Source organism: Anguilla anguilla, chromosome 11 (assembly GCF_013347855.1).
Source record: "Anguilla anguilla isolate fAngAng1 chromosome 11, fAngAng1.pri, whole genome shotgun sequence".
NCBI classification, from domain to species: Eukaryota; Metazoa; Chordata; class Actinopteri; order Anguilliformes; family Anguillidae; genus Anguilla; species Anguilla anguilla.
In genome coordinates, this window is record NC_049211.1 from 89,910 (window position 1) to 161,286 (window position 71,377).

General features: G+C 44.8%; 3 protein-coding genes across 7 annotated transcripts in view; 2 read left to right on the forward strand and 1 right to left on the reverse strand.

Annotated features, from left to right (window-relative positions):
• Positions 1 to 4,148, reverse strand: part of ognb (osteoglycin, paralog b) — a 7,422-nt gene extending 3,274 nt beyond the window's left edge. The window contains exons 1-2 of the mRNA XM_035383383.1: positions 3,838 to 4,148; positions 885 to 984 (exon numbers count right to left, since the gene is read on the reverse strand). Of these exons, the coding sequence (XP_035239274.1) occupies positions 885 to 984; positions 3,838 to 4,005 (268 nt within the window). The 5' untranslated portion in view covers positions 4,006 to 4,148. The remainder of the gene's footprint in view (positions 1 to 884; positions 985 to 3,837) is intronic.
• A 16,702-nt stretch (positions 4,149 to 20,850) lies between these two features.
• LOC118208563 (5-aminolevulinate synthase, nonspecific, mitochondrial-like) lies at positions 20,851 to 32,043 on the forward strand. 3 transcript variants are annotated; one of them, XM_035383368.1, is made up of 12 exons: positions 24,442 to 24,727; positions 25,472 to 25,725; positions 25,882 to 26,061; positions 26,154 to 26,270; positions 26,470 to 26,692; positions 26,878 to 27,062; positions 27,668 to 27,847; positions 28,689 to 28,853; positions 29,882 to 30,150; positions 30,947 to 31,109; positions 31,199 to 31,368; positions 31,522 to 32,043. In XM_035383368.1, the coding sequence occupies exons 1-11, from the start codon at positions 24,675 to 24,677 to the stop codon at positions 31,360 to 31,362; spliced, it is 1,953 nt and encodes a 650-aa protein (XP_035239259.1). In that variant the 5' UTR covers positions 24,442 to 24,674; the 3' UTR covers positions 31,363 to 31,368; positions 31,522 to 32,043. The 3 variants fall into 3 exon arrangements, with proteins under 3 accessions (XP_035239260.1, XP_035239259.1, XP_035239258.1); XM_035383369.1 differs by lacking the exon at positions 24,442 to 24,727 and adding an exon at positions 20,851 to 21,012 and having other exon boundaries at positions 31,199 to 32,043; XM_035383367.1 differs by having other exon boundaries at positions 24,443 to 24,727; positions 31,199 to 32,043.
• A 1,214-nt stretch (positions 32,044 to 33,257) lies between these two features.
• On the forward strand, positions 33,258 to 59,418 carry LOC118208568 (protein Wnt-7a-like). Of its 3 annotated transcripts, XM_035383378.1 has the most exons (5): positions 33,258 to 33,753; positions 42,191 to 42,396; positions 52,052 to 52,278; positions 56,171 to 56,442; positions 57,566 to 59,418. In XM_035383378.1, exons 3-5 carry the CDS (start codon positions 52,164 to 52,166, stop codon positions 58,043 to 58,045), a joined length of 867 nt encoding a protein of 288 aa, XP_035239269.1. In that variant the 5' UTR covers positions 33,258 to 33,753; positions 42,191 to 42,396; positions 52,052 to 52,163; the 3' UTR covers positions 58,046 to 59,418. The 3 variants fall into 3 exon arrangements, with proteins under 3 accessions (XP_035239269.1, XP_035239268.1, XP_035239270.1); XM_035383377.1 differs by lacking the exons at positions 33,258 to 33,753; positions 42,191 to 42,396 and adding an exon at positions 49,532 to 49,890; XM_035383379.1 differs by lacking the exons at positions 33,258 to 33,753; positions 42,191 to 42,396 and adding an exon at positions 51,520 to 51,958.
• Positions 59,419 to 71,377: the final 11,959 nt, after the last annotated feature.

Genomic DNA, 71,377 nt, shown 5'->3' on the forward strand with positions numbered 1-71,377 from the left:
GCGGGGACACAGGGACACGGGTCGGTCAGATTAAATATGTCAATGAGCAGGAAAACAACACACATCAGTAACTGTTCAAATCAAATGCATCAGCATATTAAATCAAAATATTAGTGAACACTCAAATTTTTAATTTCAAAGATTGAACTTATTTTGTCTTCCTGGAAAACCCGTCCATTGTATTAATTCTGCTGCTTGGACTGTGCAAGAAATGGTTTGCCATGCGGGTACTTTGTTGGGCTTTTTAGGAATTTGTAACTTTGCAAGCCAGATAACTGTCGTGGGAGAGTGAGTGTCTAAATATTTTACCAGTATCTGGACAATATTTATCACCTTTGTCATTTTATTGTGGTTGCCGTACAGTGCCATGAAAAAGTACCTAATTTCCTTTATTATTGCATATTTGTTCAGACAAAGGGAAACTGAGGAAACAAGACAAAAGACACAGTGCTGCCTGTGCAAGGCGTGCCACAGTGCCGTCTGTGCAAGGCGTGTCACAGTGCTGTCTGTGCAAGGCGTGCCACAGTGCTGTCTGTGCAAGGCGTGTCACAGTGCTGTCTGTGCAAGGCGTGTCACAGTGCGGTCTGTGCAAGGCGTGTCACAGTGCTGTCTGTGCAAGGCGTGTCTGTGCAAGGCGTGTCACAGTGCGGTCTGTGCAAGGCGTGTCTGTGCAAGGCGTGTCTGTGCAAGGCGTGCCACAGTGCGGTCTGTGCAAGGCGTGTCTGTGCAAGGCGTGCCACAGTGCTGTCTGTGCAAGGCGTGTCTGTGCAAGGCGTGTCACAGTGCGGTCTGTGCAAGGCGTGTCACAGTGCTATCTGTGCAAGGCATGTCACAGTGCTGTCTGTGCGAGGCGTGCCACAGGTGTGAGTGCGGGTCAGTCTCACCTGCATCGTCCTTGTTAACAGCTGCTGGGGTGCTTTCAGGTTCGTCTGCCTGCAGGTGGGCAGGGCCTTGGTCTGAGTCTAGGATGCTGATGGCCCGAGTCTGCAAATTACACAAGCTGACCATAATATACTGCATGCTGTCAGTCTGAGACTCATACAGTTATTTATACAACGTATGCTCTTATTATTATATTATTTATTATTATATATTATTATTATTATTTATTTAGCATTTAACAGCATTTAATTAGTCAATTAAAGTACCTCAATTAATGGTTAACTCATCTCTCCGATTTTCTCAGGTTTGATTTTAAGTAGATTTTTGCAGTTACTATTTTTAATGTGAAAATGCAAACCACAGACATTACAGCCCCCCAGGATCAGGGATGAGAACCACTGCATTAGACCCATCTAGACTTCTGCTGTCTAGTAGCCTCCATTACTGTGTCAGACCATGATTTGAAACCCCAAAGGAACTCCATTTTCAATGTGTCCTAGCAAGCTGTTCCGCACTTCTGTTCCTATTCAGGGTTCAGCCCAATATCAGTGAAGCTTTTACTCTCTGGTGATTTCCGCCTACGTCATGTTTTTGAGGGAAATCGTCTTGGATAGCAGATCAACGATTCAAGTCTGTGGTGACATATGCATTTCATAATTCCATGATATTAGGAACACCCACTTAAATTCATTGAGAGTATAAGGCAAATGACCAAAGTGAACACAGGAATAAATACTGAGATCCATGTTCTCTCATAGGAACCTCTTGATAAGTGTTGGATATCAGACATGATTCTGAATAACCTGGTATCTGCTACGGTACTGGACATCTGACATAATTATGCCCAAATACCTTCCCTGAGGCTTCTGTTGTCCAGGTTATGAAGCCAGAATTCATTAATGCTGATCTCACAACACCCCACTACACCAACAAATTACTCTCAATATCCACACTACCCCAACAATTACCCTCAATAGCCACACTACACCAACAAATTACCATCAAAATCCACACTACACCAACAAATTACCATCAAAATCCACACTACACCAACAAATTAATCTCAAAATCCACACTACACCAACAATTACCCACAATATCCACACTACACCAACAAATTATTCTCAAAATCCACACTACACCAAATTACTCTCAAAATCCACACTACATCATCAATTACTCTCAATATCCACATTGCATCAATCGATTACTCTCCTCAAACTCCACACTACACTAATAATTTATTCTCAAAATGATCAATCATTATCACCTGCAAATTCATAGAAAACATAGAAAATTATAGAATCATATGCATAATCACAGAAATAAATTTTTAGTTTGGTAAATTCCTCAAATTAATTGCAAACTTAATCTTCTCCTGTATTTAGGGCAGTGCTTGACACCACATCAGGCTTTGGTTCCTCTCTGTGTTAACTCTTTAACCCTAAGCCTGCCTCACCAGAACTATGGTCAAAACTAACATGCTGTTTCGTCTATTACTTCAGGTTTCACACCGTCTCTTTTAGAGAAGGTTGAGCATAAAGAGAATGCTGTTTAGAGAAGGTTGAGCATAAAGAGCATGCAGTTTAGAGAAGGTTGAGCATAAAGAGAATGCAGTTTAGAGAAGGTCAAGCATAAAGAGAATGCTGTTTAGAGAAGGTTGAGCATAAAGAGAATGCAGTTTAGAGAAGGTCGAGCATTAAGTGGATGCGGTTTAGAGAAGGTCGAGCATAAAGAGCATGCAGTTTAGAGAAGGTTGAGCATAAAGAGCATGCAGTTTAGAGAAGGTTGAGCATAAAGAGGATGCGGTTTAGAGAAGGTTGCGCATAAAGAGGATGCAGTTTAGAGAAGGTCGAGCATAAAGTGGATGCAGTTTAGAGAAGGTTGAGCATAAAGAGCATGCAGTTTAGAGAAGGTCGAGCATTAAGTGGATGCGGTTTAGAGAAGGTCGAGCATAAAGAGCATGCAGTTTAGAGAAGGTTGAGCATAAAGAGCATGCAGTTTAGAGAAGGTTGAGCATAAAGAGGATGCAGTTCAGAGAAGATTGAGCATAAAGAGCATGCAGTTTAGAGAAGATTGAGCATAAAGAGCATGCAGTATCATCTCTGCTGCATTAGTTTACTCTTGAGGTTTTCCTATCATTTTACGAAGCATGCATTTAAATCTGAGACATGAATACCGGTGCAAGAATTGTAATAGCTAAACAAAGGAGCCATTGGACCAGCAAAGTACTATCTCAATATTTCATGGAAAAACATAAAATCTCAATTCATATAATTGGGCCATTTAGAATGAATGACATTTTAAAGTAACATGGCTATTGGAATTGTATAAATATTTCTCTCTGTAAAAAAAACTAATTACACAGGGCAGGTCATTTTTTATGTGAAACAGTTCTTGTTTTGCAATCATTTCTTTCTCTGTTAACCCAACATACTTGTATGCGGAAGATCACATTCAGGTGAATAGTTGCTAAAAGACCTGGGTCACTATTTCCCAGGTAGTGCGGATATGTGTGCTTTTCACCCACTCCAGTCATTATGGTCCTTCGGTGCAGTTCCCACCAAGTTTCCACAGGCAGAACTCCTGCTAAACAGCCAATTAATCTTCCCTCCATTAAACCAATGGCAGACATTCAACATTGATGTAAATCTTGTGTAGTAATTGTATAACAAAGTGTGTGTGTGCACGCGTGCGTGCATGCGTGCGTGCGTGCGCGTGCGTGCGTGTGTGTGTGTGTGTGTGTGTGTGCGATTGTGTGTGCGTATGCTCTGTAGTTACACTACACCTATCTCTGTAGTTACAGTAATGCCCAGTAAAGTTGGATTTGTATACTTTACAATAATTGTTGGATTGTTCTGTGAGAAATGAAACTATAGTTCCCGTCAGAGATCTTGGCATATGGTGCATGGAGTCAAAATGTCACCCAGAGAATCCCAAATGAAACTGCAGTACCTTTGGTTTCTTAGCCTCCTTGAAAATGCCGGAACGGAGTGAGGCATCCTCTTGACTACGGCTCGCAGGTGTGTGTTTGTACAGAGGGCTCCAGTCCTGGGTTTTACCTGCATAGCACACAACCCCGGGCACCAGTAGCAGGGACAAAAGCATGGTTCTGAGCTCCATCTCTCTCTCTCTCTTGCTCGCTCTCTCTCTCTCCGCACGTGCTCAGTGTGGTCTGAGAGCAGGTACGGCTGTGCACTCTCTTAATGCCTGAGAATAAAGTCCGATCTTTTCCAAAACAGAATTTCAAGCCTTTATGAGCTGCTGCCAGGGAATACTTGCTCTTCTGGAGGATTTTTAACCCTGTACCTGCCGAACAGAGAGCAGGGGAACAGCTGTGTTTGTCTCCAGGTTTCCTGCTTTAAAGAGTGCATCTCCGTTTCGCATAAAGGCAACACAACTCATTCTGGAATTTTAAACATTGACATTCAGATTTATTTATTTTTTCAGTGGCTTATTTTAATAAAAATCTAACTGGAATTACAGTGAGGTATGGAAATCTTCACAAATTAAGATACATAAAATACAACTTTATCTCTTAGCATGATTTAAAAGTGAATAAAATAATATTATCATTAATTTTGATGCCATGTATTGTTGCCATTTAAATTTCAGCCTGATCCATCTAGTGAGACTGTCCAAGATAAATGGCCACTGCGCACCAGCCAGGAAAGAGCTGACAGGATGTCTGATGATTTATATGCTGAACTTTTAACTTTAATTTTAATTTATGACTTTTTAAATTACATTTTTTTAAATCATTTACCAAGTGTTCTACTTTATAAACTTTGAAAAATTGAGCATTGGCCAGATGGCATCCTTCAGATGGGTCACCTGTGGACATGGCTTTGATTCAGGAGGCTCTAAAGGGACATGTGAGGTGGAGAATATTTGTAAATGACAAGTTGTCCACTTGTCATTGGAGTCATAGGCAGATCATCTGAACTATCACTACATACACTGGTAGCCTGGAGCTTCTGATTGTGTGTTTCTGATTTAGTATAATGTATATATCAGGTGCTGAAGCTGTTGCTTGTGATGTTCATGTTTTAGGGAAAAACCTGCCTATGTTTGCTGTCTGCTGTGGTGAATTTTGAAGGCTAAAGCCTCATCACATCACATCTGTGCCACAAACAGCATTTGTTATTCTAATTTATTTGAAAGTTTTTAAAAGTTCTTTTGGCCATACCGGGATATTCCCTCTATTTGGCTCTGAAGCGTGAGGCTGGATATCATTTCCTTTCTGCTTATAAAACTCCTGTCCAGCTCTGTAGCTCTGTAGAGCTGCCACTGCCTCATGCCACCAGCTCTGTAGCTCTGTAGAACTGCCACTGCCTCATGCCACCAGCTCTGTAGCTCTGTAGAGCTGCCACTGCCTCATGCCACCAGCTCTGTAGCTCTGTAGAGCTGCCACTGCCTCATGCCACCAGCTCTGTAGCTCTGTAGAGCTGCCACTGCCTCATGCCACCAGCTCTGTAGCTCTGTAGAGCTGCCACTGCCTCATGCCACCAGCTCTGTAGCTCTGTAGAGCTGCCACTGCCTCATGCCACCAGCTCTGTAGCTCTGTAGAACTGCCACTGCCTCATGCCAGCATGTAAAATTCTATCCTGTTCAAATCTGGAAATCAGTTGCTAAAGTCGATATAACTGTGCCTTCGCTGGTTATGCGTATTCATGTGCAGGTATCTTCATAATATACAGAAATGGGTTTACACCCAGCCAAATTTTATTACAGCAAAAACTGGTAACCTTGTATTAAACATATTCTGATTGTAATACATTTCAATTGAAATACATTAAGCTTAATACAGGTCACAAATTAATGATATTTATTGTCTTATGCATATTTTGTCTGTAATATATATGAATATGTAATGAGTGCACATCTGTTTATGGTTTATGGGTAGTGCTATGAAACTGCAGGAGAGCCAGCTTTTTTAGTACAGTGTTTGAAAATGGCTGGACACACAGAAGAGCACTCCCAAAGGCCTGCAGTACGTGCAGCACGTTTCAACAGCAAGTCTTCAGTTGTGAAGTGAACTTTTATAATATTTTATGGAGACTTAGCTGCAGAGATCCTCCACACAGGCTTCCCTGTCCACAGGAGATCTCATCCAGCGATTTGTGGAGTCTGGCATTGATATTATCCATGTGTCATGTCTGCCTGAGTTACAGCATCTTCACCCAATCCAGCATTTATGTGATATTCTGGGATTATTCTGCTCTTTGTGTTAATATTCACAATATAATACTGCACCCAGAGTTAATATTCACAATACAATACGGCACCCAGGGTTAATATTCACAATATAATACTGCACCCAGGGTTAATATTCACAATATAATACTGCACCCAGGGTTAATATTCACAATATAATACTGCACCCAGAGTTAATATTCACAATATAATACTGCACCCAGGGTTAATATTCACAATATAATACTGCACCCAGGGTTAATATTCACAATATAATACTGCACCCAGAGTTAATATTCACAATATAATACTGCACCCAGGGTTAATATTCACAATATAATACTGCACCCAGAGTTAATATTCACAATATAATACTGCACCCGGAGTTACTATTCACAATATAATACTGCACCCAGGGTTAATATTCACAATATAATACTGCACCCAGGGTTAATATTCACAATATAATACTGCACCCAGGGTTAATATTCACAATATAATACTGCACCCAGAGTTACTATTCACAATATAATACTGCACCCAGAGTTACTATTCACAATATAATACTGCACCCAGGGTTACTATTCACAATATACTACTGCACCCAGAGTTACTATTCACAATATAATACTGCACCCAGAGTTACTATTCACAATATAATACTGCACCCAGAGTTACTATTCACAATATAATACTGCACCCAGGGTTACTATTCACAATATAATACTGCACCCAGAGTTACTATTCACAATATAATACTGCACCCAGGGTTAATATTCACAATATAATACTGCACCCAGAGTTAATATTCACAACGTAACCCTGAGACCAGAGTTCATATAATTTGTGGTGTAAACACTGCCAGGCTGAAGACTCACAGTCTCACAGATGGAAGCATGGAGAGCCTTTCCAGACCATATGGTTCACATTAAAGAAGCATTTATGTCACGAAATAAGTCCGACCCGGAGAATAACACCCTGACACAGGCGTACTACAGAACATTAACACTGTAAAAACATTCTCCGCCCCTGGCCCATGGCCAGAGACGGTAGTGTGGTGTAACTGAAAACACAGCTGCCATCTGAAGTACATACGCTCCTCCCCCCCCCCCCCCTCGCCCCCACCAGCACCCCCCCCACAGCCATCTCCACTGTATCTTGCACTTTGTTATTTTCACCAATATATGCTTCTGTATATAATATCCATATGTCAGTGTTTACAGTAGTACAGTGCAACTAATACAAGAGATATGCAATTACAAAAGCATGCAAAAATGTGACCTCACATTTAGCCTTGAACTCGGAAGAGCTGGTTACTTTTAAAACTCACCTGAAAATGTGCCGTGCTTACCTGTGTGTGTGTGTGTGTGTGCGTGCGTGCGTGCGTGCGTGCGTGTGTGCGTGCGTGTATTTATTCATATTTATCCAAAGGTCCAAGGCAGTCAAAGCTACATACGGAATGAGCAATCTGAAGAGATGCTGCATTACAAAAAGGTATTTTAAATTTGTTGGAATATCAGAACGGTGAGTAACAGTCTTTATACCCTGCAGTAGAATCAGTCTGTGCCATGTTTTGCCTGATTACCAGCATTTCCCTGCACACTTCATGTGTGCAACCAGATATATGGGCTCGATCCATGTGCCCGTTTCACTTGGGTTGGCTGCTTGGTTGAGGTATCATCACTGAGACTGAATCTAGGGGTTCTTTAGAGAATGCAAAGTTGGAAGCAACATTCCTCCGCTGCACCCCCACCCCCTCATTTTTTTAAAGGTTAGACGAAGCCATTTTCCATTCAGATCCTTGGCACTGTGCTGGAATGTAATCCTGAAATCTGCTCTGTCTGCATTTGAAGAAATAATTTGTAAAACAGAGGGGATTTTTTTTCCATTCTCAGGATGTGAAGGGGATTTCAGGAGAATATTTGTTTATTTACTGGTTAATACTTCATCCAAACAGAAAGATTGCTTAGAAATATCTGAATGTCTGAATGGCTATATGACCCAGCCTGGTTCCAGCTCCACAGTGGGAATGAGCTATAATGACCCAGCCTGGTTCCAGCTCTATAGTAGGAAAGGGGTGTAATGACCCAGCCTGGTTCCAGCTCTGCAGTGGGAAAGGGGTGTAATGACCCAGCCTGGTTCCAGCTCTGCAGTGGGAAAGGGGTGTAATGACCCAGGCTGGTTCCAGCTCTGCAGTGGGAAAGGGGTGTAATGACCCAGCCTGGTTCCTGCTCTGTAGTAGGAAAGGGCTATAATGACCCAGCCTGGTTCCAGCTCTATAGTGGGAAAGGGCTATAATGACCCAGCCTGTTTCCAGCTCTGCAGTGGGAAAGGGGTGTAGTGACCCAGCCTGGTTCCATCTCTATAGTAGGAAAGGGCTATAATGACCCAGCCTGGTTCAGCTCTACAGTGGGAAAGGGCTACAATGACCCAGCCTGGTTCCAGCTCTACAGTGGGAATGGGGTATAATGACCCAGCCTGGTTCCAGCTCTACAGTGGGAATGGGGTATAATGACCCAGCCTGGTTCCAGCTCTGCAGTGGGAAAGGGGTGTAATGACCCAGCCTGGCTCCAGCTCTATAGTAGGAAAGGGCTACAATGACCCAGCCTGGTTCCAGCTCTACAGTGGGAAAGGGGTGTAATGACCCAGCCTGGTTCCAGCTCTACAGTGGGAAAGGGCTATAATGACCTTGCCTGGTTCCAGCTCTACAGTGGGAAAGGGCTATAATGAGCCAGCCTGGTTCCAGCTCTATAGTAGGAAAGGGCTATAATGACCCAGCCTGGTTCCAGCTCTATAGTGGGAAAGGGCTATAATGACCCAGCCTGTTTCCAGCTCTGCAGTGGGAAAGGGGTGTAGTGACCCAGCCTGGTTCCATCTCTATAGTAGGAAAGGGCTATAATGACCCAGCCTGGTTCAGCTCTACAGTGGGAAAGGGCTACAATGACCCAGCCTGGTTCCAGCTCTAAAATGGGAATGGGGTATAATGACCCAGCCTGGTTCCAGCTCTACAGTGGGAATGGGGTATAATGACCCAGCCTGGTTCCAGCTCTGCAGTGGGAAAGGGATGTAATGACCCAGCCTGGCTCCAGCTCTATAGTAGGAAAGGGCTACAATGACCCAGCCTGGTTCCAGCTCTACAGTGGGAAAGGGGTGTAATGACCCAGCCTGGTTCCAGCTCTACAGTGGGAAAGGGCTATAATGACCCAGCCTGGTTCCAGCTCTATAGTGGGAAAGGGATATAATGACCCAGCCTGGTTCCAGCTCTACAGTGGGAAAGGGCTATAATGAGCCAGCCTGGTTCCAGCTCTACAGTGGGAAAGGGCTATAATGAGCCAGCCTGGTTCCAGCTCTACAAGGGGAAAGGGCTATAATGAGCCAGCCTGGTTCCAGCTCAATAGTGGGAATGGGGTATAATGAGCCAGCCTGGTTCAGCTCTACAGTGGGAATGAGGTATAATGACCCAGCCTGGTTCCAGCTCTATAGTGGGAAAGGGATATAATGAGCCAGCCTGGTTCCAGCTCTACAGTGGGAAAGGGCTATAATGAGCCAGCCTGGTTCCAGCTCTACAAGGGGAAAGGGCTATAATGAGCCAGCCTGGTTCCAGCTCTACAGTGGGAAAGGGCTATAATGAGCCAGCCTGGTTCCAGCTCTGCAGTGGGAAAAGGGCTATAATGACCCAGCCTGGTTCCAGCTCTACAGTGGGAATGGGGTATAATGACCCAGCCTGGTTCCAGCTCTGCAGTGGGAATGAGGTATAATGAGCCAGCCTGGTTCCAGCTCTAAAGTACAGATAAGAGGGTGCATCCTGCCTGGACATTGCTGTTGTAACCAGCCCGTGTTTTTACCGTAAATAATAAGCTGTATTAATGAGTCTGAAATGTCGTTCTCTGAGTCCTGCTGTATAACAGTAGTTTCTGTGTGAATGAATAGCAGTTTATTTCAGTAAATATTCCTCCCTCTTGCCTCAGTAAGAACACAGAACACAGGTACACCCACACCTTCTAGGGCCCAGGACAATCCATTCTGCTTTTGAAGCTGGTTCTGCATGATATGAGCATGTTCATGTTCTGCATGATATGAGCACGTTCAGGTTCTAGGTAAAGGCTCTATCACCTGTGATAAAGGCTCTATCGCCTGCGGTAGGTAAAAGTTCTATCACCTGCGATAGGTAAAGATTCTATCACCCATAGTAGGGGTGACATAGCTCAGGAGGTAAGACCGATTGTCTGGCAGTCGGAGGGTTGCCAGTTCAAACCCCGCCCTGGGCGTGTCGAAGTGTCCTTGAGCAAGACACCTAACCCCTAACCCCTAACTGCTCTGGCGAATGAGAGGCATCAATTGTAAAGCGCTTTGGATAAAAGCGCTATATAAATGCAGTCCATTTACCATTTACCATTTAGTAGGAAAAGGCTCTATCACCCGCGGTAGTTAAAGGCTCTATCACCTGTTCACCTGTAGTAAAAGCTCTATCACCTGTAGTAAAGGCTCTATCACCACCCTGCAACAGCACTAGAAGCAACACAGAGTCCATCATGGTTTAGTATGTAATCAGGTAGTCTACACCTAAGAGACTTGGGTCCAACTACCATTATCTCCCTTTTGTCAAAATTCAGCAAGAGAAAGCTGTGTGTTAACCATTCATTTATAACTATGAGAAAGATTTCCATCTTTGATAGTCAAACTACTTCAGGCTTGACTGAACCAGTACATGGACAGGATGTCTGAAATATCATATCATAGATTATGGATCTGTTTAAGACACGTATTTAGTAAAATATAAATATGTAATAAATTAGAATTTTACCAAAAATGTACAAATCAGACTGTTTATGGGGATATATTATATATGCATGTGTGTTCCACTACACTGAAACCTCTGTGTAGTTCCTAGTCCCAGAGGGTCATTCATTACATTTACATTACATAACCCTAACCCATTCCCACACCATATTACAGGGCCTGGCCACAGAGGAATGTATGTGTGTTTATCCTCGCTTCTCTACTGTCCATTATTCTGTATATTTTGTTACTTCGTATATTTTGTTGTTCTTTGAACTTTTGTAATCAGGGCTCTTGTAAAACAGACATATGTCACAAAGGGACTCCCTGAATAAATAAAGGATACAAAATTCCATTTTCCTTTAAAACGGACTTTTCACAAATTCCTTCTTTGAGGAAATATTTATAGAGCCTAGTTTCGCCAGCCTCTTGGCCATTGCTAAAGAAAGGCTCCATTTTAATCAGAAATCTGAGTGCGTCTCAACGAATCTGCAGCCACATCTGGCCAGATCAGATGTCATCAGACACAAAGGACCCACATACATCCGATTATCAGATCTTCGAAACCACCTCTGGATGTGGATGAGGATGCGTTCTTTCAGTCGTGTAAATGCAGAGTAATGGAATCCATTCAACTTTGAGTTCCCAAAAAAAGAAAAAAGAGAAGAAGTGTTTCCTGACAGTATTGCTCATACTTGGGGTTGAGAGAATTCACCTGTATTTCGGTGACCAAGGGGTAATGAGGGCCTTTCAAATAGGTGCCAGATCACCGGTAATCATTAAATTACTACTTAGCTGCAGGCACAGAATGACGGCCAATGTTAATATTGGTTGACTCTTAAGTATTGGACCGAGTGTTGAGTATTAGTTTCAGTATAGTAGAAATAGTTGTTTAAGGAGGTTGAAAATGTTGTGGTACATTGCTCATCTATGCTGTGGACCTGTTTCGGTGCTCAATATGCATTAATCACCTGCTCCAGATCTAGCTAACTTACTGGCTGGCTGACTCCGTGAGACATACAGATTAGTTTGACTGTTTTCTTTTCCAGGTGTGCTATACTCATTGCACTCTGTCATTGAAAACCATTCAGCAAAATTGAAGACAAATTAGCTTGAAGCCTTTCCACCCACTGGGTATGGTAACATTTTTGATGTCTCTCTCTCTCTCTTTCATGCGCTCTCTCTCTCTCTCTCTCTCTCAATCTCTCTCTCTCTCAAATTACAAACACATGGAGCCTGTCTGCAGGATTATTAATTTTAGGAATAATTGAATAGAAATGCTTTGGAAAAACAGTCTGTCTTTTCATGCTATGCTGTGTCTGGTTCACATCAGGCTGTTCTCGGATCTCCCTAATATATTTGTTTGGCTGCATTTACTAGTTTTGGTTTTGTAGTTTACGCTTAAATAAACAGAACATTTCTGTCCGGATTGCAATATGGCACTCTGCATTTTGGTGTGAAATTAATCACTTTTTTATTTATTTCAGTTTAATCTAAATAAGATAGTTTTATTTTATTTTTTTTGCATCCATCCCTTCATCTGAATTCCTCTTCATGATTCAACACAACTTGCTTTTAAATGTAACCAGCTGCACATTTTCACTGTGTTGCTTACAGTAGAGGTTTGTGGAGTGCTGTTGGGTTATTTTGTGAACGCTCATGGTGTGAGCATGTCTGTAAGAGGGTTATGGGGTGCTGCTGGGTTATTATGTGAATGTATGCGATGTGAACATGCCTGTAGAGGGTTGTGGAGTGCTGTTTGGTTATTGTGTGAACGTATACAGTGTGAGCATGCCTGTAGATGTTTGTTGAGTGCTGTTGGGTTATTGTGTGAACGTACACAGTGTGAGCACGCCTGTAGAGATTTGTGGAGTGCTGTCGGGTTATTGTGTGAACATACACGATGTGAGCATGCCTGTAGAGGGTTGTGGAGTGCTGTTGGGTTATTGTGTGAACGTACACGGTGTGAGCATGTCTGTAGCGGGTTGTGAAGTGCTGTTGGGTTATTGTGTGAACGTACATGGTGTGAGCATGTCTGTAGAGGGTTGTGAAGTGCTGTTGGGTTATTGTGTGAACGTACACGATGTGAGCATGTTTGTAGAGGGTTGTGAAGTGCTGTTGGGTTATTGTGTGAACGTACACGATGTGAGCATGTCTGTAGAGGGTTGTGAAGTGCTGTTGGGTTATTGTGTGAACGTACACGGTGTGAGCATGTCTGTAGAGGGTTGTGAAGTGCTGTTGGGTTATTGTGTGAACGTACACGGTGTGAGCATGTCTGTAGAGGGTTGGGAAGTGCTGTTGGGTTATTGTGTGAAAGTACACGGTGTGAGCATGTCATGATTCGATCCTATACGCCTGCTTGACCACTCCGCTCTGCAGCAGCAGGGCGCCTTATACCCCCTCCCACCCGAGCAAAGGGATCACAGGGCTTCTCCACCCTAGCTCCCCAGTGGTGGAACGAACTCCCTGTCCCTCTTCGAACCTCTCCCTCACTACCCTTCTTCCGCCGTGGTCTGAAGACTCATCTCTTCAGACTATACCTGGACTAACTACCACCACTCTGTATATTTCATTCTAAATCCACAACCCCCCCCACCCCCTTCATGACACTTGTTACATGTTCCCCCATCCCAGCACTTTTTGGTAATTTGTATTTGTCCTAATACTGTAGCTTGTTCTTCTGCCTAGTTGGCTTTGCAGCGGTTAGGTCAGAATAGTGTTTCCTGTTTGAACTAAACTGTGTTCTTGGCTAGAAATAACTGTACAAAATAAGTATTGTATCTTATTGAACCTGTGTTTTGTAGTTGTCCATGACCATGAAATGCACTTTTTGTATGTCGCTTTGGATAAAAGCGCCTGCCAAATAAATGTAATGGTTGTGAAACAACTTGTGATGATGTTTCAGGGTCTTATACAGAAAGACAATATTTTGATTGCAATTATTCAGATATATGTTTTTAGAAACAAATCATTTCTTGGGGCCAGTCTGGGTGCAGTACTGTGCTTAGCAATGAGAGACTTTGTGTTAACTAGCTTCCATTCTGTAATGTGCTGGAAGATGCTGCACACTGAGGACAACCTGCTTATTGTCCATCATTTTCCTGTGACAGAAGAATGAGCCAGCAAGACTGCCTTGGAAAATACATAATAAATACGTAATAAAATTTTCTTTTCCATTTTTAGCTTAATAAGTGTTATTTTTAATGACTGTTCCAGGACAGCCCTCTTGAATGGATGTGTGTTTGAAAACCAGGCTGAACTGCTTTTTTAATGGGGTGAAATTATTAAAAAGCGTGTTTGGAAAAATATAACTTTCAAGATTTAGAACAGATCCAGTGATCTGTTACATGTGTTATATGCCGATGTTGAAGCGGCATAGGTCAGGTCAGGATGTGTTGGGTCAGGTCGGTATGTGTTTGGTCAGGTTAGGGTGTGTTTGGTCAGGTTGATGTGTGTTTGATCAGGTGGTCAGGTTGGTGTGTTGGTCAGGTCGATGTGTGTTTGGTCAGGTTGGTATGTGTTTGGTCAGGTTGGGTCAGGTCGATGTGTGTTTGGCCAGGTTAGGGTGTGTAGGGTCAGGTTAGGGTGTGTTTGGTCAGGTCGATGTGTGTTTGGTCAGGGTGATGTGTGTTTGGTCAGGTTGGTGTGTGTTGGGTCAGGTCGATGTGTGTTTGGTCAGGTCAATGTGTGTTTGGTCAGGTTGGTGTGTGTTGGTCAGGTCGATGTATGTTTGGTCAGGTTGGTATGTGTTTGGTCAGGTTGGGCCAGGTTGATGTGTGTTGGGTCAGGTTGGCGTGTGTTGGGTCAGGTTGGTGTGTGTTGGGTCAGGTTGGCGTGTGTTGGGTCAGGTCGATGTGCGTTGGGTCAGGTTGGTGTGTGCTGGGTCAGATTGGTGTGTGCTGGGTCAGGTTGGCGTGTGTTGGGTCAGATTGGTGTGTGTTGGGTCAGGTTGGCGTGTGTTGGGTCAGATTGGTGTGTGTTGGGTCAGGTTGGCATGTGTTGGGTCAGGTTGGAGTGTGTTGGGTCAGATTGGCGTGTGTTGGGTCAGGTTGGCATGTGTTGGGTGAGGTTGGAGTGTGTTGGGTCAGGTTGGAGTGTGTTGGGTCAGGTTGGTGTGTGTTGGGTCAGGTTGGCGTATATATTTGGTCAGCAGGTGTAAGCAGATGAGCGGATTTGAGACGTGGCAATGGAGGCTCAGGCCAGCTTGCAGATCTCTTCCACATGTTTCCTCTCAAACGGCCAGACCAGCCACTACTGTCCAAGTCCTCATTAAGAGGAAAAAAACAGAGGTCCTGAGACCATTTTGCATACAGAGGAGGAAGGGAGAGAATTCCCCTCAGGTTCTGACCACTGAATTGCAAGCTGTGAAAGCACCACCTGCTGGTATCCTGGGGACTAAATACATTATTGAAAAAAATATTCGGTTTAAATTTAGCATTTACAGCAGCATTAATCCAGATGACTTTTTAATACATACAATCCATTTATACAGCAGCACATTTACTGAAGCAGATCAGGACTACTCTGCTCAGGAATACAATGGCAGCCTCCTGGCTGGGAATCTGACCATTAGGAGCTACAGTCTGAGCTCTCTGATCATTATGAGCTACAGTCTGAGCTCTCTAATCATTATGAGTTACAGTCTGAGCTCTCTAATCATTATGAGCCACAGTCTGAGCTCTCTAATCATTATGAGTTACAGTCTGAGCTCTCTAATCATTATGAGCTACAGTCTGAGCTCTCTGACCATTATGAGTTACAGTCTGAGCTCTCTAATCATTATGAGCTACAGTCTGAGCTCTCTAATCATTATGAGCTACAGTCTGAGCTCTCTGATCATTATGAGCTACAGTCTGAGCTCTCTGACCATTATGAGCTACAGTCTGGGCTCTCTAATCATTATGAGCTACAGTCTGAGCTCTCTAATCATTATGAGCCACAGTCTGAGCTCTCTAATCATTATGAGCTACAGTCTGAGCTCTCTAATCATTATGAGCTACAGTCTGAGCTCTCTAATCATTATGAGCTACAGTCTGAGCTCTCTAATCATTATGAGCTACAGTCTGAGCTCTCTAATCATTATGAGCCACAGTCTGAGCTCTCTAATCATTATGAGTTACAGTCTGAGCTCTCTAATCATTATGAGCTACAGTCTGAGCTCTCTGACCATTATGAGTTACAGTCTGAGCTCTCTAATCATTATGACCTACAGTCTGAGCTCTCTAATCATTATGAGCTACAGTCTGAGCTCTCTGATCATTATGAGCTACAGTCTGAGCTCTCTGACCATTATGAGCTACAGTCTGGGCTCTCTAATCATTATGAGCTACAGTCTGAGCTCTCTAATCATTATGAGCCACAGTCTGAGCTCTCTAATCATTATGAGCTACAGTCTGAGCTCTCTAATCATTATGAGCTACAGTCTGAGCTCTCTAATCATTATGAGCTACAGTCTGGGCTCTCTAATCATTATGAGCTACAGTCTGAGCTCTCTAATAATTATGAGCCACAGTCTGAGCTCTCTAATCATTATGAGCTACAGTCTGAGCTCTCTAATCATTATGAGCTACAGTCTGAGCTCTCTAATCATTATGAGCTACAGTCTGAGCTCTCTAATCATTATGAGCTACAGTCTGAGCTCTCTAATCATTATGAGCCACAGTCTGAGCTCTCTAATCATTATGAGCTACAGTCTGAGCTCTCTAATCATTATGAGCTACAGTCTGAGCTCTCTGACCATTATGAGCTACAGTCTGAGCTCTCTGATCATTATGAGCTACAGTCTGAGCTCTCTAATCATTATGAGCTACAGTCTGAGCTCTCTGACCATTATGAGCTACAGTCTGAGCTCTCTAATCATTATGAGCTACAGTCTGAGCTCTCTAATCATTATGAGCTACAGTCTGAGCTCTCTAATCATTATGAGCTACAGTCTGAGCTCTATGCTCTGACCATTTTGCGGTACTTCTGCACAGTTACTACATTACTGCTCATTTAATGCACAAATGTATGAGTGTGTAATTAATTTATTTACACTGTGGTGTCTCTATGCAAGCAAGGAGTACAAGGTAGGTCCGAAGAGCATTCTGTAAACCATATTCTACAATTACTTTTACATGTAATAATACATTTTTTCTAAATCAAAATTTTATTGTTTCAAATTGAATATACGAAAAAATGTGAGTATAGAGTATATAAATCCAATTCCTCAAAGGGAGGGAGTATAAGGAGTACATTGGGCTGGGAATCTGTTTGTTGAGAAGTTTACGTTGAATAAGATATAAAGCCTATGAACAAGTTTAGTTTAGTTTAGTTTATTTGACAAAATTAAAACACATGTATCAAAAGACTTGCATGTGAAGAAATTGTCAAGGATAACATGAAATAGTCCTGGACTTATTTTCATCGTGGTCCTTGATGTTCCATCAGCCAAGTGATCATTTATAAATAGATGACCAGGGATTCTTGAGGCACGTTGAATTTTGTGCCAGATCACGTCGCTATGTATTTCAGTGTCTGAAATCATTGAGACTTTCTTCCATGATAAATCAACTTGTAGAGGTTTATAAGAATCATTTAATATAAGCAGCTCTGTTCAGAGCTGAAACTTTGTCTCTCTCTACTGGCAGGACAGGTGTGCTGCAGCAGCTCATACATGCACACATGCTTCTAAACATTACGTTACATTATATTACAGGCATTTAGCAGACACTCTCATCCAGAGCTTACACAGCATCTTAATCATCCATTTATACAGCAGGATATATACTGAAGCAATGCAGGTTAAGTACCTTACTCAAGGGTACAACGGCAGTGTCCTACCTGGGAATCGAACCTGTGACCTTTAGTTTACAAGACCAGCTCCTTACCCATTACACTACACTGCTGCTTAAACACACAGGCATGTGCAGGGGCAGGGGTGGGGCAGGGGTGTGTGTGGGGGGGGGGGGTAGTGTTAGATAGAACCATCTTCCCCGATTTGTCCAAACAAATCGACTCATTTGGGAATATCGTGTTGGCCCCGAGTTAGCCAGATTGTGCGTGCTTCAGCTGCACTGTGTGTGCTTCAGCCAGACTGTGAGTGCTTCAGCTGCACTGTGTGTGCTTCAGCCAGACTGTGTGTGCTTCAGCTGCACTGTGTGTGCTTCAGCCAGACTGTGAGTGCTTCAGTCAGACTGTGTGTGCTTCAGCCAGACTGTGTGTGCTTCTGCTGGACTGTGTGTGCTTCAGCCAGACTGTGAGTGCTTCAGTCAGACTGTGTGGGCTTCAGCTGCACTGTGTGTGCTTCAGCCGGACTGTGTGTGCTTCAGCCAGACTGTGAGTGCTTCAGTCAGACTGTGTGTGCTTCAGCCAGACGGTGTGTGCTTCTGCTGTACTGTGTGTGCTTCAGCCAGACTGTGTGTGCTTCAGCCAGACTGCGTGTGCCTCAGCCGGACTGTGTGTGCTTCAGCCTGTGTGCTTCAGCCAGACTGTGTGTGCTTCAGCCAGACTGCATGTGCCTTAGCCGGACTGTGTGTGCTTCAGCTGGACTGTGTGTGCTTAAGCCGGACTGTGTGTGCTTCAGCTGGACTGTGTGTGCTTCAGCCTGTGTGCTTCAGCCAGACTGTGTGTGCTTCAGTTAGACTGTGTGTGCTTCAGCCAGACTGTGTGTGCTTCAGCCAGACTGTGTGTGCTTCAGCCGGACTATGTGTGCTTCAGCTGGACTGTGTGTGCTTCAGCCAGACTGTGTATGCTTCAGCCTGTATGTTTCAGCCAGACTGTGTGTGCTTCAGTTAGACTGTGTGTGCTTCAGCCAGACTGTGTATGCTTCAGCTGGACTGTGTGTGCTTCAGTCAGACTGTGTGTGCTTCAGCCAGACTGTGTGTGCTTCAGCCAGACTGTGTATGCTTCAGCCTGTATGCTTCAGCCAGACTGTGTGTGCTTCAGCCAGACTGCATGTGCCTCAGCCGGACTGTGTGTGCTTCAGCTGGACTGTGTGTGCTTAAGCCGGACTGTGTGTGCTTCAGCTGGACTGTGTGTGCTTCAGCCTGTGTGCTTCAGCCAGACTGTGTGTGCTTCAGTCAGACTGTGTGTGCTTCAGCCAGACTGTGTGTGCTTCAGTTAGACTGTGTGTGCTTCAGCCAGACTGTGTGTGCTTCAGCCAGACTGTGTGTGCTTCAGCCGGACTATGTGTGCTTCAGCTGGACTGTGTGTGCTTCAGCCAGACTGTGTATGCTTCAGCCTGTATGTTTCAGCCAGACTGTGTGTGCTTCAGTTAGACTGTGTGTGCTTCAGCCAGACTGTGTATGCTTCAGCTGGACTGTGTGTGCTTCAGTCAGACTGTGTGTGCTTCAGCCAGACTGTGTGTGCTTCAGCCAGACTGTGTATGCTTCAGCCTGTATGCTTCAGCCAGACTGTGTGTGCTTCAGCCAGACTGCATGTGCCTCAGCCGGACTGTGTGTGCTTCAGCTGGACTGTGTGTGCTTAAGCCGGACTGTGTGTGCTTCAGCTGGACTGTGTGTGCTTCAGCCTGTGTGCTTCAGCCAGACTGTGTGTGCTTCAGTCAGACTGTGTGTGCTTCAGCCAGACTGTGTGTGATTCAGCCAGGCTGTGTATGCTTCAGCCTGTATGCTTCAGCCAGACTGTGTGTGCTTCAGCCGCACTGTGTGTGCTTCAGCCAGACTGTGTGTGCTTCAGCCAGACTGTGTGTGCTTCAGCCGGACTGTGTGTGCTTCAGCTGGACTGTGTGCTTCAGCCGGACTGTGTGTGCTTCAGCCAGACTGTGTGTGCTTCAGCCAGACTGTGTATGCTTCAGCCTGTATGTTTCAGCCAGACTGTGTGTGCTTCAGCCTGTATGCTTCAGCTGGACTGTGTGTGCTTCAGCCAGACTGTGTATGCTTCAGCCTGTATGTTTCAGCCAGACTGTGTGTGCTTCAGCCAGACTGTGTGTGCTTCAGCTGGACTGTGTGTGCTTCAGCCTAAACTGGAGTTGTATGTTGTATGTACAGCATTTACTCTGTAAAATGCATCCTCTAAAATGCACAAATTAAAGGGGGTAAAATGTAAACCGTGGCCAAACCACCCTCCACCTTTGCTGAGTCTCTTGACATCTGTATTTTTTAGGTTCTGGTTACACCCCTGACTGTTACTAAATTTAAGGTTGAACAACGAACTTTATTAGATGACCACTCCATTATACTGCCTTACTATGAAATTATGGCTATTGTGATTTCTCATTTGCACCTATGTTGTAGATGTGTCATAACCTTGCAGATTTAGCACTAGAAGTACTTCATCCCACCACGTGGTGGCAGTATAGACCAAAGAAAACAAATTATATCAGTTAATAGAAAATAAGGGGAACTTATTGACATATTCTTGGTTGTATTATAAACAACTGATGTTCACAGATACATAAAATCCAGAATGTTTGGTTTACATTCTACAGCTTCAGCCACAACCGCCATAGGTTTCAGTTCATCTTGCATTCCGCTTTATTAAATTTTCCAGTTACTATCATATTTAGGAAGTGTTTTCTTTCGGATCCGTCAAAAAATGAGTAATATGTGGAACCGCATCTCGCGCTCAGTGCAGACAAAAAGTACACGAGCTTTTCTGTTTTGAAAGCTTTGATTCCAAAATAACGTACATGAATCAAGACAAAATAATAATTTCATTTGACCAATGTATTTCATTTCCAGTTTATTACAGTATGGGCTAGTCACAACATAAAGTCCTGGACTTGGATCAGAGATATAAAACGCGGTACAGCGCGAGCTAACAGCACACACTTCAAACCATTCATGTGAAGCGCTATTATTTGTACTGCATCTCCTTGGCTGTAAACTACGGAAGTGGACTTGAAATTGTCGTAAATGGGCAAGATCATAGACATACGTCTATGGGCAAGATAGTCTGATTTGCATCTTATACATACTGTCCTCTGATTGGGGTACATAAAATGCGACAGAACTAGGGCGATGTTCTCGCGAGATTCGTGAGCTGGTAAAGTCTTCATAGCCGGCTACGCAGACCGGTCCTCTTCGTTCGTCCTCAGTGTAGGATAACGAAACCCTCGCTTCTCGAGTAACATCACTTAAACACAACACATAGTTGTGTCGTCTTACATCTAGTGGCCTAAGTGCAAGAAAACGGACGTTGACTGCGAAGAATCAGGTGAAAAAAACAAAAACATTTTGTTCGTTGACGTAAAGCTCACATTTGGCGAGCCGGTGTCTCGAGTAGCTAAATCCATCTTTCCGTGATAGTTTACAAGGTAGCCATCAGTAGAGACGTGAGTCGCGACTTCACCCAGTACATCTGCAAACGGACGCGGTTCCCAAGCAGGTGAAGGTGTTTAGATTTGTTTGAGACTGGAGCTGCGACTTGTTATGGTAAGGTAGTGATTTGTATTTGGTTTGAGTAAGTTACTGGGAAGCGTTTCTAACCAACCGGAGAGGAGGGGAAGGGGACCGAGGACAGGGAATGATCACTCACCGTACGCTGTGGGATTTACCTAAACCAGAGGTCCTCAGTCTTATCCATAAAGGGCCAGTGTGGGTACACTGGATAAGACTGAGGACCCCGGACGTAGAACTAGCGGAAGCATAGCCAGTTAGACATAGGTTTCATTTCAACTTTGGTGCAGACACTCTGTTGGACCGCGTAGGCAAGCACAGTTTCAGAAGCATAACAGCTTGTCTAGTGATGAATTCATATGAAAATATTGGGGGTGGGGACATGTATCCCTGTCTCCATCCCAAACCTGTGCGTACGAACGGAAGGATAAGGTGGAACGTATGAAGACATGTACCAATGTCTCTCTCAGCCTTGGTGTACAGTAAAACGAAAAGTGTCTCTAAATAGAAATCTAGGGGTAGTCATTTTAAAGCATCAGTACGGGATGAACGGGTTGTATGGGTCACTTTCCTCCAGTTAGAGCTTCCTTCTAATTTAAATCCATAGTCTGCCAGCTAACATTGTCTAACTTGTAGGTTGTCAGTGATATTAACAGGTGTTTCCGCAACTAGAAAATGCAACGCTAATGTAATGGCGCGGTCTGGAGCAGCGATTTTTGTGTCACTTGGAAAATAAAATGAAGAGGATTTTATAAAAATGTGCGCACTGGCTGGCCATTGGACTGGACGCATGTCGCAGCAGATGGAGATAGTGTATCTGGCAACGCTGTTTCCCTGCAGCCCGTCACCTCAGATGCACTTCGCGTGACGCGGAGGGCGCGCCTGTGTCCCGGAGTCACCGGTGCCGTGCTCGTGAGCGTGGAGGTCATAGATGGGGGCTTGAGGAATTCAGCCGTGTTTGTTAAACATTCCTAATCTGTCTGACTTCCGGGTAGAATTAATGCAGAATACAACGGCCGGGGACGAGGTTGTTTGCGTACAGTTTTTGAAGAACGCGCGTGTTAGCGCAATATTTTCACCTTAACGAATAACAAAACACGTTGTAAATGGTGTTGTTACATTACATTACATTACATTACAGGCATTTGGCAGGCGCTCTTATCTAGAGCGACGTACAACAAAGTGTATAACCAAAACCAGGAACAAGTATGACGAAACCCCTAGAGAGAAGTACCGGTCCAAGTGCAGGGAACAACCGCATAGTTCAACTTGGACCCTGAAGGTTAAACTGATTAACACTAACAACGAGAACGGCAACAACGCAGTCTATGGAAAAAATACAAGCAGTAGTTAAGACAGTTAATACACCTAAGTCACCTACGAAACAGCTGCCTAGTTACAACCCTAAGCTTACAGTCATTTACAGGGGGGTAGGGAGGGATGGGGAGAGGTGCAGCCTGAAGAGGTGAGTCTACAGTCGTCGTTTGAAATGGGTCAGTGTCTCAGATGTTCTGACCTCCACAGGGAGGTCATTCCACCATCGTGGGGCCAGAACAGACAGGAGACGTGTTCTGGAAGTGCAGGTGCGAAGAGGGGGAGGTGCTAGGCGTCCTGAGGTAGCAGAACGGAGGGATCTGGCTGGCATGTATGGTTTGAATATCTTGTGGAGGTATGCTGGGGCTGATCCCTTGACTGCCTGGTATGCTAGGACCAATGTTTTAAATTTGATGCAAGCTATAACAGGCAGCCAGTGTAGGGTAGTGTGCAGGGGAGTGACGTGGGAGTGTCTGGGGAGGTTGAAGACCAGACGAGCCGCAGCATTCTGAATGATTGTTTGTGCACTGGCAAACAGATTTCGTTGAAATATGATCAGGCGGATATCCTTAAATAAACAACATTCAGCAGCCACACAAACGTGCAGCTGATGTTTCAGAATGCCATTCTTGTGCCGGAATGCATTTATGTATCTGTTTTAATTTTACCAAGGAACTCGCGTTGAAAGATTGGGAATTACAGGGAAAACGGGCTATGAATGCAGTTATCGTATTTCCCTCGTGTACTGCAGCCATTCAGACGGTCTTATCCAGCTCTGCATTTCATTGCTTAGGGCTGCTGTGAATGGTAGGCAATCAGTGCTGTAAACCGCAGTTTAGATGTGTGCTCTGACCTCACAGCTCTGCCCACTAATTTCTAAGAACTGCACAGATCACACGTCCTAACCGCCTTTCAGAGGGGGATAGTCCAGGGGTCAGAAAGTAAAAGTTCTGCCCTGTGTTTCTCCCATCCAGGAAATCAGCCAGCTGATTTCAGTAAGTAGATCTTCTTTTCGGCTGAAGAATTGTGTTAATTAACAAATCTGAGTGATTGGAACATAACACTGGGAGGACTTTTACTTCCTGAACCTGGGTTTTCCCACCTCTGTGCCCAATGGGTGTGTTCGTGTTTAAGGAGGCGTGGCTGCACTGACAAGGCTTAATTTTTCTATTCAATTCCATTTAAATGTCTAGCGCCTTTTACAGAGACGCTGTCACACAGAGGCTTTACAGTGGGAATACAAAAGAAAACTGTGTGCGTGTGTGTGTGTGTGCGCGCGTGTGTAGTGTGCGTGTGTGCTCGTGTGTAGTGTGCGTGCGTGTGTGTGCACATGCGCGCGCGTGTGTGTGTGTGTGCGTGCGTGCTCGTGTGTAGTGTGCGTGCGTGTGTGTGTAGTGTGTGTGTGTGTGTGTGTGCGCATGTGTAGTGTGCGTGTGTGCTCGTGTGTAGTGTGCGTGCGTGTGTGTGTAGTGTGTGTGTGTGTGTGTGTGTGTGCGCGTGTGTGTGTGTGTGTGCGTGCGTGTGTGTGTAGTGTGTGTGTGTGTGTGTGCGCGTGTGTAGTGTGCGTGTGTGTGTGCGCATGCGCGCGCGTGTGTGTGTGTGTGTGTGCGTGCGTGTGTGTGCGCGCGCGCGTGTGTGTGTAGTGTGTGTGTGTGTGTGTGCGCGTGTGTAGTGTGCGTGTGTGTGTGCGCATGCGCGCGCGTGTGTGTGTGTGTGTGTGCGTGCGTGTGTGTGCGCGCGCGCGTGTGTGTGTAGTGTGTGTGTGCGTGTGTGCTCGTGTGTAGTGTGCGTGCGTGTGTGTGCGCGCGCGCGTGTGTGTGTGCGCGCGCGCGTGTGTGTGTGTGTGCGTGCGTGCGTGCGTGCGTGCGTGCGTGTGTGTGCGCGCGCGCGTGTGTGCGTGCGTGCGTGCCTCTGTCCTTGTGAGCATGACCCATCTGACCTATGGCTGTTGGACAGATGGGCCTGTCTCTGGAAGGTGCTCTGTTACTAAGCCTTAGAGCTTGGTCACGCACACCAGGAGCTCTTGAGTTGAGTGGGTTTTGTGGCAGTGCCAGGCACAGCTGACCTTGGCAAAATCAGTTTGAGAGGGAGAGAGCAAGGGAGAAGGAAAAGAGAGAGAGCCTCTTTTCCCGCTCCTCTTTCCTGCACAGCGCAGTGTGTCCAGTCATGTTCAGAAGGGTGTTCTGTTTGTGGTCCACAGTGGACTGGCAAACACTCAGGTGAGTTTGTTTGGATTCAGAGCCTTAGTTACTTGTGTTTTAGGTTAACATGCTTTCTTTTCACAGTTCACAGTTTTCCTTTGTGATGTTCCAGTTTCCTGTGATGTTTGTTGCTGAGGATTTGGTGGTATTTGACAGTATTTTGCTGGTAGTATTTGACAGTAATTACTATTTTGCTGTTTGATGCTCATTTGATGGTTAGAGTGGTTGTGGTATTATGTGGTATTATCTGTTCGGTTATTGTAGTATTTCATGGTTAAAGAGTCATTCTTTCATAGACATGTTGTTTGGTGGTTAGTTGCAGATTGAGACGTTGTTTGGTTATGTTGCAGATTGAGATGTTGTTTGATGGTTGTTTGGTTATGTTGCAGATTGAGATGTTGTTTGAGGGTTGTTTGGTTATGTTGCAGATTGAGATGTTGTTTGAGGGTTGTTTGGTTATGTTGCAGATTGAGACGTTGTTTGATGGTTGTTCGACGGTTGTTTGGTTATGTTGCAGATTGAGACGTTGTTTGACGGTTGTTTGGTTATGTTGCAGATTGAGATGTTGTTTGACGGTTGTTTGGTTATGTTGCAGATTGAGATGTTGTTTGATGGTTGTTTGGTTATGTTGCAGATTGAGATGTTGTTTGAGGGTTGTTTGACGGTTGTTTGGTTATGTTGCAGATTGAGATGTTGTTTGAGGGTTGTTTGGTTATGTTGCAGATTGAGATGTTGTTTGAGGGTTGTTTGGTTATGTTACAGATTGAGACAGTCCTCCATGGCCAGTGTGATGCGTCGCTGCCCCTTCCTCTCTCGCGTGCCCCTGGCTCTGCTGCAGCAGGCAGGGAGGTCTGTGCTGGGTTTCGCGCTCCGCTGCCCTGTGATGATGGACCTGGCCTCCCGCCCCCTGGCCATCGCCCCCCTGCGAGCCCTGTCCTCCTCCTCCTCCTCCTCCACCCACTGCCAGAATACCCAGGAGACCCTGCCCACCAAAGAGACCCCACCCACTGGACAGTGTGAGTACTGCAGGCTTCACCAGCCCCCAAAGGGCTATATCCATTCATTAATAACACTGCACATTAAATCAACACTGTTTCCATTAAATACCAGGACAGTAGGCATTAAAATGGGGACTGTGTGTTAATTACTCATGGTGTGTTGAACACTCCCAGGCCCTGAGGCCCCTGCTGGGCTGCCCCCGGGCCACCCCCTGCCCCCCCCAGGGCAGGACTCGGGCTCTAAATGCCCCTTCCTGGCAGCGGAGATGGGCATGGGCCCAGGCCGCGGGGTGGTGCGCCAGGCCAGTGCGGAGCTGCAGGAGGACGTGCAGGAAATGCAGGCTGTGCGCAGCGGTAAGCCCCGCCCCCTGCCTGGTTCCGCCCTGCGCTGCTGATGTCACATGGGTGGGTGCAGGGCTGTGTGCTGACTGTGCTGCTCTCCCCAGGGAACCCCACGGCCGGGACATCCCCCAAAGCCCCGGAGCCGGCCCGCGTTCTCCAGGACCTGCTGAAACAGCGCCCCCCACGGGTGTCCCACCTGCTGCAGGACAACATGCCCAAAGGTGAGAACACCTTGACACCTGTCCACCCAACACCCTGACCTGTAGACCCCAAACACCCTAACCTGGCCACCTTTACACCCCAACACCCTACCCTGGACACCTGTAAACCCCAAACACCCTCACCTCAGGGCCACACCTGTACAGACCAGGTGTGGCCCTGAGCATAAAGGTTAAGGCCTTTTGTCCTCCTTATTTTCAGCCGTGTCCAGCTTCCATTATGACCGATTCTTTGAGCGGAAGATTGAGGCGAAGCGGAGCGATCACACGTACCGCGTCTTTAAAACGGTCAACCGACGTGCCGCGTCCTTTCCCATGGCCGACGACTACACGGAGTCCCTGTCCTCCAGGCGGGACGTGTCTGTGTGGTGCAGCAACGACTACCTGGGCATGAGCCGCCACCCGCGCGTCCTCAGCGCCGTCATGTGAGTGTGCATTTGAGCTGCCGCTGTGCCCGCCTGCCCGGCCGCTGGTACTGATGCTCTCTCTCCCTGTCTCCTTCTCTCCCTCTCTCTCTCTCTGATGCTCTCTCTCTCTCTGATGCTCTCTCCCTCTGACGCTCTCTCTCTCTGATGATCTCTCTCTCTCTCTCTCTCTCTCCCTCTCTTAGGGACACCTTGCAGCAGCACGGTTCGGGGGCCGGAGGGACCCGGAACATTTCAGGGACCAGTAAGTTCCACGTGGAGCTGGAGCGGGAGCTGGCCGATCTGCACGGGAAGGATGCTGCCCTTCTTTTCACCTCCTGCTTCGTGGCCAACGACTCCACCCTGTTCACCCTGGCCAAGATGCTGCCAGGTAAGGCTTCTGCCACCAATCACCACTGTGTGTGTCTGCACGTCTGCGTGTCTGCACGTCTGTGTGTCTGTGTCTCTGCCCGTCTGTGTGCCTGCACGTCTGTGTGTCTGCCCGTCTGTGTGCCTGCACGTCTGCGTGTCTTCGTCTGCACATCTGCGTCTGCGCGTCTGTTTGTGTGCGTCTGCGCGTCTGTTTGTGTGCGTCTGCACGTCTGTGTCTGCACGTCTGTGTGTCTGCATGTCTGTGTCTGTGTGTCTGCATGTCTGTGTCTGCATGTCTGTGTGTCTGCACGTCTGTGTGTCTGCATGTCTGTGTCTGTGTGTCTGCACGTCTGTGTGTCTGCATGTCTGCACGTCTGTGTGTCTGCATGTCTGTGTGTCTGCATGTCTGTGTGTCTGCACGTCTGTGTGTCTGCATGTCTGTGTCTGTGTGTCTGCACGTCTGTGTGTCTGCATGTCTGCACGTCTGTGTGTCTGCATGTCTGTGTCTGTGTGTGTGCGCGTCTGCACGTCTGTGTGTCTGCAGCTGCATGTCTGCACGTGTGTGTGTCTGCATATGCGTCTGCATGTCTGCAGCTGCGCTCACGCGCTCTCACTGTGCTCCAGGATGTGAGATCTACTCAGACGCTGGGAACCACGCCTCCATGATCCAGGGCATCCGGAACAGCAGAGCGCCCAAGTTCATCTTCCGCCACAACGACGCAGCGCACCTGCGCAGCCTGCTGCAGTGCTCCAACCCTGCCACGCCCAAGATCGTCGCCTTCGAGACCGTGCACTCCATGGACGGTACGGGCCGACCCAGGGCTCCCTCATGCGTGCCTGCAGGGGGTGGGACTGGGGTGGGAGGCAGGGGGCGGGGTTGGGGGTGGGACTGGGGTGGGAGGCAGGGGTTGGGGGTGGGACTGGGGGTGTTACTGGGGTGAAAGGCAGGGCACTATGGAGGGGTAGGGGGTGGGACTGGGTTGGGAGGCAGGGCACTATGGAGGGGTAGGGGGTGGGACTGGGAGGCAGGGCACTATGGAGGGGTAGGGGGTGGGACTGGGAGGCAGGGCACTATGGAGGGGTAGGGGGTGGGACTGGGGTGAAAGGCAGGGCACTATGGAGGGGTAGGGGGTGGGACTGGGAGGCAGGGCACTATGGAGGGGTAGGGGGTGGGACTGGGAGGCAGGGCACTATGGAGGGGTAGGGGGTGGGACTGGGAGGCAGGGCTCTATGGAGGGGTGGGGGGTCGGACTGGGAGGCAGGGCTCTATGGAGGGGTAGGGGGTGGGATTGGGAGGCAGGGCACTATGGAGGGGTAGGGGGTGGGATTGGGAGGCAGGGCTCTATGGAGGGGTAGGGGGTGAGATTGGGAGGCAGGGCTCTATGGAGGGGTAGGGGGTGGGATTGGGAGGCAGGGCTCTATGGAGGGGTAGGGGGTGGGATTGGGAGGCAGGGCTCTATGGAGGGGTAGGGGGTGAGATTGGGAGGCAGGGCTCTATGGAGGGGTAGGGGGTGGGATTGGGAGGCAGGGCACTATGGAGGGGTAGGGGGTGGGATTGGGAGGCAGGGCTCTATGGAGGGGTAGGGGGTGGGATTGGGAGGCAGGGCTCTATGGAGTAGGATGCTGAAGCTGTTTTTCCCCTCAGGCGCGGTCTGTCCATTGGAGGAGATGTGTGATGTAGCACACGAGTTTGGCGCCATCACGTTTGTGGATGAGGTGCACGCGGTCGGCCTGTACGGGGCGAGGGGCGGGGGCATCGGTGACCGCGACGGTGTCATGCACAAGATGGACATCATCTCCGGAACTCTGGGTAAGTCAAAGGGGCACTCCCCAAACCGGCTTCAGAACATTTGGCTGCAGGTTCGATTCCCAGGTGGGGCACTGCTGTTGTACCCTTGCGCAAGGTGCTTAACCTGCACTGCTTCAGTATATATCCAAGAGTTTAAATTGATTAGGTCAAAAAAAAATTAAGTAAATAAAATATTTTTAAGAGCCAAGACACTCTGGATGGGGGAACCTGCTAAATTGAATGTTATTTTAATATTAGGAGATTTTAAAATTATAGTATAAAGGCATCATGTCATGTTTACATTTAGGATTTCAGCAGAGACTCTAATCCAGTTTACACAGATTACTTTTAAAATGTCTGTTTACACCACTGCTTATTTACTGAACAAGTAAATGAAAAGCAAACACAGTGCCTTGCTTAAGGATACACCAGCTGTGTTCTCTCTCTGCGTGTAACACTGTTAGTGTCTGAATGTTTCACAGGCGTGTCACACGCGTGATGCTATTACTGCTCAGCTGCTGTAGTAAATATGAGACGTGTTCTTCAGCAGAAGCAGCGCCTGACTGTGCTGGCTCTTCATGTGAGACTGTGCTGACTGTGCTCTTGATGGTAAACTGTGCTGGCTGTGCTGTTCATGTGAGACTGTGCTGGCTGTGCTGTTGATGGTAAACTGTGCTGTCTGTGCTGTTCATGTGAGACTGTGCTGGCTGTGCTGTTGATGGTAAACTGTGCTGGCTGTGCTGTTCATGTGAGACTGTGCTGGCTGTGCTGTTCAAGTGAGACTGCTGGCTGTGCTGTTGATGGTAAACTGTGCTGGCTGTGCTGTTCATGTGAGACTGTGCTGCCTGTGCTGTTGATGGTAAACAGTGCTGGCTGTGCTGTTCATGTGAGACTGTGCTGGCTGTGCTGTTCAAGTGAGGGTGCTGCCTGTGCTGTTGATGGTAAACTGTTCTGGCTGTGCTGTTCATGTGAGACTGTGCTGGCTGTGCTGTTCACGTGAGAGTGCTGGCTGTGCTGTTGATGGTAAGCTGCGCTGTGGGTCTGCGCAGGGAAGGCGTTTGGCTGCGTGGGCGGGTACATCGCCAGCACAAGCGCACTTGTGGACGCAGTGCGCTCATACGCGGCGGGATTCATCTTCACCACGTCGCTGCCGCCCATGCTCCTGGCGGGGGCGCTGCAGTCCCTGCAGATCCTGAAGAGCGCAGAGGGGCGGGCGCTGCGCCGCATGCACCAACGCAACGTGCGCCTGCTGCGCTGCATGCTGATGGACTGTGCCCTGCCTGTGGTGCACTGCCCCAGCCACATCATCCCCATCAGGGTGAGCCACATACACACACACACACTGCCCCAGCCACATCATCCCCATCAGGGTGAGCCACACACACACACACACTGCCCCAGCCACATCATCCCCATCAGGGTGAGCCACACACACACACACTGCCCCAGCCACATCATCCCCATCAGGGTGAGCCACACACACACACACACACTGCCCCAGCCACATCATCCCCATCAGGGTGAGCCACACACACACACACACTGCCCCAGCCACATCATCCCCATCAGGGTGAGCCACACACACACACACTGCCCCAGCCACATCATCCCCATCAGGGTGAGCCACACACACACACACATACACACACACACACTGCCCCAGCCACATCATCCCCATCAGGGTGAGCCACACACACACACACTGCCCCAGCCACATCATCCCCATCAGGGTGAGCCTCACACACACACACACACTGCCCCAGCCACATCATCCCCATCAGGGTGAGCCACACACACACACACACTGCCCCAGCCACATCATCCCCATCAGGGTGAGCCACACACACACACACACACACACACACACACTGCCCCAGCCACATCATCCCCATCAGGGTGAGCCACACACACACACACACACTGCCCCAGCCACATCATCCCCATCAGGGTGAGCCCCACACACACACACACAGACAGTGGTGTGGCAGTACTGTAGCAGTGGTGTAGTACACGGATAGATGGTGTGGGGTGTAGCAGGGGTGTGTGGTATAGCAGTGGTATAGCACAGACGGATGGTGTTATTAACTTCTGAGACATTTTCTTCTTGAGTTCAGGTTTCTGATGCAGCAAAGAACACTGAGATCTGTGACATCATGATGAGCCGTCATAGCATCTACGTTCAGGCCATCAACTACCCGACCGTGGCACGGGGGGAGGAGCTTCTGCGCATCGCGCCCACGCCTCACCACACGCCCCAGATGATGGCCTACTTTGTGGGTAAGTAGTGGGTGATTAGAAGGTGCACTGCTGCGACATGCACCCCTTGCAGGCCAGGTGTGAGTGGTGTGGTGTGTTTCCTCCCACAGAGAAGCTGCTGAGCACCTGGAAGCAGGTTGGGCTGGAGCTGAAGCCTCACTCAGCAGAGGAGTGCAGCTTCTGCCACCATCCACTGCACTTTGAGCTGATGAGCGAGAGAGAAAAAGCCTTCTTCAGCTCCCTGACCCCGCCTCCCATCTCTGCCAGTGCCTGACCCCGCCTCCACCAGCACCTCACCCCGCCTCCCATCTCTGCCAGCGCCTGACCCCGCCTCCACCAGCACCTCACCCCGCCTCCCATCTCTGCCAGCGCCTGACCCCGCCTCCACCAGCACCTCACCCCACCTCCCATCTCCACCAGCACCTGACCCTACCTCCACCAGCACCTCACCCCACCTCCACCAGCACCTCACCCCACCTCTCATCTCCGCCAGCACCTGACCCTACCTCCACCAGCACCTCACCCCGCCTCCCATCTCCACCAGCACCTGACCCCGCCTCCCATCTCCACCAGCACCTCACCCCACCTCCACCAGCACCTCACCCCGCCTCCCATCTTAACCAGTGCCTGACCCCACCTCCACCAGCACCTCACCCCGCCTCCTGCCAGCGCTTGACCTCGCCTCCACCAGCACCTCACCCCGCCTCCTGCCAGCGCTTGACCCCGCCTCCACCAGAACCTGACCCCGCCTCCTGCCAGCGCTTGACCCCGCCTCCCGCCAGTGCCGGACCCCGTCTCCCATCTTTGCAATCTCCGTCAGCGCCTGAGCTGGGCTCCCATACCTTTCTTTTTTCTTTTTCTTTCGTTCTTTCTTTTTTTAATCAAATGATGTAATTTATTGGGATGCATAATTCCATGTTCCACATGGTCTGGAAAATAAAAGTGAGGAACGTTGCCTGTGTGTGATTCATGGTGTGAGTCATGACTGCTATGAAGTCAGTATAAAAATTCTATAATGCAGTAATTGAAAGAACACAAAGTGGAACTTAAAGGATTTTCTGTGAGATGGCCAATGAAATCTGAGCACCGGGAGGCTAGCCTGGTCTGGCCTGGTTTAGCCTGGTTTAGCCTGGCCTAGCCTGGTGTAGCCTGGCCTAGCCTGGCTGAGTCTAATCTGGCCTGGTTTAGCCTGGCCTAGCCTGGTTTATTCAGCAGTGTAAGTGTTCTATCTGTTTAAGATTTGATTTTGAGACCAGTTTGTAAACGAGGCCCCTGGTCACCCTCCTGTGAAAATGGCCGAACGCAATTTCACTGTTGCACAGTCTGCAGTAAGAGAACCTGTGTTTATAAAGGGCTGATTGCACCAGTCCTGCTGAGTCCTGCATGTGTAACGTCCTGTTTCAGCTCCCAAACAGCCTCCTCCCTGCCGGCCAGAAGAGCTTACCGACTGAGCCACCGTCACCCCCATGTTCCAAAGGCTCAAATACGCTCTTGCAACATTCATGTAATTGATGAAATGTCCATGTCCTTGCCCCTGCCTCAGTGGATTGCATATTGATCAGATTGTTTGGATAACTTTCAAAATGGGACTCTGGCCATGCATGGAGGGTTGGGTGAATACTGAAAGCTGGCAGAGCAGCTTTGTTGATCCCCTTTATGAATTTAAAAGCCTCTATCAATTCACCCCCGAGTCTCTTTTTACTAAGCGCAAAGAGATTAAGCATTAAGTCTTTCCTCATAGCTTTTATCTTTTATACCAGGAATCAGTTTGATTGCCCTTCTTTGAACCTTTTCCAGAGCCTCTGTATCTTTCTTGTAGTGCAGTCCCTAGAACTGCATACAGTACCCCGAGTGTGGTCTAACAAATGTATAAGTATAACTTCCTTGGATTTATACTCGATCCTTTTGGCTATTCCAGCATCCTGTAGGCCTTTTTATATTGCTACAGCACAGCACAGAACCAGAATGGCTTTGATCTACCATTACTACCAAGTCTTCTTCAAATTGAGAACATTCCAATTTTGTTCCTCCGATAAAGTAATCATGCCTAATGTTTTTATTTCCCAATGAAGTTTGTACATTTTCTGAGTATGAACAATTTTAGCAACTTTCACTTTCTAATCCACTACATCTATGAATAAATTATGTACTTGTTACACAAATACATCTCTATTGACAACTGTCGTTACTTGTTACTTTTCGTACGGTTGGTCGTCAGCCGAATTTTCTCTGGATTGGCTGGTGGTGAAAACATGCACGGTAATCCCCGCCCCCATCTACAGGCCATTGTGTTATTAGACAAGTACTGCCGGCAGGACTTAATTGAGGTCGTGTGCCATCGTGTACATCAATCAGCTGTATGTGGTGTGCGCTGACTTGACCCTGCATGTACGCTGCACAGCACCAACATGAGTGTATTGGCTGGCTAAAAAGTCACTGATTGTAGCTATACGCTAAAATCAGAAGCCAGACTTTGAAATGGAGATGGCTGCTCAGAACGACGACGAACCCACCATTTCCAGTGCCAGTCACTGACCATCCATGGCCTTATTTAAAAGAAATGTTTACCTTTGTTGGCATGCAAAACGACTCAAGATGAAGTGTCTGCTTTGTTTGCCACGACCCAGGGAAATAAATGCCATAAAATTTGAGGGAGCACAAAGAGGTAAGCTTAATAACGCTGGCTACTGCAACTGCCTTTTCAACCCGAGATGAACTTAGCTAGCTAGCTAGTTAATGTTAGCTCGCGGTTATTAGCCATGCAGGAAAGTGCTTGCTGCTGCTGTCTGTAAGCATGAACATTTTTGAATGGCGATTTCCATGGGGTTTTATACAAAACATTAAGTTAATCTGAATTAAAGTTAGTGATGGCCTTTAACGTACAGCACATTCATTGACGACCAGAACTTTTTTGAACTTACAGTACCGCAAACATTAAAGTAATAATCTCGAAGATTTTAAAATAAATGTCTGTTATGTCACTATCTATCGCCGAATTAGGTAACACAATGGTGATTGAGCCTATTATTATATTAATTCATATTATTATTAATATAATAATTTATGATTAAAGAACTGGGTGTCTGTGGCGACATTCCCGGGAAAAAATCACAAGCGGCGCATAGTTAGTGACGCGTTTTCCATCACCCATCAGTGGTTGGTCCGCCAGAGAGGGTAGACGGAGCTATCGCAACAGGCTCGCTCTTAAACTCACTTGCGTGTGAGCGGTACTGTTTTTTGTGGTGTCTGCTAGCGTTACAATAACAGAGAAAGGGGGGGCGGGGAGGTTATGGAACCCTAAAAAGTTTTTGTGTAACATGAGAGGTCATATTATTTGTTGATGTAGATTTCGTATTACATTTAATGACAATGTAACGTTACTAAATTACATAGCCTAGCTATTTGCACAGCTAACGCTAGCTACCGGATCATGTCAAGAAAGGCAACATTAGTTTAGACAACGTTGCGCACAGTATCCATCTCTCATATCAGGTAACGTTGCGTTAGCTAGCTAGCTAATGTAATTAACACAATTTAATGTCAGCTAACAATGAGAAAAAACGCTAGCTAATGCTACAGACTGGTACCGACCTCGCAAAACGTTTCTCGAATGCAATGCTACCTTGTTGCAACGTTGCAATGTAGCTAACTAAAGGTCAGTTCAGATCAATGATTCGCTACGAGACTGGGTGCAACTTGCAAAATTCCAAGACGTCTGATTGTAAACGTTCTAACTGCACTTTGTCGGCGATTTGACAAGGTGGGTCTTTTGAGACCCCAGGCAAAGGCTTCAGACGCTCTGCAACTAACCAGTTCACACCGCTGCAATTTTCTCTGCAACATTCTAAAACCGTTTTGTCTCGTTGCGAATCATTGATCTGAATTGGCCTTATGGTTACCGTTATTTACATTGCCATCAAGTTCATTAATATATTATAATGATCGGAATAAAGCCGTCTTTACACAGAGCATTAACCAGGGGTATAGGTGGAGCAGAGCCAGGTCTGATTTCAGTGTAAAGATGTCAAACCGGAGAAAACTAAATAAAAGAATACAGCAGTGGATTAGCGTTATTATTTTATTACGCTACCTCATATGGTCCTTCAGCCATGCCGTTTTTTGAATGAAATCTCCTTTGTTTTTGTTTTATTATTATTGTTCTGATTGCTATTTTAACACCCAGCTCCGCTTTATTCTCGAACAGTTTGATAGCAAAACCGGAAACACCAGCGGTAACATTTTGCAAGGCAGTTGTTTCAAAAATATCACACAACAATCATTCACGAGAAAGACTGTTTTGTGTGCACGAGATACATAATTGTACGAGCCGCAGCGAATCCCGCAAATTCTTCTCTGCAGTGTAAAGATGTTCATACCGGGCAAAAGGTGGATAAAGAACGTCTGTGGAAATTGATCATCACTAATTCTACCCCAGGTCTGCTACAGCATTTTAACCCAGCTCGGCAGTGTAAAGGCAGCTTAAGTTAGCCTAATGTTAGACAATGAATGAGTGTGTACATAAGGTTACTTTTATAACAACCATTTTTTATTCAGTAAATAGTAGGCTAAGTGTTATAGTTGGCGTGGCCCAGGTGCCAACTGACTGACGTCACACAGGCGACACTGGTTGGATCCGGTTGGATCTCTGGGAAGTGAGGTCCAAAAACACACCTGCAATTACGGCTTTTCGCCATTGGTACCGCCAAAGAGAGCGAAACAGAATTCTTCGAGATTGTAACTTTAACTAGCTAAATGTTGTGACGATGTCGTAAAATTTTCCCGACCGTGAAGAATGTTCACATTTTGAACAGATGTGGCTCCTGGGTAAATCTATCGTTGTTTCCGTCGCAGCACTTTCGACACAAGCAATATTGGAAGCGCTATCCTAAAATTTCTTCTTACCGTGCAGAGTGCCTGACCCGCAACCATAGTAATGTGTTAACATGGCGGCACAATTATATCGCGAAATACGCTATATTCTGTAAATGCATTTAGATCAAACCTACCATGCATAAAACATTAAAACGCTTGTCAATCACCCACTTCTATGTATAATGCCATCACAGCGCGGAGTGTTTAAAACCACAAAACCACCCCTTACCAAAAAATGTAATTAAATTTAAACTGTAGGCTACACGTTAACGTTAAATATAGACCCACTAGTCTGACTTTGACAGCTTTGTGACTAAACTGGCTCTCGTTTTAGTTAATAAAATTAAAACTTAAACATCCTCCGACCACTAGTGAGTTACTACTAGTTAAGTATTTTATTATTTCTGCAGCCTACTTGAGAATACTTAGTGTAATAAAGGTTGCAAATAAATTCAAGTATAAGGTTAAGTATATTTTCCTGATGTGTATACATGTCCAAAAGTGAACCATGCACACTTTCTTATTTTAAGAAAGTATCCTATATTAGTGTGCTTATATGTGTGTGTATATCTATATATATATATATATATATATATATATATATATTTAACAAGATGAACTATTGGGCTGGGCTCTACGCTAACAATTTTTTCCAAGTGTTGAAAAATTTAGGAGCACATTAATGCATCCCAATTAGTAGATGTGCACCTAAATAATTTTTCCTGTTAGCACACATACATTTTCAGGAGCAAATGCTCCTAAAATAGGAGCACTGTAGAGCCCTACAATTGGGTCCATCTTGTCAAAGTTCCCTTCAGTTTAAAACTGGCTATTCAAGTAGTAGGATAATAGGTAAGCACCTTATTCCCAAATTCCCCTCCTCAGACAGTGATAATTATTTTAAGTGCCCCAATCCTATAGACAATATCCACAATGCATTATGCTATATCTTACTCTTGCTTAGACTTTAGTGGATATGCCTAGGCCCACTTTGTATTTCAATCAATCATATGTACATATTTCCTCTTGGAGTTCCTGTCAGTTTCCCTGCAAGATCCATACCGACCAGTACAAATGGTTCAGACACCTGAGCAATTCCAAAAGATTTAGGAGTGGACAATGGCATATTGGGAACTTCATATACAAAGAGGCATGAATACATGAAGCTTACTTAAACTGGGATGTATTTTTGGGTGTCTGATGTTCTTCTGGCACTGAGGGGAGTTCAGGAATAAGGCTGTCCTATTTTCATACATTTTCAATGATTTATCAATAATAACATGGTCGCCTGTGCAAACAGTTTCATTAACCGAAGAACATGGCTGGTGCTCACTTAACTTTACTAATATACTAACTAGGGATGAATTATTCTTGAACTTCTTTACAACTTTTAGTACATCAAGTATAGCTACTCACGTAGGCTCCAGAAAATTATACTAAATTACTGAACTAGTAGGCTATTAAGCCACTAGTTCTGACTGGATGTTTAGCTTAATTAAGTCACTTTTGAATTTTATTAACTAAAACATGAGCCAGTTTAGGCCCAAAATTGTCAAAGTCAGAGTAATGGGTTTATATTTTAAATTCACATGTAGGCAAGTTCACAGTTTTTCTTTCCTTTTCCTTTTATTTCTAAGGGGGTGCAGCGCAATATGGTTTGAAACACTCCGTGCTATGAAGGTAGCCTACTATTATCAAATTGAGCGAGACTGACCAACATTCTTTTTCGTGATGCATAGTCTAGTAGGTTTGATCTAAATGCAGTTATAGCATATAGACTTTTTTTCCAAAGGTGGTATTTCTCGATATAATTGTGCCACCGTGTTAACACATTACTACGGTTGCGGGTCAGGCACTCTTCACGGTAATAAGACGTTTTAGGATAGCGCTTTTATTTTATTTGCGTATTATTTATTTGTGTACAGCACTTTGGTCAACGCCAGTTTTAAATGTGCTTTATAAATAAAATTTACTTACTTACTTAGCTACTTACTTCCGATTTTGCTTGTGTTGAAAGTGCTGCGACGGAAACAGCGATAGATTTACCCACTAACCACATCTGTCCAAAATGTAAACAAGTAAGGCAGTTTTCACGGTCGGGAAAAATTTTATGACAACGACACTTTAGGTTAACATAACATCTGTGTTTACTCAATAAAGGAATGAAACCTAATGTTGTTATTGTGGGGCGACATAGCTCAGGAGGTAAGAACGCTTGTCTGGCAGTCGAAGGGTTGCCGGTTCAATCCCCCGCCCGGGGCATGTCGAAGTGTCCTTGAGGAAGACACCTAACCCCTAATTGCTCTGGTGAATTCGAAGCATCAATTGTAAAGCGCTTTGGATAAAAGCGCTATATAAATGCAGTCCATTTACCATTTACCATTTGCTACATCCCGCCTTACCTTGTTCAGCTCATAGTGAAAGTGAATGTGCAGTCACGTGGCTTGGGTAATCACATATGACAGTCATACCTATTCATTTAACTCAAAGTATGATATTTGAGTACTTTTACCACCACTTAGTTGTATAGAATTTCTCATTTGCCAGGTTTCTGCGCACTTCTGGATTTTGCTTAAATCTTCTTGGATTACTTCTGGAAATTCCAAACTAGCGGGGCCTCCCGGTTTTGTGTCATGTGCAAATATAACTAATGTGCTTTCAATGTCCCTGTCAAAGTCATTGATATAAATGAGGAAGAGCTTCGTACCCGCACTGCTCCTTGCGGGACTCCACTTCCCACAGTACCCTGCTCAGATAATACTCTTTGTGTTCTACCCTGTAGCCAGTTCAGAACCCACACTGAAATACATTCCTACTCTCGTAATTTTGTGAATAGGTTTCTTGTGTGTACCTTATCAAATGCTTTTTGGAAATCTGTGTATACCCTTGGGTTTAAGCCATCAGGGCTGGTGGCCTTATTTGTCTTTAGTTTATGTAATGTATCCTGTATTTCTTTATCCTCTATATATTTATAGCAATATCTGCTATGACATTCTGAGTACTGAATATGCTTTTCAGTCTATTAGTAACCTCCCCTCTAGTAAAACACTGGTAAACTTTAGTAAAAACTTAATGTAGTTCACCCATTACCTTTAATCATTTGAATCAAGTAGCTTAATGTAGGCCTAGTTCTAATGAAAGAAGTGCACAAGCATGATGGTTGGATGTCGCAGCAATATAAAGGGCCTGCAGGTGTACACAGGTGTAATTGGAAGCTAATGTACAGGTGTGCTAGTGTGATTTGTGGCAGATGTACAGGTGTGATTCAGTATTCCAAACAGGGAAAATCTTGGGAAAGCTTGCCTACTGTGTCCTGTTCCTGAGAGACGAGGAGGTAACCACCCCTGAAAAAAAGCTAAATCAGGCTTTAAAAGGAAAGGATGTGCTGCAAATGAAAAATGCTCACTGTGTCATTGACATGCAACAGGTTGACTCCACAGTAAGTTCCTTTCTCCAGATTGGGTTTGTTGCGTCACACCGGAGACATGTTGGCACAGGTGTGTTGTTTTTGGGTGACAGGCAGGTTCTTCCTGCTTTCTGGACGCTCCTGTTCGGAGTAGGAACCTGCTATGCCAGTAAAACCTGTACTAAAAGGCTGTACTGTAATGCTACTGTTCTGCTTTATTGAGCTGTAATTGCATTATTCTGCAGTGTCCTGCAATAATGTGATGGTCCTGAAACATCTAAGCTTTCAGCCTGGCTCTGAGCTTTATTGAATAAGCTGTTTTTGGTTGAAGTACTGGAGGAGATGCCCATCACTGTGCCAAGATGATTTAAAAAAAGTGTTACTATGACATGTAATAATTGATGTTACTGTATGTAAAGTACAGCCTGACTGTTCAATGATTATATGATCAAAAATGAAAGCAATAGTTGTTTTTTTATCTTTAAAGGGTAATTCATGATTTATGGTGTAGTTCCATCAATATTAATATAAACCAATACAACCACCATCCAGTGTTCACGGGAGTAACTGACAGTGCTTTCATCCTCCTGCTTCAGAAGCTTCAGAGCTTCTGTCTTCTGTATCATATAGGGACAGTATGCTGCACACAAACACTAATTGTTTTAATTTGAATTATCCTTTATTTTTGCAGGAGAAACAGAAACATCTTATCCAGAGAGGCCCTGCATCTATACAAAACTCAATCCCAATTCAAATACAGAGTTAAGATATACAGGAATAAAAAAATGTATATACTTGGGTTCATAAAATGTGCATTCTGAACACTGATGACATAGTAGGTTGTTCTATACATACAAACACCTTCCTTCTCTAATAAATTGGCTACCAGATCATTAAAATGTACAAAAGATACCAGGTCAGCTTAAATGTTTTTTGAAATACATTCATGCATAGGGTGGAAAATCACTAAAAACATTTTTTCCCAATTTAGTTCTAAATCATGAGTTGTGCTGAGTAATCCAACCATGAGAAGCTTGCTTAAATAAAGAGGAAGTTTCGCAAGTAAAGCTTTATAAATAAATACCATGCTGCCCCACCCTGTTCCTGCTGATCTACCATGCTGAAAGTTTTTATTTCAACCCTAATTTGGCACACCTGGTTCTACTCATTAGCAGTTCAGAGAGACCTCTAGGTGTTGAATGATGTGTTTGTTAGGGTGGGAGTGTGAACCTACAGGACAGTATAACCCCAGGAACGGGATTGGGCAGTCCTGGTCTAGGGAATACTGACCCGCTGATTGGTACAGAGCACGATGGTGAGCATGGAACCCATGGCCTGTGATGAATCGCAGAGCGTTATGATGGGTTCAGAGATCCAGGGGTTTATAGTGGGGGCAGGCATATATAGACTCTCCACCAACTGGGAGTAATGTAGCCTGCACTACCTTAGTCTGCTACCCATAGAAACACAGGATTTATTCCTATAAATCAAGTCAATTTCAGCTTTTCTGTTCAATTTCAAATCTGATTTGGAACAGAAAACATAATCTAACAAAGTTCCCAAATGTTTGTATTGTTGGACTCATTAAATTTCAACATTCAAAGTAGATAATGTGAATCTGTGAGGTCAATGTTTTGTGCGAGAAAAAAAAAATCATATACTTTGTTTTATTAGGATTTAAGATTAGTATCAGACTGGCCAGTGTTGTACTGTTAAAGGCAGCTTGTAAATATTAGTGAGCCTGGCTTCACATAGGCGCTATTAAGTACTGTCAGCATAGAAATTAACATTTCAGTTTTGAAGTTCAGTGGCAGTTTCATTTATATAAATGTAAACAATAGAGGGCCCTGAATGGATCCCTGTGGGACCCCTATATTGACCTTCAGAAAGGGGTGACTTTACCTCATCTGTTTCTATACTTTTTAATAATTATGGAACCAATTTTGTGCTTCATGATCTAGGCCAATGGAGGACAATCTGCTCGATAAAACTGAGCGGTCAACCACATCAAAATTCTTTAATAGGTCTATAAATGATGCTGAAAATTTTATTCTTTGCATTCACAATATAATTTATGATTAAGAGGTAGCAGGCAGCTAACATGTAACATGGCTGGGAATAAAACTAGATTGATGCAGGTTTAAAAAAAAAAAAAAGCTACACTCAACTACTGCACTTGCTCAGCCATTTGTGATTCTGCAAATGTCGGTGCTGCATTCTGTGTGTCAGTGTTGCTGTCTGTGATTTTGTGTGTCAGTGTTGCAGTCTGTGACTGTGTGTGTCAGTGCTGCAGTCTGTGATTGTGTGTGTCAGTGCTGCAGACAGTGATTCTGTGGGTCAGTGCCTCAGTCAGTGGTTCTGTGGGCCAGTGCTGCAGACAGTGGTTCTATGGGTCAGTGCTGCAGTCAGTAATTCTGTGGGTCACTGCTGCAGTCAGTAATTCTGTGTGTCAGTGCTGCTGTCTGTGAATGTGTGTGTCAGTGCTGCAGTCTGTGATTCTGTGTGTCAGTGCTGCAGTCTGTGATTCTGTGTCAGTGCTGCAGTCTGATTCTATGTGTCAGTGCTCCAGACAGTGATTCTGTGGATCAGTGCCTCAGTCAGTGATTCTGTGGGTCAGTGATGCAGACAGTGGTTCTGTGGGTCAGTGCTGCAGACAGTGGTTCTGTGGGTCAGTGCTGCAGTCTGATTCTGTGAATGTCAGTGCTGCTCTGCCATTGATTCTGTGAAAGTAAATGCTCTAAGCATATTGTGACTGAACTGCCCTTGTTGCATGATCTAATGATCACAGTCTTTATAAACGAATGTTTTGTATGTGTTTTATCAGACTCACATGCCCCAGCGACTGGGGGGAGGCCTGAATCTGCATTCTCACATGCTCACAGTGCGCTGTGCCATCTGAGACATTCTAAACCATGCCGGGACAGAACTGAGCCATTTCGAGCCATGCTGGGACAGAACTGAGCCATTCCATGCCATGCTGGGACAGAACTGAGCCATTCCAAGCCATGCTGGGACAACTGGCCATGTGGGGTAATTTGTCCTCTACATTTTACTGCTTCAGAGCAGTGGGAAGCCACAGTGCAATGCCCTGGGATCAGCTCCAGTTCTGAGGCCAATGCCTTGGTCAAGGGAAATGGCAGGAGGGTACCTAACCTGATGTAATACAATACTGTTCAAAACCCTGCTGGGTCAGACACAATGTGTATGAGCAACAGACACAATGTGTATGAGGAAAAAATATAATTCTGCAGGTAAGCAGAATAACAGGTAATGTCAACTTCCTGAAGTTTAAATTGTCTGCATAGTTTAGGAGGCAAATGACGAGCAAAGGGTGTGGACAATGTGCGTTATCGTCTGGAATCAGTGTGATTACACATTCTGTGATCCTTCCTGAAAGCTCTGTGTGTGAAAGGGAACTCCTGACGTAAATGTAAACCGGTTATATGGAACTTTATCAACATTACAAGGTTGTCTTACAGCCAGTATGCCTTAAGATTGCTCAGGGTAATTATTTAGTTTAAGGAAGCTAAGGGCAAAATACTGGTAAAATGTGTGTCACCTTGTTTGAAAACAATAGAACTGATGCCAGGTAATTCAGTAATGACCCTTTCCAGCAAATGGAAATAATTTATGATGCAAACATTTTTCATTTTCATCTCATCTCCAATCCTGAAACCTTCTGTTCTGGCATTTTCGAGCAGGAACTTTAAAACATGTTTATGCATTCCTTTTGATAGAAGTGAATAAAACGCAGCACCAGTATGGGGCAGCATGGTTTAACTGAAGCAGGTATTGTCCTTCCCATTATGACTGAGAATTACCTTAGGAATGCATTTGTTACTTTTCAGTGCTTACATTGGATTATGAACTCTGAGATCTCTGAAAACACCTTAAATGCTGTGAAAGAAATAAAATCTGTTACAGACAGGCTGCTTTCTGGTTCCATGTGCTAAAGCTGAGTGTCTGTGTGCTGGAGCTGAGTCTGGCCTTTGCTACAGTTGGAGAGAAAGCTGAAATTTCTCTTCACTCTGTACAGAGGGCTGTGAGCGGGTTTTGCAGATTGAAATCACAGCGTATTGATCATATCAGAGTTTAAAGGTGGGACTTTGCCCTTATAAGGCCTGCTTCCCTCTGCCACAGTGAACATGGCCTTGTGTCAATATTTCCCCACAGCAGTCTGGAAAGCTTTCAAGGTTTTCTGTCAGGTGGGACCTGTTTCTGTGCCACTGTAGCTGAATGATTCAGCAAAGAGCGAGCATGGGCTCTTCTCTAATATTACTATTTTAATATTCATAAATAGGTCCAATATTACAGGTGTAATACTCATACTCTGGCCTACAAATGTGTAGTGAGGATTTTCTTAATTCCAACAATTATTGTGCAGTATAGTGGTTAGTGAACTGGGTTTGTAATTTAATGATTGCAGGTTTAATTCCCAGCTGTGCTGTTGTACCCTTCATCAATCAGAATTTTTGAAAAATATCCAATCGTATATATAGAACTTAAAAAAAAAAAATATATATATATATAAAAAAAAGAATCTGTGTAAATGGCTTGGATATGAGTATTTGCGAAATACAAAATGTTATTTCTTGCTCATTTTGCTGAAATGCTGCTTCTGTTGAGGCTTTCATGAAGCTAAATATTAAAGTTCACTATGATACTGATATTATGTACAGGGTTCCATATTCCTCTGAAACCTGAAGAGATTGTGACAATTAGTTGTTCTTTCAAAGAGCAAGTTCTGGAATCAGTTTTATTAGCCTCTTCTACCATCTAGTGGTCATGCTGTAAAAATGCTGAACCAGAGTTTGCTCTCTGGGGTTTTCAGAAAATGTTTTTGATTGGCTAGGACAGTTTTACATTTTTATATTTTTTCTTTTACAATTTTTATTTGTATTTTTGATTTTAATTTCCTGTATTTTATTTAATTGTATTTTTTATTACTAAATGTTTTAAATGAATGTTTTGTAAAGGACTTTCAGAAATGAATTCTTTACAATTTTTTTTTACATTTTTAAAGTGACTATAAAGGTAAATTGTATGGGGTTACTGTGGCAAGTATTAACCCCTTAGCGCACATGCCAGATCTGGCCAGTCCTTGCCCATTTAGGGGGTACCCTATTTAAAGCCTTATAACTCCAGATGTGAACACCACGGAGACTTGAAAAATGGCTTAAATGAAGCAAGACATTTGTACAATTTACAATACTAACGCAGATTAGTTTATATTCATAACTTTGGAAGAAATAAAGTGCCACAAATGCAATTGTCTCGACAAAAAATCTAAAATGAATTTGCTCTTTTTTTAGTTTGCAATACTGAGAGATTGCATATATACAGCAGGTTAAAGTATACATGTCCTGGATCAAAAACTTCTTTACCACAAGTTCATAAAATCTAAGGATGGATATGTAGAACTACTAAAGGTCTATGAAGCCAAAACTAAGCAGTGTATTCAGCGTCTCCAGATCTACCCAAAATGTCTAAATTAAGCATTGCTGTAAATCACAACATATTCACATATTTCACTACACATCAACTGTTTTTACTCAAGAAACTCACGGTTGCATCATTTTCAAGTGGGAATTACTTGCTTTCCATCAGTACAGTGGTCTAAAATAGCTAGGGGTCTAGAAACATATCCAAAATCCCTCCAAAAAGGAATAAAATGCCTTTTGTCCATTGTAAAGCATATAAATGAGCCCTTTATGAAGGTATAAGATGAAACATTGATATTAAATTTTAAAATAATGCAAAAATATTGTCACACAATACTGTACAGTACCTACATGTGTAATAATTAACTATTGTATGTATTTCTATACTCTGTACTCTCGTATGTTTTCTTGTATGAGGGTGGGACAACATAACAATTTTCAACCGTCCACCACGTTTTGGCTTTGTTCCAACTCTCACATCATCACTGTTGCATGCATCACAAAAACTATTACACTACTAACTAACGCTTACATTACAGTGTGAAATATCCTCATTATATAATACCACTAACCTATTTAAAGACAATCAATTTCAAAAATAACTTATATAACCAGGCATCACAAATTCACGTATATTTCACAAGACAATATATGGCCACTCAGTCTCAAAAGGGACATCTCTATGCGTAAATCCAATGGTAAAGTTGTTTATTTATTCAATATTTAGTCCCAGATATTGACTGTGGAATGACATGGTATCATTTTTAAAAACTTTTTCTTGTTTATTTAGCTATTCAGTGAGCAGCATTTTCACTGCTGTATTGACATAAACCAGACAATAGCCCTAAGATATCTTGTTGCTAGGACGGAGTACGATTTTTTAGTGATGAAATGCCAAGATAGACAATATTGTCCATTATGTCATGGGTGGGGGGTGTAGTTGCAGATGAGACTGCAGGGAGGGGGTATGTGTTAAATGAACGACCAGTGCGACAATGGTGGCACTGCGAAACTCCGTATTCGGCATAGTTGTCGTGAATTGTCTACTAATGAAACTAAAACAACGCGTTTCTGTTTTTAACTCATACTTTGGTTGCAGTAGCACTGAATGTCTGAGTTCAGTAATCTTGGCATGCCGGTGTGCCGACCACTAGGGGCTTTGCGAAAAGAGGTTAAGCATCAGCAACAATACGAGAAATCAATTGCACTGCGATATCAAAGTATATCGGTCTGAACAGTTCAATCAGTTCCTGTGAATGGATTGTATGAATGGAGTTCAATGTATAAACTGGGATCTTAGCTGTTGGGTCCAGGCCCTTAATGATGTTATGAAGGATCTGGTGTAATGGCCAATAAACGTTAGTTTGAGGCAAACAAAAGTATTCTCTCTCGTTAAAACAGCCGCTTTGAATCTGAGCTAAACATTCCTGAAACACTCCTTTGCCATAGAGAAGTATTGTCTATGTTATCAATATAGCTAGAGTATTGTGTTCTTCTCGCGATTTATTTTGTTTTATCAGATGGAGAACAACCTCAATAAAGTTCCTGGCTAGTAAAATGAAGTTCTGATACTTTACTGGCAAGACCATTTCTTGTAAAACTTTCTTGAAATAACAGAAAGTTTGTTACAAACTTTCATTATTTTATTTAATTTTTTGTATATCCACTCTTACAACAATATATGAGAATTATCATATTATTACATGCATTCATAGAGAATAACCGTGGTCGGGAGATTGTAAGAGTGATGCATCTTCTAATTTATCTATATTAATACGCATTAAACCATGGATACTGCAGGTGGCAGTATTGTAAAGCAGAAGGCACCATTTTCTCAAAATCCATGGAAATCTGGCGACTCTGAGGCTGGATGAGCAAGACAGGCCTAACACAGAATAGCTCATCCAAGTGACGGGCTTTCCGGTACACGTGTCTCAATGACCAAATGAAGCAAATAAATGCAATATCGTGTCCTGGAACATTTTTTTAAGCAAATGCAGTAGTTCGCTAATGGTGACAAGGAGACTTTTTCACCATAGAAAAACAGCATTTAAAAAATTGTGACATTTACCTAGCTGGTTTTTTTTGGGGGGGGGGGGCCGGGGGGTCTTTCACAATTAATTTTCTTTGTCTGTGTTTACATTTTAGCCTTTTTGCTGACGCTCAGAGATGCTCAGTGAGTGCAAGTGAAGAAAGGGGTTCACAGGGGCAGGTCGTTTCTCCATTGGGGAGTCAGGAGGGAGAAAAGTGGAGGTCGGGAGGAGGGATGACCAGGCCATCACAAGGAGGGGTGAGCCAGACACACGGGGTAGAGTGTAGAGCGCGGGTTGGGGGTGGAGCAGAGTGTAGAGCGCAGGTTGGGGGGGGCAGCAGAGTGTAGAGCGCAGGTTGGGGGTGGAGCAGAGTGCAGAGTGCAGGTTGGGGAGGGCAGCAGAGTAGAGCGCAGGTTTGGGGTGGAGCAGAGTGTAGAGCGCAGGTTGGGGGTGGAGCAGAGTGTAGAGCGCAGGTTTGGGTGGAGCAGAATGTAGAGCGCAGGTTGGGGGGGGCAGCAGAGTGTAGAGCGCAGGTTGCGGGGAGAGCTGAATGTCGCTGTTTGTAGCAGGGAGGGGGGGGTATGGGGAGATTTGCGGTGTTTTGGATGAGCTGAAGGGGCTTCAGTGTGTTGTGGAAGCTCTGCAGAAGGGGGTTCTGGTAGTTGAGACTCCTCCTGCAGCCCTGCGCTTCCAATCTACCTGCGCTTCCAATCCACCTGCGCTTCCAATCCACCTGTGCCTCCAATCCACCTGCGCCTCCAATCCACCTGCGCGTCCAGTCCACCTGCGCTTCCAATCCACCTGCGCTTCCAATCCACCTGCGCTTCCAATCCACCTGCGCCTCCAATCCACCTGCGCGTCCAGTCCACCTGCGCTTCCAATCCACCTGCTCTTCCAATCCACCTGCGCTTCCAATCCACCTCCGCCAATCCACCTGTGCTTCCAATTCACCTGCACTTCCAGTTTTGTGTCTGTGGCTGATGAGCCCAGTGTTCAGTATCCAGTGAGGATACTGTGTGATACGGGTGCTGCGTCGTCCCTTAGTCCCCGGAAGACACTTCATTGGGCTCCAGTGTCCTTGCCCAGGGTTTGGAGATGGGGTTTGTAAACGTCCCTCTGCATCAGATTTATCTGAGCTCTACTTTAGTGACTGGACGTGTTGTTGTCGGCGTGCGGCCTGGCCTCCCTGTTAAAGGTGTGTCGTTTATACTGGGTAACGACTTGGCTGGCGGAAAGGTGTGGTCAAACCCCGAGGTAGTTGCTGTCCCTGTTGCTTCTCTTAGAATTTTTTATAACCCTAACCCAATATTTTCTGCATTGTTTATTATTTTATTGAAGAAAATTCACATGATGATGCTGCATAAGTGAAATGAGCTTAAAATCAAATTAAGAGTGGGGGCAGAACATCAGCAGAAAGAAATCTACAGGAAGGATAGGTAGCTCCCCACACAGGACACGCCTCCTCACAGGACACGCATCTCCCCACACAGGACACGCCTCCCCACACAAGACACGCCTCTCCCCACACAGGACACGCCTCTCCTCACACAGGACACCCCTCTCCTCACACAGGACACGCCTCACCCCACACAGGACACGCCTCTCCCCACTCAGGACACGCCTCCTCACGCAGAACACGCCTCCTCACACAGGACACGCCTCTCCCCACATAGGACACCCCTCTCCCCACACAGGACACGCCTCTCCTCACACAGGACACCCCTCTCCTCACACAGGACACGCCTCACCCCACACAGGACATGCCTCTCCCCACTCAGGACACGCCTCTCCCTACACAGGACACACCTCTCCCCACACAGGACACGCCTCCTCACACAGGACACGCCTCTCCCCACACAGGACATGCCTCCTCACACAGGACACGCCTCTCCCCACACAGGACACGCCTCTCCCCACACAGAACACCCCTCCCCACACAGGACATGCCCTCCCCACACAGGACACACCTCACCCCACACAGGACACGCCTCTCCCCACACAGGACACGCCTCTACTCACACAGGACACGCCTCTCCCCACACAGGACACACCTCTACTCACACAGGACACGCCTCTCCTCACACAGGACACGCCTCTCCCCACACAGGACACGCCTCCTCACACAGGACACGCCTCTACTCACACAGGACACGCCTCTCCCCACACAGGACACGCCTCCTCACACAGGACACGCCTCTACTCACACAGGACACGCCTCTCCCCACACAGGACATGCCTTCTCACACAGGACACGCCTCTCGCCACACAGGACACGCCTCCCCACACAGGACACGCCTCCTCACACAGGACACGCCTCTACTCACACAGGACACGCCTCCTCACACAGGACACGCCTCTCCCCACACAGGACACGCCTCCTCACACAGGACACGCCTCTTCCCACACAGGACACGCCTCCTCACACAGGACACGCCTCTCCCCACACAGGACACGCCTCCTCACACAGGACACGCCTCTCCTCACACAGGACACCCCTCTCTCTGTATAGGATACGCCCCCCTGACTTGTTTGTTCAAGTGGCTGAGCTATGCTTTGCATTAAAGTGATCATACTACTGCAAAAGAGAAAAGCCTGATATGAACAAGCCACCACTATTTATGCCATACATTTAAATTCTCTCGGTTCAGTCACCAAATCTGACTGCATATTCTCCTTAATAAACAGGTGAATGCAGCACACGGGACCATGTGTGTGTGATTGCACAAATGGGGCTTCTTTCCAGAACACGCCCTGACAGGTGAGGTAGACAGGTGAGGTAGATATAGAACCTGTGGTGCGGCAGGAACACCTGGAGAGAACTGCAGCACTGTGGCAGAGCCGTTCATCAGCCTGGGGAGGGAAGCATGGAGTCTGCAGCATTCGCTGAGGGCCCTTACGGTGTCTGAATGCACTGTGACTAACTGACCCATCTGGAAAACTGCATTTCCAATTATCCATTAAGATAACGAGGTGGACAGCATGACCAAGAAAACACGACTGTGGATTTTTCACATCTTTCTCTGCCTTGGGATTGTGTATTTAAAAATTGGGTAAGTTTAATTCCAACGTGTTCAGACCTGATGCTTTTTTTCTGCTTTTCCCTCTGACAGAACAGAAAGGTTACACTGAAGGATATTAAAATCATAAAAGACATTTGTGCATCTTCTACACTTAACATACACGTCTGCATAATACTGACCCCTGAATCAGACAAGATGTAATCTTTTCTTCGGGATAAAACGCTCACTAATACAAATGTATTAGACATTTAAACAGGTTAATATCTTACCATGTGTTTTTAAATAAAGCCTTTGGCACATATAATGCAAACCAGCACTGTTCAAATTCCCCCCCAGCAGAATGTTCAGCGTTTAAACTGTTTTATTTGAAGCTATGGTGCATATTTACCCCTTTCCACTCAAATTAACAGTTAAAGCTGAATTAACAAAAGGTGTCTAGATAGACCAAAAGACCCCATCTGATAAACGTATTTGTGTTCTTATGTGAACACTGAAAATTTTACACTTTGTTACTTTATATATTACACTTTTTAAATGTGTGTGTATGCATATATGTATATACATATAATCTGCCAGGCAGTCAACTACTGATGAAAATCTCTGATTCTGCTATAAAGCTCAATATTACATTTCAACAAGGTTCATACTGGGTGTGACCATTTCTTAGCATTTAAATAAATTCCAGATAAACTGTGCTTAGGTAGTAATGCATCGGTTTACTGTAAATTTCCTGGAAGCCTTAAAAGATGGAATCATTCATTATATATTATATTAATTACAATTAAATCACTCACAAATATCTTCAAGAAACCAGCAGATGCGGGTTTTGTCTGAAAGTATTTAGCAGGTCGATGCTAAGCACCACTGAACCCCAGAACAGCCTCCAGAGGAACAGGTAGTGACCCCTGTACTGCATGTATTCCTGAAATATGTGCAATAAATTGAATTTACAAAAAAACAAGCGTGTCCATGAAGCATGTAGCAGACTTTTTACCTTCATGCTACAGTGCAATGCTGAAGGTGGCAGTATACTTGGTATGAAGGTGAATTTGGCCAAAATCGAACCACAGCCAAACACTACGCCGCATACAAACATGTATACTCACTTTGAGCTGTTCATTCTCCACCTTAGTGGTGGGGGGGAGAGCAGTAATAATCCATTACATTTGGAACTATTAGCTGTGTTCTCTTAAAAATGTCTTGCCATTTAAAAATGTAATGTAATGTAAAATTATTGACCCGCATGAACACTTTCTGTCTCGATTGTCTAAGACATTAAGACAGTTCTGTAACGGTAGTTAGCGAGCTACATTTATTCCACCTCGCAGAAGTTAGAAATGTGCAGTGCTACCCAATGCATCAGTTAGCTAGCTAGCACAGCGGTACAGGTCAACCAATATGAGCTAGCAAGTAAAATAGAGGTTTTCAGCCTCTTCATGTTTAGAATTTCAGTAAAATCTAGGCCTGGACTAACAAGTTGTCCAGTAGCAAATGTTACCCCGCTCCTAACCACATTTTCTGAGATTCGTTTTTGATTGGTTGATATTCAGATTGAGATCAGACACTCCTGGCAGTAACACTGAGCTATGCTAGCTAAACACATAGCCGCTAATGTTGCTGTTGTGCAAGCAGGGGTGCTGTGCTGGATGCTGGGGATTGCTCAGTTTGCACACAGTTTCTGAATAGGTGGGTCTGCCAACCATCGTTATTTTTTTGTTTAAAGGATTGAACGTTGGATTTACAGCGATCCATCTGGGAATTCAGCTCTGTGAATACCAGGACTCACAAAGCAGTAAAACTCCCTCACCCAGATTATTGAGTCAAAAAAATCCCAGTGAAAAGTGTGCCCTTTCCAGTGCCAAAGCTTCAAAAGGAGGAGTTAAACTGCAAGCGCATAAGCAGCTCTACTGACTCGTGGCTGCATTGCCTGACTTCCTGGACAGTGTTTGTGAGAGGATGCGAAATCTCCAATATTAGAGATGGAAAAGTCTACAGTGCTATTGGCAACCAAAGTTAAACCTTTGAGTGACTGTACTGCCTCATTACAGCACAGATGGAATAATGAGATCACTTGTATGTTAAGTTAGACTTGAATACTGTAAGTAAAGAATAATCCTAGACTTGCTTGTTTGGGAAGATTTTGGACATTTGGCTTCATTTAATATTGAGTGTTTCTCTCTGCTTTCCGCAGTGGCCTGTCTTCGGTGTGGGCGCTCGGAGCGGGCATAATCTGCAACAGGATTCCTGGGTTAGCGCCCCGGCAGCGCACCATCTGCCAGAGCCGGCCGGACGCCATCGTGGTGATGGCACAGGGGGTGCAGATGGGCATTAAAGAGTGCCAGTTCCAGTTTAGGAACGGGCGGTGGAACTGCTCTGCTCTCGGACAGAGAACCGTCTTTGGAAAAGAACTGAAAGTGGGTATGTTACAAATCTATCAGGGAACTCTTCTCTTTTCCACAGAGCATGCATGTGCGATGTAAAATTTAAATCCATTGTAACGTGGTTTATTGGGGAACTACGATGAGTGCTATTCACTTTTGGTTTTTGTGATTTTATTCAGCACAACAGAAAGGGAATCCTATTTATTCTGATGTTCTATAGCACATGGTTTGTTTGGTTAATGTTACACTTTATTGATTATAAATGGTCCATTTGTGCCTGTCACATTGCTGACTGCATCACTGATATCTCCACTTCTGCAAGTCACTCTGGAAAAGAGTGTCTGCAAAGTGATGCAATGTATTTTTTTGTAATGTAATGATTTTGATTGAAGAGTTGGAATTACTTCCTAAAGAGAGGTGTCAGTGCTCTTAAAGAGAGGTGTCAGTACCCTTAAATAGGGGTGTCAGTACTCTTAAAGTGAGGTGTCAGTACTCCGAAGGAGTGTCAGTATCTCTAAAGAGAGGTGTCAGTACTCTTAAATAGAGGTGTCAGTGCTCTTAAAGAGAGATGTCAGTACCCCTAAAGAGAGGTGTCAGTGCTCTTAAATAGAGGTGTCAGTACCCCTAAATAGGGGTGTCAGTACCCCTAAAGAGAGGTGTCAGTGCTCTTAAATAGAGGTGTCAGTACCCCTAAAGAGAGGTGTCAGTACCCTTAAAGAGAGGTGTCAGTACCCCTAAATAGGGGTGTCAGTGCTCATAAAGAGAGGTGTCAGTGCTCTTAAATAGAGGTGTCAGTACCCTTAAAGAGAGGTGCCAGTACCCCTAAATAGGGGTGTCAGTGCTCATAAAGAGAGGTGTCAGTGTTCTTAAATAGAGGTGTCAGTACCCCTAAAGAGAGGTTTCAGTACTCTTAAAGAGCGGTGTCAGTATTCTTAAAGAGTACCGTACTCCTTTATAGATGTCCTGGTCCTATTTAGACTCCTACTGCATCTCATCTGACACAATATACTGCCACTATTCCAGAAATATTTTTCTTTAGTTTTCATAACAAAGACAAACCACAAACACTTTGGAAGACACACCTTTGGCAACGAGCCCATTAAATCAATGAAACTTCCACATAATTGACTCTTGTTAGAACTGGGCATACAGAGATCCAAGATGTTCATCAAAACATGTTGGCACATATCTTAGAAAATACCAAAAAGGTCTGTATATGCTGTACTCTGTAGCTGTGTGTATCCTTGTACTGTACGCTGTGTTTATATGCATGTATGCTATATTCATATACACCTAGGCTAAATATATTTTTCACAACTCTGAACATTTCATGTCACCATACATTTCATTTGGCATATCAATTAGGCCATCTAACTTTGTTCATATCAGAGGTCATTTTAAAACAATCGATTAGAAACAGATTTATTTCAGCTTTAATTCACTATATTAGAATTACAGTGGGTAAAAAGTTTACATACACCAAGTTGACTGTCTCTTTAAACAGTCTGGAAGATTCCAGAAATTGATGTAATAACTTTTTAGAAGCTTCGGATTGGCCAATTGTCATAATTAGGAGTTAATTGCCACCTGTGGCTGTATTTAAGGGCCTACCTTTAGAGCTACTGCCTTTTTGCCCTTGATACCATGGGAAAATCCAAGCAACTCAGCCAAGATCTCAGAAAAAAAATTGTGGACCTCCACAAGTCCGGTTCCTCCTTAGGAGCAATTTCCAAACAACTGAGAATCTGTACAAACAATTGTATGCAAATATAAAAATCTTGGGACCACACAGACACTTCATCATTCAGGAAGGAGGCAAAAATAAACTCCCAGGGCTGAACGAACTTTGGTCCGAAAGGTTCAACTGAACCACAAGACAACAACAAAGGAACTTGTGAAGGAGTTGGAGGCATCAGGTACAAGATTCTCTATGTCCACCATTAAGAGAATCCAACACGCCATGTCCTGAAAGGCTGTCACACAAGGAAGAAGCCCCTACTCCAAGATCAGCATAAAAAAGCCAGAATGAAGTTTGCAGGTGATCACCAGGATGAAGACCTAGCCTTTTGGAGGAGTTATCTCAGGTCAGATTAAACAAAAATTGAACTGTTGGGCCATAATGATCAGCGCTATGTATGGCGGAAAAAGGGTGAGGTTTTTAATTCGAAGAACACCATCCCAACTGTGAAGCATGGGGGTGGCAGCATCATGTTGTGGGGGTGTTTTGCTGGAAGAGGGACTGGTGCAATTCAGAAAATAGATGGCATCATGAGGAAGGAGGATTATCTAGAAATACTGAAGCAACACCTCAAGACATCAGCTAGAAAGTTAAAACTTGGTCCCAATTGGGTCTTCCAGCGGGACAATGGTCCTAAGCATACCTCCAAAGTTGTAACAAAATGGCTTAAAGACAACAAAGTGAAAGTATTGGAGTGGCCATCACAAAGCCCTGACCTATCCCATAGAAAATCTGTGCACTGAACTGAAAAAGCGCTTCCGAGCAAGGAGGCCCACAAACCTGACTGAGTTACACCAGTTCTGTCTGTAGGAATGGGCAAAAATTCCGGCAAAGTATTGTGAGAAGTTTGTGGAAGGCTACCCCAAGCATTTGAATCAAGTTAAACAATTAAAAGGCAATACCACCAAATACTAACAAAGTGTATGTAAACTTTTGACCCACTGAAAATCTGATATAGTACATAAAAGCTGAAATAAATATGTCTCTTAGCTGTTATTTTGAAATGACCTCTTATGGAAATAAAGTAGATACCCTAACTGACTTAACACAGGTAATGACTGGTAACATTAAATGTGTGGAGTTGAGGAAAAATTGAGTTTGAATGTCTTTAGCCTAGGTGTATGTGAACATGTTATCTGAACTATATATCATACAGCCTGTCCTTATGAACATAGTAAAAAAAAATAAAAAATTCAGATCCAAACCATTTTGTTTACAACTGTCTCTTCACTGTTGTGTAGATGCACACTCCATTACACGCAGTGTGGCATGTAATAATCGCAGTGTGGCGTGTAATAATCTCAGTGTGCTATGCAATAATCGCAGTGTGCTATGCAATAATCGCAGTGTGGCGTGTAATAATCTCAGTGTGGTGTGCAATAATCGCAGTGTGGCGTGTAATAATCGCAGTGTGGCGTGTAATAATCTCAGTGTGGTGTGTAATAATCACAGTGTGGCGTGTAATAATCACAGTGTGGTGTGTAATAATCACAGTGTGGTGTGTAATAATCGCAGTGCGGCATGTAATAATCGCAGTGAACTGTGCAATAATCGCAGTGTGGCGTGTAATAATCGCAGTGTGGCGTGTAATAATCTCAGTGTGGCGTGTAATAATCTCAGTGAGGTGTGTAATAATCGCAGTGTGGTGTGTAATAATCGCAGTGTGGCGTGTAATAATCGCAGTGTGGTGTGTAATAATCGCAGTGAACTGTGCAATAATCGCAGTGTGGCGTGTAATAATCTCAGTGAACTGTGCAATAATCGCAGTGTGGCGTGTAATAATCTCAGTGAGGTGTGTAATAATCGCAGTGTGGTGTGTAATAATCGCAGTGTGGTGTGTAATAATCACAGTGTGGCGTGTAATAATCTCAGTGTGGTGTGTAATAATCTCAGTGTGGCGTGTAATAATCGCAGTGTGGCGTGTAATAATCTCAGTGTGGCGTGTAATAATCGCAGTGTGGCGTGTAATAATCGCAGTGTGGTGTGTAATAATCTCAGTGTGGCGTGTAATAATCTCAGTGTGGTGTGTAATAATCGCAGTGTGGTGTGTAATAATCGCAGTGTGGTGTGTAATGATATTAGTGATATTGACATTCCATTTCACATTCGCTTCATGACATTTCAAAGCTATGTTGGGTATAAAAGGTGGCATTATGTCAAAGAGTCTCTGATAGTGACTTGTGAATTTCAGGCAGTAAGGAGGCGGCGTTCTCCTACGCCGTCATCACAGCAGGCGTGGCCCATGCCCTCACTGCGGCCTGCACGCAGGGCAGCCTCAGCAGCTGTGGCTGCGATCAGGAGAAGCAGGGTCAGTACTCCCCGCTGGACGGCTGGAGGTGGGGGGGCTGCTCTGCAGACATCCACTACGGCCTGGGCTTCTCCAAAGTCTTCATGGACGCCAGAGAGGTCAAACAGAACGCCAGGACCCTGATGAATCTGCACAACAATGAGGTGGGACGCAAGGTACGCTAACCCCCCCACACAATCCTTCAGCATGCTAGCACAACAAACTCCAACTTAATGTTTAGTAAAAAGTGCAAATTGTGAAGATTACAAAAGGTTTACATAACCTTTTTTTAGCAAAGTGTTTTATCCAAATCTATGTTGTTGTTGAAGACTAGGGGACCCTCACCTTTTTGAGGTCCTAGGAGGGTAGGTTAAGGTTTCTCTCGCCTGGTTTAGGCAGGTCCTGGGAGGGGATGACAGGTTAAGGTTTCTCTCGCCTGGTTTGGGCAGGTCCTGGGAGGGGATGACAGGTTAAGTTTTCTCTCGTCTGGTTTGGGCAGGTCCTGGGAGGGGATGACAGGTTAAGGTTTCTCTCACCTGGTTTAGGCAGGTCCTGGGAGGGGATGACAGGTTAAGGTTTCTCTCGCCTGGTTTGGGCAGGTCCTGGGAGGGGATGACAGGTTAAGGTTTCTCTCGCCTGGTTTAGGCAGGTCCTGGGAGGGGATGACAGGTTAAGGTTTCTCTCGCCTGGTTTGGGCAGGTCCTGGGAGGGGATGACAGGTTAAGTTTTCTCTCGTCTGGTTTGGGCAGGTCCTGGGAGGGGATGACAGGTTAAGGTTTCTCTCACCTGGTTTAGGCAGGTCCTGGGAGGGGATGACAGGTTAAGGTTTCTCTCGCCTGGTTTGGGCAGGTCCTGGGAGGGGATGACAGGTTAAGGTTTCTCTCGCCTGGTTTAGGCAGGTCCTGGGAGGGGATGACAGGTTAAGGTTTCTCTCGCCTGGTTTGGGCAGGTCCTGGGAGGGGATGACAGGTTAAGGTTTCTCTCGCCTGGTTTGGGCAGGTCCTGGGAGGGGATGACAGGTTAAGGTTTCTCTCGCCTGGTTTAGGCAGGTCCTGGGAGGGGATGACAGGTTAAGGTTTCTCTCGCCTGGTTTAGGCAGGTCCTGGGAGGGGATGATAGGTTAAGGTTTCTCTCGCCTGGTTTGGGCAGGTCCTGGGAGGGGATGACAGGTTAAGGTTTCTCTCGCCTGGTTTAGGCAGGTCCTGGGAGGGGATGACAGGTTAAGGTTTCTCTTGCCTGGTTTAGGCAGGTCCTGGGAGGGGATGACAGGTTAAGGTTTCTCTCGCCTGGTTTGGGCAGGTCCTGGAGAAGAACATGCGCCTGGAGTGCAAGTGCCATGGCGTGTCGGGATCCTGCACCACCCGGACCTGCTGGACCACGCTGCCCAAGTTCCGGCAGCTGGGCTTCCTCCTGAAGGAGAAGTACATCCAGGCAGTGCAGGTGGAGGCGGTGAGGGCGCGCCGGACCAGGCGGCCCACGTTCCTGAAGATCAGGAGGCCGCACTCCTACAGGAAGCCCTCGGCCACGGACTTGGTTTACATCGAGAAATCACCCAACTACTGCGAGGAGGACTGGAGGACAGGCAGTGTAGGCACTCAGGGGCGGGTCTGCAACAGGACGGCCCAGCAGACCAACAGCTGTGACCTCATGTGCTGTGGGCGGGGTTACAACACGCACCAGTACTCCCACGTGTGGCAGTGCAACTGCAAGTTCCTGTGGTGCTCCTATGTCAGGTGTAACACCTGCAGTGAGAGGACAGAGGTGCACACCTGTAAATGACTTTAGGGAACTCTTCACAAACTGGCGGGCTCATTTGCTCATGTGGATGGAAGGGAGAATGGGCATGAACCCAGTCGACTCTGCAGCAGAGCCTCGCATCCCCTCAGGGGCACTGTCCCTATCACAGGGCCTGCAGTACTGCCAATACTGACACAGCGTGTACAGCACAAACACAGTGTGTAGACCACAGACACAGCGCATACAGTACAGACACAGTGTGTAGACCACAGACACAGCGCATACATCACAGACACAGTGTGTAGAGCACAGACACAGCGCATATATCACAGACACAGTGAATGCAGCATAAACACAATGGTTACAGCACAGTGATCCAGCACATACACTCGAGCAGAAACATTGGTATAGGAGAGATTGCTATATATATATATATATATATATATATATATATATATATATATTTATATATGTATGTATGCTATGTTTATATATACAGACTCAGTCATGGGACGAAAATGAATTGTGCTTTTGGCATAATTAGTGGTGTAACGTAGTTATTTAATTTTATTGAAAGTAATTTATTTGAACCAACTGTCGATTTGTTTTGTGATGGCACCGTTGTAGCTTTGCTTGCAGAATATTTTGATTGATTGTTGTGAATGCAGATGAAATACAAATACACATATATGAAAAGAAACAAAACACCTTGGAATAATATACTCTGTTTAACTACAAATCACAGCAAAAAGTATGTGGTAATGGATTAGGTTGTGCTCAGAATATAAAAGAAGTGATACCCAGATTCACTCAAAGGGCTAAATATGTGTCCCTGAGGACAGGAACTCAAAGGGCTATATATGTGTCCCTGGGGACAGGAACTCAAAGGGCTAAATATGTGTCCCTGGGGACAGCTGGTTAGGTTTCATCGTACTTTCTTGTACAGGCAAACCCTACTAAGGGCAACCCTGTGCAATGCTGATTGCTGACCCTAACCCTAATCCTTCCTCCAATGGAATGCATTCCTTGTACAAAACGCATCCTGGATGTCTTTGGACTGTGGGAGGAAACCAAAGACCTTCGTGCTGTGAGGCAACAGTGCTGTCCCAGATGCAACCGGTTTTTGAACAAGGAGAGCACCCATTCAGTCAAAAGGTTAACTCTCATTTTTATTGTTCTCAGAAATTCTGAGACACCTAACATGAATGTGATTTTCTATTCAGTGTAGACTATTAGAGAGTATTAAAAATTATAAACCCTAGACAGACTGGAAGGGTTTCATTCTCCTGAATTTGAGCCCTAGAACAGGAGTACGCCCGGCAGATCCACAGGGGTTCATCAATTTTATTTGTATAGCGCTTTTAGCAAAGCAGCTTTACAGAGAACCGGCCCCCAAAGAGTAAGCCTACGGCAACAGTGGCAAGGAAAACAGGAAGAAACCTTGAGCAGAACCGGACTCAGAGGGGGAACCCATCTGCCGCGGGCAGGCACCGGTTTGTTATGGAAAGTCAGTAGTGGCAGGAGGCGGGATGCCCAGCTGGTCTAGCTGGTCTAGGGCTGGAGCTCTGGGCCGGGGGGGTGCTCAGCAAACTTGGGCTAGAGCTCCGGGCAGGTGCCCAGAGCCAAGGAAAACGAGAAAAAAACATTGTTGGGGGTTCAAAAGGTAGATTAGCAAGCAGAGCAGAAGAGACAGAGGTGCCTGCGTGCGATAAGGAAAACCCCGGCAGAATAAGGCTATGGCAGCATAGCTAAGGGAAACAGAGGCAGGGGCCAACGCAGCCATGAGGGCAGGCTTGGGACAGTCATCACCAGACCATGACCGGTTCAGCTTAACACAGCACTCCCAATGATGATCCAGTGACAGCACTAACCACTCAGTCTGCCAGAGACTCTATAGCTATGCCTGCCACCCACTCCTGCCCCTCAAATATAGGAGAGACTAAAAAGATATGTTTTGAGCCTAGCTTTAAAAAAGGTGATGGTGTCTTTGCCCCGAACATGGACAGGCAACTTGTTCCACAGGAGGGGAGCACGATAGGAGAAGGCTCTACCACCTATGGTACTTTTAGCTATTCTAGGAATAACAAGGAGGTCTGCACCCTGCGAACGGAGCGTTTGTGGGGGAATATAAGGAAGAAGTAAATCATTTAAGTACAAAGGCAAGCCCATTTAAGGCTTTAAAGGTAATAAGTAGTATCTTATAGTCTAATCGGAATTTATCTGGCAACCAGTGAAGCGATGCTAATACTGGGCTGATGTGCTCGAATCTCCTTGTTCTAGTGAGAATACGAGCTGCTGCATTTTGAATTAGCTGGAGCCCTTTCAGTGAGGAATTTGCACATCCAGACAAAAGAGCATTGCAGTAATCTAATCTTGAAGTAACAAAAGCATGAACTAGCTTTTCTGCATCATGTAAGGACAGTATTTTCCGAATATTTGAGATATTTCTCAAGTGATAAAAAGCAACCCTAGAGATGTTTTTATTATGTATATCAAATGCAAGATCTGGATCAAAGGTAACACCAAGATTTTTGATTACAGCACTTGAAGTAATGGAGATTCCATCAATGTTAAGCATATAGTCAGATAGTTTGCATCTCAGGGACTTGGGCCCTACAACCATTATCTCTGTCTTATCAGAGTTTAGCAAGAGAAAATTTTGGGTCATCCATTCCTTTATGTCTATAAGACAGGCTTTGATCTTTGACAGCTGGACAAGTACATCAGGTTTAACTGATAGATACAACTGGGTGCCATCTGCATAGCAGTGGAAACTAACGCCATGTTTGCGAATAACTTGTCCCAGGGGGAGCATATAAAGAGAGAAGAGCAAAGGCCCAAGCACAGATCCTTGTGGTACTCCATATCTAACCCTGGATTGATAAGAGGAATCATTATTAAAATGCACCAATTGATATCAGTCTGATAGGTATGATCTGAACCAAGAGAGTACCTGTCCACGGAGGCCTACAAGATTTTCAAGTCTATCCAGAAGGATGAGGTGATCAACTGTGTCAAATGCTGCACTTAAGTCTAAAAGCACACGTACAGAGATGCAGCCATTGTCTGAAGCGAGGAGTAAGTGATTGAGTACTTTGACCAGGGCTGTTTCGGTGCTGGGAGAGGGTCTAAAACCAGATTGAAAAACTTCCAATATATGATTGGAGTGCAAAAATGAACCAGGTTGTTTTGAAATGGCCTTTTCTAGTATTTTAGAAAGGAACGGGAGATTTGAGATAGGCCTGTCGTTAGACAGGTCATTCACATCCAAGTTTGGCTTCTTAAGAAGGGGTTTGATGACTGCAGAGTCTGCAGAGTCTGTGGTATGTGTCCAGATGCTGAAGATGCATTGACAATATGTAACATTGGTGTTCCAATCACTGGTAGTAGCTCCTTGAAAAGCTTTGTAGGATTAGTGTCTAGAAGACAAGTAGAAGATTTTGAGGAATTAACTATGGCATTAAACTCCATAAGATCTATTGGAGCAATAGAGTTCAGATAGTCCGCCCGTCTTTCTGAAGATTCTGTTTGGAGTGAAGATTGAGGTTGTGTTTGGTGTGGAGATTGAAGTTGTGTTTGGAGTGAAGATTGAGGTTGTGTTTGGTGTGAAGATTGAGGTTGTGTTTGGTGTGGAGATTGAGGTTGTGTTTGGAGTGAAGATTGAGGTTGTGTTTGGTGTGGAGATTGAGGTTGTGTTTGGTGTGGCGATTGAGGTTGTGTTTGGTGTTGAGATTGTGTTTGGTGTGGAGATTGAGGTTGTGTTTGGTGTGGAGATTGAGGTTGTGTTTGATGTGAATATTGAGGTTGTGTTTGGTGTGAAGATTGAGGTCGTGTTTGGAGTGAAGATTGAGGTGGTGTTTGGTGTGGAGATTGAGGTTGTGTTTGATGTGGAGATTGAGATTGTGTTTGGTGTGGAGATTAAGGTTGTGTTTGGAGTGAAGGTTGAGATTGTGTTTGGTGTGGAAATTATGGCTGTTTTTGGTGTGGAGATTGAGGGTGTGTTTGATGTGAAGATTGGGGATGTGTTTGGTGTGGAGATTGAGGTTGTGTTTGGTGTGGAGATTGAGGCTGTGTTTGGTGTGGAGATTGAGGCTGTGTTTGGTGTGGCTTGTGTTTCCACTGCTGTACGTTAGCAGCAGACGTCTGTCAGTACTACTGAGGGGCTTGTTTCAGAGACAGATTCTAACAAGCTAAAACTATACTTCCAGGGAGACAGACCGGTGCCAAGTTATATTATTGGCACTGTCACAGGTGTGTGCATGTGCGCTTGTGTGTGTGTGTGTGTGTGTGCATGTGTGTGTCTGTGTGCGTGTGAACGTGCTCTTGTGTGTGTATGTGTGTACATGTGTGCTTGTGTTGTGTGTATGTGTATGTGTGTGTGTGTCTGTGCGTATGCTGCACCCTTCCCCTTGAACTAATATTCTGCTGGCAGGATCAGTTTGAGTAATGAAACTCCATTATCTTTGTCCCAGACCAGCTGGTTTTCAATCAAAACTCACTGTCTGGCCTTCTGACAACTTAGTCATTATTTATATAATGAGTCAAAATAAATCAAATACAGTTTACTTAGTGTAACAGGCTTATTAAGAAACTGCTCCATAGTACATTGCTGGAAAGCAAGACACATCATATCACATACACCATAGAATGGACTGTGAAAAAAAAATCATACATTTATGATTACTCCCAATAAGAACAAGGATGCAACCCTTCCCCAAATTAGCCAGATAATTGTCCTTCATGCAAGAACATGCACCTATCAGGTATAAAAACTTACATTCAGTCATTTTGTGGACACGTTTTCCCAAAGGTACGTACCAGAGTTCATTTTACATGGTAAGAAAGCAGCACTAGAGCTAGACATGGGCACAGTAAAAATCTTCAGTGTTACTGTTAAGGCGAATGTGACAAGACCTGTGAAATGAAGGGACGGGATGTTTTAAATAAACATGTGTAAAACACAGATATAATATCAACAATTACATTCAATATGTTTTAAAAAAGATTGATTTACTTTTTTTTAGGATTTCTTATTAAAAAAAACTTTTTTATATCAATAAATCAGCCTCTGTATTTAGTATATGTATAGGATGCATTTGTCATGTCAGGTTATGCTGACAAAACAAAACCTGGAATTGTGAATTTACAGCAATGTAAATATATGTAGTAAAAGATTTCTCTTTGCAGCTTTTAAAATAAAAGTAATTTTATGGGGAAATTGTTCACTGAAACACTACTTGTATGTTCATAGATCCCTAACTGTTTTCCGGAGGTGGAAAATCCAGGTTCAGAAAGTCCTCCCCAGTATTTTTTCCAATCACCTGGGTTTGCTAATTAGCACAATTATTCAGCCAGGCGGTAGATCTAATTCATGAAATTAGCTGGCTGAGTTCAGGGGTGGAAGAAACACACGGCAGAACGTTTTACTTTCCCCTGGACTTTCCATGTCTGTTGTGTTCAGGGGTTAAATGTAAAAATCCAAACAGACAGCTGCTGTTATTCCTGCCTCTCAGCAGAGGGAAGTGTCACCAACTGAAGATTTTAACATAAACACAAAATAAATCAAAGAACCTGAAAAATGTTTATGTCCTTGAGTGCATCTAAAACCACAAAGCACATGCTTATTGTCAGAATAAGCAATTAATTTAATTTGTTGTTTTACGGTATGTTTTGTAGAACATGTATCTTTATTTATTCATTAAAAAGATGCAATCACACCATTACTATCAGCCAGGTTGTATCCAGCTGTCCATTTATCATTATCAATATCTGAAGATCCATATACAGAAACAAACCTTTAAATATGTGAGAAATATGTTCACAAGTAGTCTGATTTTTAATTTCTCCTGGAGAGATGCTGGTCTAATCTATGCAAACATTTTATATCTTGGTGTTTGTCTCTACATGTGCTGACCCAGGTAAGCTTTAGCTGTTCATCAATTTCCTGCTATCTTAAATTTTCCCAAACTCCTCCTTTTCTCATTCTTTCTCTCTTTCCCAGCCTCCCTCCCTCGCTTTGCCTCTCAGCTCAAGTCATGACAACAATCATTCTGTCTCCGCCCCCTTTTCCATCCGTCTATATTTCAGATCAGTTTAATTACATTCACCCATTCAACCAGTCACAACACATAAATACCCCTTCCATCTCTCTTTCCCCCTGTCTCTGCCCTTCTCCACATATCCCTCTCTCTCTGTCCTTTCTTCTTCTCCCCTCTTTCTCTCCCCCCCCCCCCCCCCCCCCCCCCCTCAGTAGCTCTGTGGCTCTCCCTAATTTGTAGAAGGTGGATTCCTGCAGTAATTATTTTGGCAGTGGGTCCGTAATCATAATGTGTTTCTACATGAATACTTTAATCTCAGCAGATCATTGCTCTATGGCTGCTGTCCTCAGGGGGAGATTACTGAACTCCCCTCAACAAAAATGCCACAGTATCCTGAAATCGCTTTTTTTTTTAAGTAACACCTATCTGAAAGTAATAATATATTTACTGGAATAGACATTATATATTTATGTGTATAATTACATGGTAATGCGTTCAGTACAAGGCAATATAACAATAATGTATGACCTCATTATTTATAATACGTCCTAATCTAATACAATTTAATTAAGGCTGCAAGTTATATTAACTTATTCCTCTGTGCTTTGCTCCTTCATTTCCATGCAGCAGACAGCCATGCAGCAAGGAGTCATGCAGCAGACAGCAATGTGCCACCCTCCACAACCTGAGTCATCAGGTTCTGCAGTCCTGCAGCCCAGCTGGCCAAACATTGTCCTGAAGGGCTACACTCATGAGCAGGTACCGCAGACGAGCTGGGCAAACACTGCCCTTAAGGACTACACTCATGAGCACAGACAAGCTGCTACCCGTCCATTTCACTGGCGGCTTCGCTATCTAAGCTTCAGAGCAAAATGAAGGGGGATCAAGGATATGTGCAGGCTTTAAAAGGGAGGTCAGGTTTGAATTAAAGTTTTTTTTTGCTGGAGGATTCAAACTAGATTTTTAAAGAAAATTCAGGAGCATCTTCCAGTTTTCATCTGTTCATCTTTTAGGCCAGATTTATTTTTCTGTACTTGAGAGGAGTATATTTTTATTGAACATGTAGCATTTATGATTGTTACTGTCTTGTCTATGTATTTTCCGATTCACGATTTTGGGTTCAATTAATTGGTGCCGATAATAATAATAATAATAATGGTGCCAATGTTTAAAAACAGTGAAAATAATAATTATTATCATATTTTAATATTTTAAAAAAATTTAAACCTTAAACACAGATTGTGAGGACTTCAGCTTCTGTTGTTTGTCCTGAAATCTTTAATCAATGAAAGTAGTTAATGACACATCTAGAAACCCACAGTATGTATTTCAGGAATGTTTATGTTTCCAGAATGCAGTCAGCTCTAGCTTCTCTGTGCATCTGCTATCCCCCTCAGAATGTTCTGGAAGCGGAGCTAGCTCGGGCCTCCGGGCTGCGGGCCGCATTCCTGCCGAAGCTCAGCCAGGCTGCCGTCGCCTGCAGGACCACGAGCGCAGCAATCCTGCTGTCTGGAGAGGCAGCGCACTCATAAATCTCACTGCTGAAACCCGCTGTCCTGGCAGAGGCACTCTTACTGCACAAATCAAAAGAATTCAAATATTTGTTCATATAAAGGTATTTTCCAACCGTAAGAACATACAAGTGTTGATGGCAACAAGGGCACATCTGGGCTTGTAATCTTACCTACTGTCTACGGAGTATCTAGCTCCATGTCAAGCCTGGTCTTGAACGCTCCAACAGTCTGTTTCAACTACAGATCCTCTAGTGAGCTGTGCTGTACATAAGAGATTTCTGTATGGAAAAGCATGACATCTGGCATCAGCAAAAAACTGGCTATGAATTCATTTATTCCTATGCTCTCTGTTGTACTGACAACTAAGCATAATATACCCTACATAATCCCCTCTGTTAATCGCTTTTAAAATGGGAATGTTTATTGAGAACTGTGAATAGACTCGACAGTGCATCTCACAGGCACCAATAATCCTGTCATGCCCAAGACCATGTGTAGCTGTATGAAGCATGTAAAGACAGTCAATAAAAAGGAACAGAAACACTTATGGCAATGTAGTGGCAACTTCAACAGAATAACCCAAAATGATAAGTACTCAGTAATCACCACCGCAAAACCAGTTTTTCTGAGATTTAATGGTATAATGTCCTCTCCTGCCTCCTCGTCCAGCATTGTTTTATCATATCTGCTTTAATATGCATCCCTTCTGACCTTGTTGCTTTACTCAGATCAGAGCTCTGTGTGTGTGTGCTTTACTCAGATCAGAGCTCTGTGTGTGTGTGTGTGTGCTTTACTCAGATCAGAGCTCTGTGTGTGTGTGTGTGTGCTTTACTCAGATCAGAGCTCTGTGTGTGTGCTTTACTCAGATCAGAGCTCTGTGTGTGCTTTACTCAGATCAGAGCTCTGTGTGTGTGTGTGTGTGTGTGTGCTTTACTCAGATCAGAGCTTTGTGTGTATGTGTGTGTGTGTGTGTGTGCTTTACTCAGATCAGAGCTCTGTGTGTGTGTGTGTGTGTGTGTGTGTGTGTGTGTGTGTGTGTGTGTGCTTTACTCAGATCAGAGCTCTGTGTGTGTGCTTTACTCAGATCAGAGCTTTGTGTGTGTGTGTGTGTGTGTATGTGTGTGTGCTTTACTCAGATCGGAGCTCTGTGTGTGTGTGTACTTTACTCAGATCAGAGCTCTGTGTGTGTGTGCTTTACTCAGATCAGAGCTTTGTGTGTGTGTGTGCTTTACTCAGATCAGAGCTCTGTGTGTGAGCTCTGTGTGTGTGTGTGTGTGTGTGTGTGCTTTACTCAGATCAGAGCTCTGTGTGTGCTTTACTCAGATCAGAGCTCTGTGTGTGTGTGTGTGCTTTAGTCAGATCAGAGTTCTGTGTGTGTGTGTGTGCTTTACTCAGATCAGAGCTCTGTGTGTGTGCTTTACTCAGATCAGAGCTCTGTGTGTGTGTGTGTGCTTTACTCAGATCAGAGTTCTATGTGTGTGTGTGTGCTTTACTCAGATCAGAGCTCTGTGTGTGTGCTTTACTCAGATCAGAGCTTTGTGTGTGTGTGTGTGTGTGTGTGTGTGCTTTACTCAGATCAGAGTTCTGTGTGTGTGTGTGTGCTTTACTCAGATCAGAGCTCTGTGTGTGTGCTTTACTCAGATCAGAGCTCTGTTTGTGTGCTTTTCCTTGAGATGCACTTCCTTTCTGTGCTTCTGCCATAGTCCTGCTGGGACCTGAGCTCCTACAGGACCGACAGTCTGAAAACGTGTCTCTGTCTGAGGTGCTAAAGTCCACTATGGACAGTAAGTTGTTAATGCTGCACACCACGCTCAAGAGAAACAAATGTGCTCCATGTTTTTCCTTCCTGTATTGTGTTTTCCCAGATAAAGTCAGAGTGGATTTTCTAAATATATGTACAGTAGTGTGTCCAAGTGAAGTCACTTTAATGTAAACATAACCAGTGATGTGATCATCGATCAAACGGACTCACACAATTCACCTGAAAGTACTGGTACTATTGAAGACGTACGCCATATGCTAACATTTCACAAATAAACACACCTTTATGAAAAAGAACCTCACAAGTGTCAACAGGAAAATAGTATTCATCTAGAAGTTATAATAATCAGCTAAGGTTCTCAATCAATTCTACATCATCTAATGTACATGAATGATGCACAAATCATCATGTAATTCACAGAATATATCAAATTGAAGCTTCTCTTTTATTTAGAACATAAATTTGCACTGGGTGTTCACTCTTAAACTTGGCAGATGTGCCAGTTTATCAGAAGATGTTGCTTAAACGGAAATTGCTGTGGGGGTAAACACAAGAAGCGCACCTACGTGTTCCAGAGAAGAAGAGGGTTTTGGAAAGAGAACACAGGGAGGGTTATTACTGCTGCCCCTGCGGGCGAGCAGATGAGCAGAGCTGGAGACTGCGGCCAGTACGGAATGCAGACAACCTGACAGGAGCTGCCTGTAGCACCATGCACCGCCTACAGTCTCACACATTACATCAGCTGCAGTCTCGCTCCAGCTTCACACATTACACCAGCTTCAGTCTCGCTCCAGCTTCACACATTACACCAGCTTCAGTCTCACACCAGCATCACAATCTCATACCAGCTTCACTCATTAAACCAGCTTCACTCATCCCACCAGCTTCACTCATTACACCAGCTGCAGTTTCACACCAGCATCACAATCTCATACCAGCTTCACACATTACACCAGCTTCAGTTTCACACCAGCATCACAATCTCATACCAGCTTCACTCATTACACCAGCTTCAGTCCCACATCAGCATCACAATCTCATACCAGCTTCACTCATTAAACCAGCTTCACTCATCCCACCAGCTTCACTCATTACACCAGCTGCAGTTTCATACCAGCTTCACACATTACACCAGCTTCAGTCTCACTCCAGCTTCACACATTACACCAGCTTCAGTCTCACACCAGCTGCAGTCTCATACCAGCTTCACAATCTCATACCAGCTTCACTCATTAAACCAGCTTCACTCATTTAACCAGCTTCACACATTAGACCAGCTGCAGTCTCGTACCAGCTTCACTCATTACACCAGCTTCAGTCTCACACCAGCTTCACACATTACACCAGATTCAGTCTCACACCAGCATCACAATCTCATACCAGCTTCACTCATCCCACCAGCTTCACTCATTACATCAGCTGCAGTCTCATACCAGCTTCACTCATTTAACCAGCTTCACTCATTAAACCAGCTTCACTCATTAAACCAGCTTCACTCATTTAACCAGCTTCACTCATTACATCAGCTGCAGTCTCATACCAGCTTCACAATCTCATACCAGCTTCACTCATTTAACCAGCTTCACTCATTAAACCAGCTTCACTCATTTAATCAGCTTCACTCATTACATCAGCTCCAGTCTCACACCAGCATCACAATCTTATACCAGCTTCACTCATTAAACCAGCTTCACTCATTACATCAGCTGCAGTTTCATACCAGCTTCACAATCTCATACCAGCTTCACTCATTAAACCAGCTTCACTCATCCCACCAGCTTCACTCATTACATCAGCTGCAGTCTTGTACCAGCTTCACACATTACACCAGCTTCAGTCTCACACCAGCATCACAATCTCATACCAGCTTCACTCATTAAACCAGCTTCACTCATTACATCAGCTGCAGTCTCGTACCAGCTTCACTCATTACACCAGCTGCAGTCTCACACCAGCATTGCAATGTCATACTAGCTTCACTCATTAAACCAGCTTCACTCATTTCACCAGCTTCACTCATTACACCAGCTGCAGTCTCATACCAGCTTCACTCATTAAACTAGCTTCACTCATCCCACCAGCTTCACTCATTACACCAGCCGCAGTCTCATACCAGCTTCACACATTACACCAGCTTCAGTCTCACACCAGCATCACAATCTCATACCAGCTTCACTCATTAAACCAGCTTCACTCATTACATCAGCTGCAGTCTCGTACCAGCTTCACTCATTACACCAGCTGCAGTCTCACACCAGCATCGCAATGTCATACTGGCTTCACTCATTAAACCAGCTTCACTCATTACATCAGCTGCAGTCTCGTACCAGCTTCACTCATTACACCAGCTGCAGTCTCATACCAGCTTCACTCATTAAACCAGCTTCACTCATCCCACCAGCTTCACTCATTACACCAGCCGCAGTCTCATACCAGCTTCACCCATTAAACCAGCTTCACTCATCCCACCAGCTGCAGTCTCACACCAGCATCACAATCTCATACCAGCTTCACTCATTAAACCAGCTTCACTCATTTCACCGGCTTCACTCATTACATCAGCTGCAGTCTCATACCAGCTTCACTCATTACACCAGCTGCAGTCTCACACCAGCATCACAATCTCATACTAGCTTCACTCATTAAACCAGCTTCACTCATTACATCAGCTGCAGTCTCATACCAGCTTCACTCATTACACCAGCTGCAGTCTCACACCAGCATCACAATCTCATACCAGCTTCACTCAATACACCAGCTTCACAATCTCATACCAGCTTCACTCAATACACCAGCTTCACAATCTCATACCAGCTTCACACATTAAACCAGCTTCACTCAATACACCAGCTTCACACATTACACCAGCTTCACAATCTCATACCAGCTTTACTCATTACACAAGCTTCACAATCTCATACCAGCTTCACTCATCCCACCAGCTTCACACATTACACCAACTTTACAATCTCATACCAGCTTCACTCATTACACTAGCTTCACTCAATACACTAGCTTCACACATTACACCAGCCTCAGTCAATACACCAGCTTCACACATTACCCCAGCTTCACACAATACACCAGCTTCACTCATTGCACCAGTTGCAGGCTCATACCAGCTTCACACATTACACCAGCTTCAGTCTCATACCAGCTTCACTCATTACATCAGCTTCAGTCTCACACCAGCTTCACACATTACACCAGCTGAAGTCTCATACCAGCTTCACTCATTTAACCAGCTTCACACATCACACCAGCTTCAATCATTACACCAGCTTCACACATTACACCAGCTTCAGTCTCATACCAGCTTCACACATTACACCAGCTTCAGTCTCATACCAGTTTCACACATTACACCAGCTTCAGTCTCATACCAGCTTCACACATTACACCAGCTTCAGTCTCATACCAGCTTCACACATGTCAGATTGAGGATCACTTAAGATTCAATGAATGCGCATGAATGAAGTCTAAGAAACTACAACAGAGGCTGTTCTTTCTTAGGAAATTGAATCACTTTAGAGTAGACCGTCGTATCCTCCATATGTTCTACAAATCTGTTTTGCAGAGTGTTCTGTACTACGGCCTGATCTGCACCTTTGGAAACATGTGTGTTCAAGATCATGCCAAACTGCAGCGCATGATCAAGACAGCAAGTGGGATCATTGGGATCGATCAGGTGTCTGCACCACAGCTGTACAATTACCTTATTTTAAAAAAGGCTGATCAGATCCTCAATGATCCGACTCATCCTCTCCACCTGAAATTCCGAAGGAGTAGCAAGTCAAATGGCAGAATCCTGCAGCAGAAAATTAGAACAATAAGGTACAGCAAATAATTTGTGCCTGCAGCAATTAGATTACTAAATGATAGATAGATGTGCACCTATATTACAAGGTTTGGGTATTTTGATTGTGTATACTGTATATTTAGATTGTATATGATGTATATTTTATACTGCTACCATTGCACAGGATATTCTGTTGACGTGTGCGGATATGTGTGTGTGTGTGTGTGTGCGTGCATGTGCGTGTTTGTTAGTGTATGTACA

Excerpts from the sequence above, each read along its gene's own strand:
- LOC118208563 (XM_035383368.1), top strand. The coding sequence starts at position 24,675 with ATGTTCAGAAGGGTGTTCTGTTTGTGGTCCACAGTGGACTGGCAAACA. Across the intron at positions 27,848-28,688 it reads GACCGTGCACTCCATGGACG|GCGCGGTCTGTCCATTGGAG; the intron begins GTACGGGCCGAC and ends TTTTCCCCTCAG. Across the intron at positions 31,110-31,198 it reads GATGATGGCCTACTTTGTGG|AGAAGCTGCTGAGCACCTGG; the intron begins GTAAGTAGTGGG and ends TTCCTCCCACAG.
- LOC118208568 (XM_035383377.1), top strand. The coding sequence starts at position 49,820 with ATGACCAAGAAAACACGACTGTGGATTTTTCACATCTTTCTCTGCCTT. Across the intron at positions 49,891-52,051 it reads ATTGTGTATTTAAAAATTGG|TGGCCTGTCTTCGGTGTGGG; the intron begins GTAAGTTTAATT and ends TGCTTTCCGCAG. Across the intron at positions 52,279-56,170 it reads TGGAAAAGAACTGAAAGTGG|GCAGTAAGGAGGCGGCGTTC; the intron begins GTATGTTACAAA and ends TGTGAATTTCAG.